The sequence below is a fragment of the Ranitomeya imitator genome, chromosome 4, assembly GCF_032444005.1.
Source record: "Ranitomeya imitator isolate aRanImi1 chromosome 4, aRanImi1.pri, whole genome shotgun sequence".
NCBI classification, from domain to species: Eukaryota; Metazoa; Chordata; class Amphibia; order Anura; family Dendrobatidae; genus Ranitomeya; species Ranitomeya imitator.
In genome coordinates, this window is record NC_091285.1 from 507,676,775 (window position 1) to 507,748,863 (window position 72,089).

At 43.7% G+C, this 72,089-nt stretch overlaps 1 protein-coding gene across 3 annotated transcripts; it reads left to right on the forward strand.

The window, feature by feature from the left end:
• Nucleotides 1–6,748: 6,748 nt before the first annotated feature.
• DTWD1 (DTW domain containing 1) lies at nucleotides 6,749–51,278 on the forward strand. Of its 3 annotated transcripts, none has more exons than XM_069766043.1 (6): nucleotides 6,749–6,985; nucleotides 13,528–13,588; nucleotides 13,671–13,879; nucleotides 18,867–19,010; nucleotides 19,110–19,365; nucleotides 50,906–51,278. In XM_069766043.1, exons 3-6 carry the CDS (start codon nucleotides 13,679–13,681, stop codon nucleotides 51,133–51,135), a joined length of 831 nt encoding a protein of 276 aa, XP_069622144.1. In that variant the 5' UTR covers nucleotides 6,749–6,985; nucleotides 13,528–13,588; nucleotides 13,671–13,678; the 3' UTR covers nucleotides 51,136–51,278. The 3 variants fall into 3 exon arrangements, with proteins under 3 accessions (XP_069622144.1, XP_069622143.1, XP_069622145.1); XM_069766042.1 differs by having other exon boundaries at nucleotides 13,546–13,588; XM_069766044.1 differs by lacking the exon at nucleotides 18,867–19,010 and having other exon boundaries at nucleotides 13,546–13,588.
• Nucleotides 51,279–72,089: the final 20,811 nt, after the last annotated feature.

The window sequence follows — 72,089 nt, forward strand, 5'->3', positions numbered from 1 at the left end:
TCACCACACATCTAGATTAGTTCCTTTGGGGGTCTAGTTTCTAAAATGGTGTCATTTCTGGGGGATCTCCAATGTTTAGGCACACAGGGGCTCTCCAAACGTGACATGGTGTCCGCTAATGATTGGAGCTAATTTTCCATTTAAAAAGCCAAATGGCGTGCCATCCCTTCCGAGCCCTGCCGTGCGCCCAAACAGTGGTTTACCCCCACATATGGGGTATCAGCGTACTCAGGACAAACTGGACAACAATATTTGGGGTCCAATTTCTCCTATTATCCTTGGCAAAATAGGAAATTCCAGGCTAAAAAATCATTTTTGAGGAAAGAAAAATTATTTTTTATTTTCATGGCTCTGCGTTATAAACTTCTGTGAAGCACCTGGGGGTTTAAAGTGCTCAATATGCATCTAGATAAGTTCCTTGGGGGGTCTAGTTTCCAAAATGGGGTCACTTGTGCGGGAGCTCCAATGTTTAGGCACACAGGGGCTCTCCAAACGCGACATGGTGTCCGCTAACAATTGGAGCTAATTTTCCATTCAAAAAGTCAAATGGCGCGCCTTCTCTTCCGAGCCCTGCCGAGTGCCCAAACAGTGGTTTACCCCCACATATGAGGTATCGGCGTACTCGGGAGAAATTGCCCAACAAATTTTATGATCCATTTTATCCTACTGCCCATGTGAAAATGAAAAAATTGAGGCGAAAAGAATTTTTTTGTGAAAAAAAAGTACTTTTTCATTTTTACAGATCAATTTGTGAAGCACCTGAGGGTTTAAAGTGCTCACTAGGCATCTAAATTAGTTCCTTGGGGGGTCTAGTTTCCAAAATGGGGTCACTTGTGGGGGAGCGCCAATGTTTAGGCACACAGGAGCTATCCAAACGCGACATGGTGTCCGCTAACGATGGAAATAATTTTTCATTCAAAAAGTCAAATGGCGCTCCTTCCCTTCCGAGCCTTACCATGTGCCCAAACAGTGGTTTACCTCCACATGTGAGGTATTGGTGTACTCAGGAGAAATTGCCCAACACATTTTAGGATCCATTTTATCCTGTTGCCCATGTGAAAATGAAAAAATTGAGGCTAAAAGAATTTTTTTGTGAAAAAAAAGTACTTTTTCATTTTTACGGATCAATTTGTGAAGCACCTGGGGGTTCAAAGTGCTCACTATGCATCTAGATAAGTTCCTTGGGGCGTCTAGTTTCCAAAATGGGGTCACTTGTGGGGGAGCTCCAATTTTTAGGCACACGGGGGCTCTCCAAACGTGACATGGTGTCCGCTAAAGAGTGGAGCCAATTTTTGATTCAAAAAGTCAAATGGCGCTCCTTCCCTTCCAAGCCCTGCCGTGCGCCAAAACAGTGGTTTACCCCCACATATGAGGTATCAGCGTACTCAGGACAAATTGGACAACAACTTTCGTGGTTCAGTTTCTCCTTTTACCATTGGGAAAATAAAAAAATTGTTGCTAAAAGATAATTTTTGTGACTAAAAAGTTAAATGTTCATTTTTTCCTTCCATGTTGCTTCTGCTGCTGTGAAGCACCTGAAGGGTTAATAAACTTCTTGAATGTGGTTTTGAGTACCTTGAGGGGTGCAGTTTTTAGAATGGTGTCACTTTTGGGTATTTTCAGCCATATAGACCCCTCAAACTGACTTCAAATGTGAGGTGGTCCCTAAAAAAAATGGTTTTGTAAATTTCGTTGTAAAAATGACAAATCGCTGGTCGAATTTTAACCCTTATAACTTCCTAACAAAAAAAAATTTTGTTTCCAAAATTGTGCTGATGTAAAGTAAACATGTGGGAAATGTTATTTATTAACTATTTTGTGTCACATATCTCTCTGGTTTAACAGAATAAAAATTCAAAATGTGAAAATTGCGAAATTTTCAAAATTTTCGCCAAATTTCCGTGTTTATCACAAATAAATGCAGAATTTATTGACCTAAATTTACCACTAACATGAAGCCCAATATGTCACGAAAAAACAATCTCAGAACCGCTAGGATCCGTTGAAGCGTTCCTGAGTTATTACCTCATAAAGGGACACTGGTCAGAATTGCAAAAAACGGCAAGGTCTTTAAGGTCAAAATAGGCTGGGTCTTGAAGGGGTTAATAACTATATAACTATTAGGGTTAGGGTTGGTATTAGGGTTATGCTTGGGATTAGGGTTAGGTTTGGGATTAGGGTTAAGGTTAGGGTTGTGATTAGGGGTGTATTGGGATTAGGGTTAGGTTTGAGGTTAGGGTTGAGAATAGGATTAGGGGTGTGTTGGATTTGGGGTTTTGATTAGGGTTATGGTTAGGGTTGACATTAGGGTTGTTTTGGGGTAAGGGTTGTGATTATCGTTAGTGATTAGGATTATGGATCGGGTTAGGGTTAGGGGTGTGTTGGGGTTAGGGTTGGAGCTAGAACTGGGGGGTTTCCACTGTTTAGTTACATCAGGGGGTCTCCAAACACGACAGCCAATTTTGCGCTCAAAAAGTCAAATGGTGCTCCCTCCCTTCTGAGCTCTGCCGTGCGCCCAAACAGTGGGTTACCCCCACATATGGGGCATCAGCGTACTCAGGATAAATTGGACAACTTTTGGGGTCCAATTTCTCCTGTTACCCTTGTGAAAATAAAAACTTGGGGGCTACAATATCTTTTTTGTGGAAAAAAAAATATTTTTTATTTTCACGACTCTGCATTCTAAACTTCTGTGAAGCACTTGGGCATTCAAAGTTCTCACCACACATCTAGATAAGTTCCTTGGGGGGTTTAGTTTCCAAAATGGGGTCACTTGTGGAGGGTTTCTACTGGTTAAGTACATCAGGGGCTCTGCAAACGCAACATAACGCCCGCAGACCATTCTATCAAAGTCTGCATTCCAAAACGGAGCTCCTTCCTTCCGAGCTCTGCCGTGCACCCAAACAGTGGTTTACCCCCACATATGGGGTACCAGCATACTCGGGACAAATTGGACAACAACTTTTGGGGTCCAATTTCTCTTGTTACCCTTGTGAAAATAAAAACTTGGGGGCTAAAAAACCTTTTTTCTAAAATGGTGTCACTTGTGTGGGGTTTCCACTGTTCAGGAGAAATTGCATAACAAAATTTATGGTTACATTTCTGTTTTTATACTTGTGAAAATAAAAAAAATGGTTCTGAATTAAAATGTTTGCAAAAAAAAGTTAAATGTTCATTTTTTCCTTCCACATTGTTTCAGTTCCTGTGAAGCACGTAAAGGGTTAATAAACTTCTTGAATGTGGTTTTGAGAACCTTGAGGGGTGCAGTTTTTAGAATGGTGTCACACTTGGGTATTTTCTATCATATAGACCCCTCAAAATGACTTCAAATGTGATGTGGTCCCTAAAAAAAAAAAGGTGTTGTAAAAATGAGAAATCGCTGGTCAACTTTTAACCCTTATAACTCCCTAACAAAAAAAAATTTTGTTTCCAACATTGTGCTGATGTAAAGTAGACATGTGGGAAATGTTATTTATCAACTATTTTTTGTGACACATCTCTCTGATTTAAGGGCATAAAAATACAAAGTTTGAAAATTGCAAAATTTTAAAAATTTTCGCCATATTTCCGTTTTTTTCATAAATAATCGCAAGTAATATCGAAGAAATGTTACCACTAACATGAAGTACAATATGTCACGAAAAAATCTCAGAATCAGCGGGATCCGTTGAAGCGTTCCAGAGTTATAACCTCATAAAGTGACAGTGGTCAGAATTGCAAAAATTGGCCTGGTCATTAAGTACCAAATTGGCTCTGTCACTAAGGGGTTAATATACTTACCAATCACTGTCCTCAGAAATACGAATACAGATAATAAATGGAAAATGTTTAAGAACATCCTAAATAGGCAGTGTAAGCGGTTTATACCTTGTGGGAATAAAAGGACTAGAAATAGGAAAAACCCAATGTGGCTAAACAAAGTAGTAAGACAGGCAATTAACAGTAAAAAGAAAGCATTTGCACTACTAAAGCAGGATGGCACCATTGAAGCTCTAAAAAACTATAGGGAGAAAAATACTTTATCTAAAAAACTAATTAAAGCTGCCAAAAAGGAAACAGAGAAGCACATTGCTAAGGAGAGTAAAACTAATCCCAAACTGTTCTTCAACTATATCAATAGTAAAAGAATAAAAACTGAAAATGTAGGCCCCTTAAAAAATAGTGAGGAAAGAATGGTTGTAGATGACGAGGAAAAAGCTAACATATTAAACACCTTCTTCTCCACGGTATTCACGGTGGAAAATGAAATGCTAGGTGAAATCCCAAGAAACAATGAAAACCCTATATTAAGGGTCACCAATCTAACCCAAGAAGAGGTGCGAAACCGGCTAAATAAGATTAAAATAGATAAATCTCCGGGTCCGGATGGCATACACCCACGAGTACTAAGAGAACTAAGTAATGTAATAGATAAACCATTATTTCTTATTTTTAGGGACTCTATAGCGACAGGGTCTGTTCCGCAGGACTGGCGCATAGCAAATGTGGTGCCAATATTCAAAAAGGGCTCTAAAAGTGGAAATTATAGGCCAGTAAATCTAACCTCTATTGTTGGTAAAATATTTGAAGGGTTTCTGAGGGATGTTATTCTGGATTATCTGAATGAGAATAACTGTTTAACTCCATATCAGCATGGGTTTATGAGAAATCGCTCCTGTCAAACCAATCTAATCAGTTTTTATGAAGAGGTAAGCTATAGGCTAGACCACGGTGAGTCATTGGACGTTATATATCTCAATTTTTCCAAAGCGTTTGATACCGTGCCGCACAAGAGGTTGGTACACAAAATGAGAATGCTTGGTCTGGGGGAAAATGTGTGTAAATGGGTTAGTAACTGGCTAAGTGATAGAAAGCAGAGGGTGGTTATAAATGGTATAGTCTCTAACTGGGTCGCTGTGACCGGTGGGGTACCGCAGGGGTCAGTATTGGGACCTGTTCTCTTCAACATATTCATTAATGATCTGGTAGGTTTACACAGTAAAATATCAATATTTGCAGATGATACAAAACTATGTAAAGCAGTTAATACAAGAGAAGATAGTATTCTGCTACAGATGGATCTGGATAAGTTGGAAACTTGGGCTGAAAGGTGGCAGATGAGGTTTAACAATGATAAATGTAAGGTTATACACATGGGAAGAAGGAATCAATATCACCATTACACACTGAATGGGAAACCACTGGGTAAATCTGACAGGGAGAAGGACTTGGGGATCCTAGTTAATGATAAACTTACCTGGAGCAGCCAGTGCCAGGCAGCAGCTGCCAAGGCAAACAGGATCATGGGGTGCATTAAAAGAGGTCTGGATACACATGATGAGAGCATTATACTGCCTCTGTACAAATCCCTAGTTAGACCACACATGGAGTACTGTGTCCAGTTTTGGGCACCGGTGCTCAGGAAGGATATAATGGAACTAGAGAGAGTACAAAGGAGGGCAACAAAATTAATAAAGGGGATGGGAGAACTACAATACCCAGATAGATTAGCGAAATTAGGATTATTTAGTCTAGAAAAAAGACGACTGAGGGGCGATCTAATAACCATGTATAAGTATATAAGGGGACAATACAAATATCTCGCTGAGGATCTGTTTATACCAAGGAAGGTGACGGGCACAAGGGGGCATTCTTTGCGTCTGGAGGAGAGAAGGTTTTTCCACCAACATAGAAGAGGATTCTTTACTGTTAGGGCAGTGAGAATCTGGAATTGCTTGCCTGAGGAGGTGGTGATGGCGAACTCAGTCGAGGGGTTCAAGAGAGGCCTGGATGTCTTCCTGGAGCAGAACAATATTGTATCATACAATTATTAGGTTCTGTAGAAGGACGTAGATCTGGGGATTTATTATGATGGAATATAGGCTGAACTGGATGGACAAATGTCTTTTTTCGGCCTTACTAACTATGTTACTATGTTACTGTCTTCCCTTATTTCCAGTGCCGCAGTGGTCTACTTCTAGGTCTTTTGACTTCTATTCCAACTCACATTGGGGTCTGTGTGTGAGCTGGAAGTTGCTTGCCTCTTACAATGTAAGTCTATGAGATATCAGAACGAGGAGGCATTATAGACTTACATTCACACTATCAGTATTTGGTCAGTATTTTACCTCAGTATTTATTAGCCAAAACCAGGAGTGGAACAATCAGAAGTAAAGTATAATAGAAACACGTCACCACTTCTGTATTTATAACCCACTCCTGGTTTTGGTTTACAAATTCTGAGGTAAAATCTCACCAAATACTGATAGTGTGAACGTCGCCGTTCACTGAGTCAGTCAGAAGATGGTGGCACTTAACCAAAGCGGCATCGGGAAGAGCTGAAGCGAACATAAGCGGAAGCGACTGCGGAGTATATAATACTACTATATAATAATATTACTGCCACCACTCCAGCGCTTACTAGTTGTCAGTCAATAGAAAGTTTTAGAGATTATTTGGCAAATAGATGATGACACATAATAGCTGCAATGTTACACAAAGCATTTCTACATACAGCTGGACACGTGAGAGGAAACATTACTGACTAGAGATGGCACAGGCAGCAGAATACGGGCACTGTGGTGGTGGCTGCCTCGGAGTCGGTCCCTTCGCACTCACATGCACGGAGCTCTCCCCAGCGCTCTCCTCAGAGCCGGCACTGAACGCTGTGTTTATCGTTGCCGTAGGCAACAGTTTCCTGCATTGAACGGTGTCACATTTAATTGTGTCCCCGGCACAGGAGACACTGAGCTGTAGCTTTGTGTTCCCAGGGACTGTGTTACGTCACTGTAAGAGAATCCCGGGGGTGATGCAGCGTGTGGTCTCCGGACCGTACACCGACGTCACCGTCACCTCAGCAGCGCCTCAGACTCCTCCCAGCAGCCCATGCGGCCTCTTCCTGTGTGCGACCTGCAGAAGCTGCCGGCAGTCACTGGTCCTGGGCCGAGGCTCTGAGAAGCTGGGTGATATGTCTGCCGTGCACAGGAGCCTGTGACTGGAAGCTCAGGTAACGTGCATGGACATTGTGCAGTGTAATGGCGGGGTCTGGTCAGTGTCAGTAGCCTCAGCTGCCAGAATGTGCAGATCATTAAAGGGACTCTGTCACCTGAATTTGGCGGGACTGGTTTTGGGTCATATGGGCGGAGTTTTCGGGTGTTTGATTCACCCTTTCCTTACCCGCTGGCTGCATGCTGGCTGCAATATTGGATTGAAATTCATTCTCTGTCCTCCATAGTACATGCCTGCGCAAGGTAATCTTGCCTTGTGCAGGCGTGTACTACGGAGGACAGAGAATGAACTTCAATCCAATATTGCAGCCAGCATGCAGCCAGCGGGTAAGGAAAGGGTGAATCAAACACCCGAAAACTCCGCCCATATGACCCAAAACCAGTCCCGCCAAATTCAGGTGACAGAGTCCCTTTAATAAAATGTATGGAATTCAGCTCAGAAGACACAAATATGGATGAGCGACAGCCACACGGCGACAAGGTGCTGCTAAACTGCAACAATGTCGTATTGTGACACCTCAGTCACCGTGAACCCAAACCTACCCGAAATCCAACCCGGCCACGGTCACTAGTGCTACGTGGTGTGCCTGATAGTGTGTGGCCGTGGTGTGCCAACGTACATCGCGCGAAAACCTGACCAACAACTAACAGACTAAAGCAAGTGTGAACCGGTGCAAGCTACGATGACCGCCCCGCATGCAAACCATAGAATTCAAATTGGCCAATTCATGTGTGACCATCAACCACGGCAAGGCGACTTCTCTATGGTGGGGTCCTAAACCTAACATTTACCAAACATGCCTCTTCTGGGCTAGAACTTTGCAATTTTAAAAGGACAGGTAGGATCCAGCACTGGTTAACCCCTTCACGAAATGTGTTCCCGCAAACCGCCATATATAAACCGCGTGATGATTGTGCTGGCTCACGCTGAGCGCCGCTATGATCAAAGGCTGGTGTCAGCTCTATATGAGAGCTGACACCCTGCAGCAAATTCAGTAATGCACCCTGTACAGTTTTCCTCAGTTTCCAGCTCTGATCCTCTTCTGGGTCACATGCAGTGCTGGCTCGATGTTTTGGTGGGCCCCGGGCAAAAGAGTCTCAGTGGACCCCTTTAACACATATCATGATTCATGATGCACAGATGAGAAATATAGGTATAGTACAATAAATTGTACACTAGGTCAGAAACCGGACAGTATAGTCCTCCAAACAGTATTATAGGCACCTCATAGTGCTCCATACAGAATAATGAGCTCCATATAAAGCTCCATAAAGTGTAAGTCACATATATTGCTCCATACAGTATAATGAGCCCCATGTTAAGACACCACATAGTGCTCCATACAGAATAATGAGCCCCAGATTTTGATACATACAGAATAATGAGCCCCATATATTGCTCCATACAGTATAATGAGCCCCATATATTGCTCCATACAGAATAATGAGCCCAATATAGTGCTCCATACAGTATAATGAGCCCCATATATTGCTCCATGCAGAATAATGAGCCCAATATAGTGCTCCATATAGTACAATGGACCCCATATAATGCTCCATACAGTATAATGAGCCACAAATATTGCTCCATACAGTATTATGGGCACCCCATAGTGCTGCATACAGTATAATTAGCCCCATATATTGCTCCCTACATTATTATGGGCACAACACAACATATTCTGTATGGCGCACTACTAAGCCCCATATATTGCTGCAAGCAGTATATGATGAGTCCCATATATTGCTCCATACAGAATGGACCTCATAATGCTCCATACAGAAAAGGCCCCATATAATGCCCCATACAGTATATGTTGGTCCTCATATATTGCTCCAAACAGAATCAGCCCAATATAATGCTCCATATATAATGGTCCCCATAAGATGCTCCATATATAATGCCCCCCATATAATGCTCCATATATAATGGACTCAGCATCGGCTTCTTCCGGCTCTCTGCACTCTGACTGTTCAGGCAGAAAGCACACAGGCCTGACGTCATCGTGCCCTCTGACTTGAACCGTCACAGTCAGAGGACGCGGAAGACATTGCAGTGGTGGAACGGGGAGAAGTAATTATTGCAAGTGGGCACTATCACAGGCGAGTGGGCTCCCCTGCCTTCTCATGGCCCGCTACTTGCGCTGGGTGCTGATGCCGGCCCTGGTCACATGATTTATATTTCAACTTACTTGATCACACAGGTATCTATGTGTCTTTCTTAGCTCACGTTCACACGTCATGTTCAGTATTTGGTGAATTTTGTACCTCAGTAGCTGTAAGCCACAACCAGGAGTGGGTGATAAATACAGAAGTGGTGCATATGTTTCTATTATACTTTTCCTCTGATTGTGCCACTCCTGGTTTTGGCTTACAAATACTGAGGCCAAATACTGACCGTGTGAATGTAAATCTATAATGCCTCCTCGTTCTGGTATCTCATAGACTTACATTGTAAAAGCAACTTCCAGCTCACACACAGACCCCAATGTGAGTTGGAATAGAAGTCAAAAGACCTAGAAATAGACCACTGTGGCACTGGAAATAAGGGAGGACAGTGATTGGTAAATATTTTAACACACTTCACTACAGTATACTCACATTTATACAGCTTTATGCAAAAAAAAAAAAAAAAAGTGATTGTGAATTTTTCTATAAAAACAGTTTTGGGATATGGTCATAAAATGTATTTTTTCCGGTGAATTCAACCTGAATCTGTCTGAAAAAGCACCGCAGGACATAAGCATACTGTACAACATTGTAAAATTTCTGCATTTCTGCACATATGTTCAGTCTTTTGCTACTTCTTTTAGCGACAGCAGGGTTTGGTAACCGTGAAGCAGTTAAAAGAAGTAGCATGTTCACTCATCGGGTGGCTTCCGCTCAGTAGTTATAGTGTAAATAGCCGCAAAACCACCAGCGAAGCTGCTTCGTGAAAAAGACTGCCGACTTCTTCTTAAAGTGGCTGTTCCTAGGAAAACTACAACGTCTTAGGCTACGTTCACATTTGTGGTGCGTCGGGCGCAACCGCGGCGACGCATGCGCCTTGCGCCCCTATATTTAACATGGGGAGCGCATGGACATGCGTTTTGTGACGCATGCATTTTTTGGGTGCAAGCGTCAGGGCGCAGAGGACGCTGCTTGTTGCATTTTTTTTGCGCTATAAAAATGAACGCATGCGTCACAAAACGCAGCGTTTTGCATGCGTTTTTGCATGCGTTGTGTGTTGCGTCGCCGATGCAGCACACAACAACGCAAATGTGAATGTAGCCTTAGCGTATGTGCACATGTTGCGGATTTGGCCCTGCGGAGCTGCAGCAGTTTTCCATGCGGTGTACAGTACCATGTAAACCTATGGCAAACCAAATTCGCTGTGCACATTCTGCGGAAAATTCCATGCAGAAGCACAGCGGTTTATTTTCCGCAGCATGTTAATTCTTTGTGCGGAATCCGCAGCGTTTTACACCTATCCCATTATAGGAATCCGCAGGTGTAAAAACCCAGGCGAAATCCGCACAAATTCTGTACAAAATCCACAATGGAATCCGCAACGTGTGCACATACCCTTAAAGCACCACTTCAGAGGTTTTTCTATTTTACCCCTGGAGTGGTGCAACAAATCTAAGTTCCCTGCCCCTAGTCTCATGCTTACTAGCTGTCATTTTCATCTGTTATCAGTGCTGCTTCGGTTGTCTTCTGCAGGTTGTCACTTTCCAGATCGTATCCGTGTTTGCTGGGTGATCTGGAAGTCATAACTCAGTGTAAGGCTGGAGTCACAGTAGCGTATAAAAAAATCGGTGTGATGTTGGTCCAGAAAAGTATGCAGAGTGTCATGCAAGAATAATGTGACTTTTCTCAACTAGCATCCGTATGACATGCGCATGTAATGCATTTTTAACATCAGTTTTTACATACTGTAATTCTCTAATCCATTGAAAGCTAGTTTTTTAACTAATAAAGCAATCTTCTGTCCAGTTATAGATAGAATAGGTAAATAGACTTTATAGCTATCCTGAAAACATAAAATTTCATATGCCCCTACCGTACATGCAATAAACTTTCCCCATTTAGTGCCTTTGATGTGGCACTAAAGGTTGTTCAGCCTGATTAAACCAATTAAATAAATATTTTTTTTTAAAATGACGTGCGGTCCCACCTATTTTTCCATTCAATAATAGGCTGGGAACTCCACGGTTAGTAGGCCATACCCAGCATAAGACCAGGTCACAGCTGTCTGCTTTTCTTAGCTGCTTATCAAAAATAGGGGGTGCCCACGTAATTTTTTAAAAATTTTATTTAATGATTTAATTAGGCTAAACACCCATTAATGCCACATGGGCCTTGTGATTATTTTTTTTTTTCTCTCACCCGTTGACTTGCATTGTCAAGTGCTATCTGATTATCGCATTCAGTCGTCGCATGCTGCCATTTTTTTTCCTCAGTCCAATTAGAGCTGAGGAAAACCTCGTAGATCAGCACAGACTCATTTGCTAACATTGGTCAGAATGCAATGCAATGTTTTCTCTCATTGCACTCGTCCGTATTATACGCCAATATGAGCGAGCCCTAAGTCTGAGAACCAGTACAAGGCTCTCATAGACTTACATTGAGAGTTGTTACCATTACCCCTGACTTCTGAGAAGACCCGAAGTTGTGGTTACAAGATGGCGGTGTGGGACGGGAAAGGCGTCGCAACAGCTGAAGACTGTGACTTAAGTTTAATACTAGTGTCAGGGAACTTAGAGTAGTGCCTCTACTCCAGTGCTGACATGAAAATGCTGAAGTACTGCTTTAAAGGGAACCTGTCACCCCGTTTTTTGAGATTGAGCTATAAATACTGTTAAATAGGGCCTGCGCTGTGTGTTCCTATAGTGTATGTAGTGTACCCCGATTCCCCACCTATGCTGAGATATAACTTACCAAAGTCGCCGTTTTCGCCTGTCAATCAGGCTGGTCAGGTCGGGAGGGCGTGGTGACATCGCTGGTTCTTCCTCAGCTTTACGTTGGTGGCGTAGTGGTGAACAAGCAGCGCGCGATCTGCGCTGTAATCCCTTGCATCGGTGGGGGCGGCCATCTTCCTGGGGCCGCGCGTGCGCAGATCGAGTGCTCTGCTGCACGGGGCTTCAGGAAAATGGCCGCGGGATGCCGCGCGTGCGCATTAGAGATCGCGGCGGCCATTTTCCCAAAGCCGAGTTTGCATCTCGGCTTTGGGAAAATGGCCGCCGCGATCTCTAATGCGCACGCGCGGCATCCCGCGGCCATTTTCCTGAAGCCCCGTGCAGCAGAGCACTCGATCTGCGCACGCGCGGCCCCAGGAAGATGGCCGCCCCCACCGATGCAAGGGATTACAGTGCAGATCGCGCGCTGCTTGTTCACCACTACGCCACTACGCCACCAACGTAAAGCTGAGGAAGAACCAGCGATGTCACCACGCCCTCCCGACCTGACCAGCCTGATTGACAGGCGAAAACGGCGACTTTGGTAAGTTATATCTCAGCATAGGTGGGGAATCGGGGTACACTACATACACTATAGGAACACACAGCGCAGGCCCTATTTAACAGTATTTATAGCTCAATCTCAAAAAACGGGGGTGACAGGTTCCCTTTAAAGAAATGGAATGCACATGCCCTTATAGGGACTCTTTCCCCTTTTTTACTACCCCGTCTGAGAGCAGCATGATGTAAGGTCAGAGACACCAATTCCACCAATGTGTTACTTATTGAGCTGTTTGCTGCAGTTGTGATTAAATCAGTTTCTGCTTTAGATTTACCAGTTCCCTGAATGTTGAGCCATGTATAACCCCACCCACACCACTGATTGGCAGATATCTCTACACTGTGCATAGGCAGAAAGCTGCCAGTCAATGGTGGATGTGGAGATATACAGAGCTCATGAATATGCTAGTTTACTAGGATAACTGTCAAAATTTGAGGCCATGGGACTGGACCACTGAGAACCTCCTCCTATATGACAGCATCCTCTCCTTCGATTAGCTATCCTAGTGCAACATCATTGTTGTGGCATCACGTACATGTGATGTCACTAGGCTAGCTAATCAAATGAAGAGCCTCGGATGCCGTCAGGTAAGAAGCCGTAGTTTACCGACATAGCCACTGGACTGGGTCCTGTGAATCCGTTCGCACCAATCTAATTTTGATTGATGTAGTTATTGATGTCCTATCCTTGGAAAGGTAATCAATATCATATGGGTGGAGATCAGATACTCCCACTAATTATCTATTACCAGCTCTGGCAGGGGCCGGACACAAAAGCACCATCACCCTGCTCCGTGACCAATGCCAAGCACTGTGGATCAGTTGTAGTCATGCACACACTCAGGATCCTGCTCAGTTGGGTTTTACTGTCCCTGTGTATGTTTTAATTCAATTAGTTCATATGGAATGCCTTGGACACTGTTTTACAGAGGAATCTTTACTTGGAAGCATTACTTTTAGGGGGGGAATATATTTGAAGTCATGCCTATCCACAGAGCACCACTTTGGGTAATAGGACTCTTTTCCTGATATTGCATTGACAGGTTTTGTACTTTTTGCAGACTTCCAGAGCTAGTGCGACACCACAATTACTCTACACAACAAGTAAGTGTAGTTCTAAAAATCAGTGCACTAGGAAAATGTTTGTCTGAAGGCACAACAATAAACACATCTGTTCTTATTCCAGATCATATAATGTCGAGTAACAAACAAGGTACGTCCGGAAACCACGACCTGTTGGAGAGATTGAAAGTCTCATCTCAAGTGGTACTTGAAACTGCCCAAAAGAAGGGGAGAGCAAAATGCCCAAAATGTAACAGTTCCAGGATGTTTTACTGCTATACCTGCTATGTGCCAGTGGAGAGCGTGCCAACAGGTTATATCCCAACTGTGAAGGTAAGAAGTATGCTCTTCTCATACCTCATCTCCCTTTTGCATTAATTCCTGTATTTGGTAAAAAATAAAAATCATTGTTACCCTAGAGATATGTTGGTTTCTCTGTCAGGTTTTGTTTACATCACTTTGATGTAAGTGGAAAAGAAACCAAACTACGTGCTAAGCATGTTCATAGTGGTTATAAGTGTATTTTTGGCCTGTCTCTGTCCAGTATATGTTAGTATACCGCAAAACATTCCTTATTCCTGAAGAAGAGGTTGCAAAAAATCTTGAAACGCATAAAACAAACCACTGTCAAACTTTAATAACTTTCTGGAATCTCATCATTTGGGCAGCGTGGACGTAATCCACGTATTCCTTTGCAGAGTTCTGCTTCATGCAGTCAGTGACCGAATAGTGGATCTGTGGCAGCCCTTACCTACACATGCTTTACCTAATACCAGGTGAGCAGTTTTTTGTCAAACCGCTTACTCTATTTGTGGGATAAGACCCTATTTTGATTGTGTCTCCCTTTTTCCTCACAATACCCCCAAAGGTTGCAGTAAGGTTCTACTCACATTTATGCTGCGAGCTGCACTGAGCCCTTACACCGGGATTTCCATGTATATCTCTGAAATACATGATTCAGAAGGGAACCCTGGCCGAAGATTCCCTGAAATGAGGCAGATTTTATTTATTTATTATTATTTATTTATATAGCACCATTAATTCCATGGTGCTTTAGGCTATGTGCATACGTTGCGTTTTTTTGTGTTTTTTTTTCGCGGTTTTTCCCGATAAAAACGCCATAAAACCGCAAAGAAACCGCATACAATAAGCATCCCATCATTTAGAATGAATTCCGCATGTTTTGTGCACATGATGCGGTTTTTACCGCGAAAAAAACGCATCGCGGTAAAAACCGCAGCATGTTCATTAATTTTGCAGGTTTTTTTTTTCGGATTTCCCACTACAAAATGCATTGGGAAGTGTCCGGGAAAAACAGCGTCAAAAACACATGCGGTTTTCTTGCGGATTTCTTGCAGAAAATGTCCGGTTTTTCTCAGGAATTTTCTGCGAGAAATCCTAAACGTGTGCACATAGCCTTACATGAGAAGGGGTTACATCAAAATACAAAATCACTTGCAGTAAACAAACTAACAATGACAGACTGGTACAGAGGGAAGAGGACCCTGCCCTTGCGGGCTTACATTCTACAGGATTATGGGGCAGATGGAGGCACTGTGAACGCAGTCTGTCCTATGATTCTGCAGTGTCCGTATTTTTAGGTGTGCATAAAAGTACCGTTGGCCACAGTTTTGTGCATCTTTGAAAAGAAAGACACTGCTGAACAGAGGCCAAATGTATTCCAGAGTAACTCTGCTGCCTCATTACAGTGAATGGATGTCTCGGGGGTTTCATCTGAGTTGCGTCAGATTTAGATGGAAACCCCAATGTAAGTGATCAGTGCAAAGCGCAGGATAAATGTGATATAAAATGTTACTAAAAAAAAACATCAACTCAATCCACAAAAAAGCAAGTCCCCACTTAGGTCTGTCAATGGAAATATAGGGGGCTTCCACATTACTGATAGTACAAAAGGCTCTTGAATAGCGCTATGGCTCCTCGCCCCCCCAAAGGAAATCCAGTGAATTCTTACATATCCAAATGCCACCCTCCCTTCTGAGACTTCCACATGTTTGACACTTCTGTAGTGATGAGAGACATCCTAATTTACAGGATCCATGTCTCCAGAAGCACGAGCTGGGCATAATGTATGGGCACTACAATGGCATGATTTGAAATTTTCACTCAGCAAAATCCAATACTGCTTTTTTCTGAAAAATACCCATGGAGTCAAAATAGTTACTACACCTGTAGATAAATTCCCAGGAGGGTGTAATTTCCCAAATGGGATTACTTGAGAGGAATTCTGCTCTTCTGGCACTTATGGGGCTCTGTATTTGGAGTTCCCAAACTATTCTACCATAATTTGTTCTCCATGAGCCAAAAAGAGCTCCTTTCATCCCGAGTCTTGCCGTGTGGCTAAGCAGTACTTTACAGCCACATATAGGATATTGCCACTTTCAGCACAAATTGTATGACAACTTTTGGTGCCATTTTTATTCCTCTCCTTATGTAAAAATGTAAAACCTGGAGGCAAAACAAAATTTTAGTGGTAAATGTAATTATTTTTTCTTCACTGCCCAATGGTATAAAATTATGTGACATGTGGTGTCAGTATGATTACTGCACCCTTAGATTAATTCATTGAGATGTGCAGTCACAAATGGGGTCACTTATGGGGGTTTCTTCCGTTCTGGCACCTCAGGGGCTCTGCCAATGTATAATGGCAGCCTCAAACAATTCTTGCAAAATCTAATAGTTTTTGACCGCATATGTGGTACTGACATACTCAGTAGGAATTGCATAACGCATCGTCCTGTCCATTTTCTCCTATTATCCCTTCGGAAATGAAAAAACTTGGAACCAAAGCAACATTTTAGTGGAAAAAATAGTAATTTTTTGCATTGACTCAGCCCACTGTTAACAATTCTGTGAATCTCCTGAGGGTTAAAAATGCTCACTACACTTCTAAATGAATTCCTCAAGAGGTGTAGTTTCCAAAATGTGGTCACTTTTGGGGGTTTCTGTTGTTTCGACATTTCAGGAGGCTCTTCAAATGTTACACAGCATCCGCTATCTATTCCAGCCAAAATTGCACTTCAGAATTCAATTGGTACTCCTTCCTTTCCGAACCCTGCCGTGCACCAAAACAGTAGTTTTCCTCCACATATGGGGTATAAGTGTACTCAGAGGAAATTGCACAACAAATTGTATGGTCCACTTTCTCCTGTAAGCCTTGTCAAAATGAAAATTTAGGGCTGAAGCAAAATTTTGCTGGAAAAACTTTTTTTTTTCCATTTTCACAGCTCAACATTATAAAATTTTGTGAAACGCCTGCAGGTTCAAGATGCTTACCAGACATGTACAAAAGTTTCTTGAGGGGCATAGTTTCCAAAATGGGGTAATCTGTGGGAAATTTTCACTGTTTAGACACATCAGGGCTCTCCAAAGGTGACATGGGATACACTATCCCAGACAATTTTGCTCTCCAAAAGTTGAAGTGTGCTCCTTCCCTTCCGAGCCCTACCATGCGCCTATACAGTGGTTTTTCACCGAATATGGGGTATCTGTACTCAGGAGAAACTGAACAACAAATTGTACTGTCGATTTTCTCCTGTTACACTTTTAAAAATGAAAAAAAATGGGGCTAAATCAAAAAAAGGGGCTAAATCAATATTTTTTCCTTCGACATTGCTTTAATTCTGGTAAAGCCCCTAAATGGTCAATAAACTTCTTGAATGTGCTTTTGAGCAGGTTGAAGGTGCAGTTTTTAAAATGCTGTCACTTTTGGGTATTTTCTGTCACATAGTACATGGCATGACTATGAAGTCATTTCAAAAGGGATGATGTCCCCCCAAATAATTTGGTTTTGTAAATTTTGTCGGAAAAGGGAAATTGCTGATACATTTTATCCCTTAAACTTCCTAACAAAAAAATTTAAGGGCATACAAATTTAAAGTTTGAAAGTTGCAACATTTTCCAATTTATTTTTTGACAAATTTTAAATATTTTCATTATTAAACGCAAATCATATCTACTTAAATTTACAACTAATATGAAGTATAATATGTCACGAATAGCAACCTCAATCACAGAGATAATTTGAAGCGTTCTAGAGTTGTTTTTACCAAAGTTATGATATTTTCACCATCAAACATGAGTCATATCGAAGATATTTTGCCACTTTCATGAAGTACAATATGTCATGAGAAAACGTTCTCCGAATTGCTTGAATCCTTGGAAAGGTTCCAGAGTTAACACATCTTAAAGTGACACTAGTCAGAATTGAAAAAAATTGGCCTGGTCATGAAGGTGAAAACAGGATGGGGATGAAGGGCAGGGGTTAATATACACCACAACAAGCATGTTGTGTATAAAGCTATGTTCCCATAGCGTTGTACCTTCACATCATTGGCTCTGTAAGGGCTTACATCTGAAGACCTGGAGAACGGGGATTGGCGCATGGGCGCCGACGGGGCCATTAACTGTGGTGATGCAGATGGAGTCACTGTGTGTTCCGCCAGACATCGTTTTCTACCACATCCGCCTGTTTGATGCAATCTCCAAGACGCAGTTGACCACGTCTTGGTGCCCTCCTCAAATAGGTGGATATGGCCGAGAATGATGTCAGTCAGAGCACACTGTGACTCCTATCTGCATCACTACAGTCAATGGCCTGTAAGTACATACACCTGAATCCTGTTTTCAGACGTAAACCCCAACAGACTCAGTGTCATGAGGGTAAAATGTGAAGTAAACATAGCCTCAGAATCAATGTGTCTAAAAGAGTTTTATGGGCGATTGTTTAGCTGGCGCATTTACATGGACGCCGTTTCATCAGTAACCTATTTTCGCTGCTGTGTCAATTGAATCAGTTTACAATGGCACATGATGTGTTAAAGCGACAGAATAACTGTTCAAACTAAGTACTGCCACTCAGTGCTCAAAGGCGTGTCCACACATTTTAACTACACCTTTCTTCCTACTTGGTTTTCCCTTTATCTCCAACCCTCTATAAAGCCAGACCTGTCAATCAAAGAAGAGACAAGGAGATGGAGATACAGGAAGAAAAAGCAGGTGGGATGGTGTATACAAATGGCCCGCTGTGATGCAGGGAGCGCTTGCACGTGTTTTCAATAGTCATTCTATGCTGACAGAGTCCCTTTAAACTGCTAGTATCAGTGAAAACACAGATCTTCACAGTTGCCGCAGGAGCCCAGGTTCCAGCACCTAATTGCATGGCTGCTGCCTCTGTACCGAATGTAATCAGCATAACAAATCTAGCTATCATGGAGCACAAACAGACATCACGTCAGTATACATTACATAGCATTAAGTGGTTAAAGAATCCACACATTTACTTATTTTATTTACATTTTAGCTTCCTGTGAAAATTGATATTATTAAACATCCAAATGAAACAGATGGCAAAAGTACTGCTGCCCATGCAAAATTGCTGGCACATGAAGATGTGACCATGTATGTATACCCATCTATTCCAGATTATGACAAACTGGTTCATGAAGTAAGTTATATTCGCACTATTATACCATAAGAACACATTTGTTAACACGGTAAAATTCAGGTTTTAATGCCGATGTGTATTTCTTGTTCATTCTTGAAGGTTATACTGGTATTTCCTGGTCCAAACGCAGTCTCACTCAAAGATGGGCTTAAGTTTCTGACACAATCTAATAATGAGAACAAGGATTTTTCTGAACCAAATATTAAACATCCAAGACTAGATACTAGCAAAAGTGACATTGAAGATAAAAGTATGATGGTCCCTGGAGTAAATATTAATTATTTGAAGAAAGTTGTATTCATTGATAGCACGTGGAATCAAACAAACAAAATCATATCAGACGAACGGCTGCAAGGTAATAAAAGTATCCACTTTTTCTGATTATAAAACTGATATCAAGCTCGTTTTCACAGAGGGCCACATCAGCATTGTTGTTGCTTACATCTGTAATTGTAAGAGTATATACTGTAAATATAACTACTCTTTAACAATATTGTTCAATAAACCTGAGACACTGTATCACTCATCATCTGCACTCATTGATCATGTCCTGGGAATAACAAGCAACAATACAAAATCAGATAAATTTTTATTGAATACTAGATGGCAGCCCGATTCTAAAGAATCGGGAGTCTAGAATCCATATATACTTTATTTATTCAAATGTAAGAATAATACAATTAATAAATAATAGTAAGAAAGAACAAAAAATGGCTGCACTCACCAGCTCTTGACAATTCTTGTTATTTAAGGTACAGTTACACAGGATCCATGAACATGCTTATGAGGGGAGGGATGAAAGACATCAGACGACAACTTTGCGTGTTGTGGCAAATGCCACAACAACGGTTCTTTGCTTAAGAACAATGTCAGGTAGTAGGAAAATAGTCAGTTAATAATAGGCAATAGTTCTTTGCAGGAATGCAGATATTAATAAATAGGCAGTTTATATTGCAGAGAAATTGCTGGGCAATAATGGACAATGTCCTTATGTGGCAAATAATAGAGCAATATACCCAATGTGGCAAAGAAGAGGTTAATAAAGGGCAGTCTCTCAGTATAACAGTCAGTGAATAATAGGCAGTATATGGAGAAAACACCAAACAAAAGTTCAAAATTGGTGTGAAAATGTCACTGAACCACTTCACAACTAAATATATATAGTTTTGGTAAATGGTATTATCATTTTTTTGACGAAATTCGGCAGGAGCTTGAAGAGCAATGTCACTGGGCCCGCCTCCACGCAGTAGAAACTTGCTGTGAGGTAAAAATTCAAAAATCACACCAAAATGGCGGGCGGAGTGTGTCACAGTACGGCACGTTTCTGATTGGTCGCTCGCAGCAGGCGGCAACCAATCAGACACTGGACACTGTTGACGTCACTTATCTCCGGACATTAGCTCCGGACATTAGCTCCGGACATTAGCTCCGGACAGGAAGTTGGCACAAATTGCAGGAAGTAGTATTCTAGGCAATTATATATTAGATGACAGAATAAAACATGTATTACTCATGACATTAGATTTTACACAGGTAACAATTGTTAATGAAAAATATCCCTCCCCCTACCCTGTCCCCTCATCCCTGCCCTACCCTTAGAGACCATAACGTAAGCATACAACATTCCTCACGTTGTACACATAATCAAATAGCGTACTATCACAACACCTGAAAACCTCTTATAGCGTCACATATCATTTCCAACGCACTAGTTCCAGTCAATCCACGGTTGCCATAACTTATGGAAAAGATCCAACTTGTTTCTCTTGGTGTAAATACTTTTTTCCAGTAGAAGTATATGATCAGTTTGTGTAATAAAGTCTCTTCTAGTCGGAGGTTCCGCTCTAATCCAAAATTTAGCTGTCAGCTTTCTTGCAATAAATAATCGCGCAATTACCATTTTGGTCGACTTGTCCGTTGTTATTTCTTCCAGGTATCCCAATATGCATACCAATGGGTTTCTAGGGACAATGCACCCATTCACCAATTCAATGCGATTCAATACCACTATCCAGAAGGAAGACAATCTAGGACAATGCCACAGCATATGCAATATACCCGCCTCTGATTGTGAACGCCTTGGGCATTCAGAATTAGGCCTCAGTCCAGCTCTGAATAACCTTTCAGGGGTTTTATAAGCCGTATAGATTACAAATAACTGCGACAACCTCCCGGGTTCACTCATAGATATGTTAGGCACATATTGTAAGATCGATTCCCATCTATCATCATCAATCTCTCCCAGTTCATCTTCCCATTTCCCTCTAGCCTTAATAGGAAAGGCAAATAGAAGATCCCCATATACCTCCGATATCGCCCCTCTCGTACCGCAATTCTTAAGGATAAATTCCAACATAAGATCTACTTGCATCACTATGAGCCTCCTTCTACTTTGTGTCTGATATGCGTGACGAATCCGGTTATATTGGTACAGCTCTGAACACGAACTGGAATTCTTCCTGTAACACCTCAAACGATTTAAGACTGCCCTGGCTGACTAGCTGACCAATCAATCTAATACCTGCCTCCTTCCAAACCCGAAAACCCTTCATTTGCCTAAATTCCTGCAAATATATGTTGTCCCATATAGGAAAAAACCTAGTAAAACCATTCACCCCTTTGATATGTATCACGTTTTCCCAAACCTTCACTCAAACCTTCAAACTTTCACTCAATGACCCCATCTTTAGTAAGTACCTCAAGCTATTGGGCGTTTGTCCCCTCCCTGTCTCATCCCTCCAGCCTTTAAGATGTTGACACTGTGCCGCTAAGAAATAAAACCAAGGATTAGGGAGCGCCAAACCAGACTCCGTTTTGGGCCTCTGTAATATCTCTTGTTTGAACCTTGAGCTCTTCCCCCTTTCCCCCCCCCCCCCCGTCCCTCCTATATTAGTTCACCAAACATTGATTTAATCCTACGAAACCTACACTGCGGGATCCAGATAGGAGAATTGTGCAGCACATAAAGCAGTTGCGGCATCACAATCATCTTTAAAAGATTCACCCTACCAACTACCGACAGGTGTAATTTATTCTATGCCAAAATTTTTGTACGTATTTTTGCAATAGTGGGCTTAAAGGGACTCTGTCACCTGAATTTGGAGGGACCAATTTTCAGCCATAGAGGCGGGGTTTTCGGTTGTTTGATTCACCCTTTCCTTACCCGCTGGCTGCATGCTGGCTGCAATATTGAATTGAAGTTCATTCTCTGTCCTCCATAGTACACGCCTGCGCAAGGCAAGATTGCCTTGTTCAGGCGTGTACTACGGAGGACAGAGAATGAACTTAAATCCAATATTGCAGCCAGCGGGTAAGGAAAGGGTGAATCAAACACCCGAAAACCCCGCCTCTATGGCTGAAAATTGGTCCCTCCCAATTCAGGTGACAGAGTCCCTTTAAATTTAATTCCTCAAACCTTGTTAGAGGAAGGGCAATATGAATCCCCGAGTATTTACATTTCTGAACCATCTTTAACCCCTTAGCGACCGCCGATACGCCTTTTAACGGCGGCCGCTAAGGGTACTTAAACCACAGCGCCGTTAATTAACGGCGCTGTGGAAAAAGTGAATAGCGCCCCCCAGAGTCGGATTTTCTCCGGGGTCTCAGCTGCCGGGGGTAGCCGATACCCCAGAGAACATGATTCGGGGTTTTTTTACCAACCCCACATTTGCGATCGCAAAAAAAAAACCGCGATCTCTTTTTAATTTCTCTGTCCTCCGATGTGATTGCACATCGGAGGACAGAGAAAAGGGGTCCCAGGTAGCCCCCCGATACTCACCTATCTCCCCCGGTGCTCCTCGTGGCTCCCGGTGGGCGCCGCCATCTTCAAAATGGCGGGCGCATGTGCAGTGCGCTCGCCGGCCGGCACCGGGGGAATCTTTGGGGTCTCGGCTGCCGGGGGTAGCCGAGACCCCAAAGAACATGATCGGGGTCGGTTTTACCGACCCCTGTTTTGCGATCGCCGGTAATTAACTATTTACCGGCGACCGCAAAAAAAAAAAAAAAAAAGTAAAGTGTAATTCTCTGTCCTCTGATGTGATCGCACATCAGAGGACAGAGAAATAGGGGGATTCGGGGACCCTAGCATACTCACCTGTGTCCCTGGGTCCTCCTGCTGCTCCTCCTGGCTGCCGGCAAAAGAAAATGGCGGGCGCATGCGCAGTGCGCCCGCCATCTGTCTCCATCTGCTGGCCGGCAGGAGAACAGCAGTTGGGGCTAAAATTAGGGTTAGGTTTAGGGGTAGGGTTAGGGGTAGGGTTAGGGCTAGGGCTAAATTTAGGATTAGGGTTGGGGCTAAATTTAGGGTTAGGCTTCTTTCACACTTACGTCGGTACGGGGCCGTCGCAGTGCGTCGGCCCGACATACCGGCGCACGTTGTGAAAATTGTGCACAACGTGGGCAGCGGATGTAGTTTTTCAACGCATCCGCTGCCCAATATATGTCCTGGGGAGGAGGGGGCGGAGTTACGGCCACACATGCACGGTCAGAAATGGCGGATGCGACGTACAAAAAAACGTTTCATTGGACTTTTTTTGTGCCGACGGTCCACCAAAACACAACTGATCCAGTGCACGACGGATGCGACGTGTGGCCATCTGTCACGATCCGTCGGCAATACAAGTCTATGGGCAAAAAACGCATCCTGCGGGCACATTTGCAGGATCCGTTTCTTGTCCAAAACTACGGATTGCGACGGATGCCAAACGACGCAAGTGTGAAAGTAGCCTTAGGGCTAGGGTTAGGGTTAGGGTTGGGGCTAAAGTTAGGGTTAGAGTTGGGATTAGGGTTATGGTTTGGATTAGGGTTGGAATTAAGGTTACGGTTGGGATTAGGGTTAGGTTTGGGATTAGGGTTAAGGTTAGGGTTGTGATTAGGGGTGTATTGGGATTAGGGTTAGGTTTGAGGTTAGGGTTGAGATTAGGATTAGGGTGTGTTGGATTTAGGGTTTTGATTAGGGTTATGGTTAGGGTTGACATCATGGTTGTTTTGGGGTAAGGGTTGTGATTATGGTTAGGGTTAGTGATTAGGATTATGGATCAGGTTGGGATTAGGGTTAGGGGTGTGTTGGAGTTGGGTTGGAGCTAGAATTGGGGGGTTTCCACTGTTTAGGTACATCAGGGGGTCTCCAAACACGACAGCCAATTTTGCGCTCAAAAAGTCAAATGGTGCTCCCTCCCTTCTGAGCTCTGCCGTGTGCCCAAACAGTGGGTTACCCCCACATATGGGGCATCAGCGTACTCGGGATAAATTGGACAGCAACTATTGCAGTCCAATTTCTCCTGTTACCTTTGTGAAAATAAAAACTTGGGGGCTACAATGTCTTTTTTGTGAAAAAAAATATTTTTTATTTTCACGACTCTGCATTCTAAACTTCTGTGAAGCACTTGGGCATTCAAAGTTCTCACCACACATCTAGATAAGTTCCTTGGGGGTCTAGTATCCAAAATGGGGTCACTTGTGGAGGGTTTCTACTGGTTAGGTTCATCAGGGGCTCTGCAAGCGCAACATAATGCTCGCAGACCATTCTATCAAAGTCTGCATTCCAAAACGGCGCTCCTTCCTTCCGAGCTCTGCCGTGCGCCTAAACAGTGGTTTACCCCCACATATGGGGTACCAGCATACTCAGGACAAATTGGACAACAACTTTTGGGGTCCAATTTTTCTTGTTACCCTTGTGAAAATAAAAACTTGGGGGCTAAAAAATCTTTTTTGTGGAAAAAAAAAATATTTTTTTTTTTCACGGCTCTACGTTATAAACTTCTGTGAAGCACTTGGGGGTTCAAAGTGCTCACCACACATCTAGATAAGTTCCTTAAGGGGTCTAGTTTCCAAAATGGTGTCACTTGTGGGGGGTTTCCACTGTTTAGGCACATCAGGGGCTCTCCAAACGCGACATGGCGTCCAATCTCAATTCCAGCCAATTCTACATTGAAAAAGTAAAACGGCACTCCTCTTCCAAGCTCTGCGGTGCGCCCAAACAGTGGTTTACCCCCACATATTGGGTATCGACGTACTCAGGAGAAATTGCATAACAACTTTTGTCGTCTAATTTCTCCTGTTACCCTTGTGAAAATAAAATTTGTGGGCAAAAAGATCATTTTTGTAGAAAAAAATGCGATTTTTTTTTTTTTTTTTTTTTTTTTTTTTTTTTTTTCAGGGCTCTACGTTATAAACTTCTGTGAAGCACATGGGGGTTCAAAGTGCTCACCACACATCTAGATAAGTTCCTTAAGGGGTCTAGTTTCCAAAATGGTGTCACTTGTGGGGAGTTTCCACTGTTTAGGCACATCAGGGGCTCTCTAAACGTGACATGGCGTCCGATCTCAATTCCAGCCAATTCTGCATTGAAAAAGTCAAACGGCACTCCTTCACTTCTAAGTTCTGCGGTGCGTCCAAAAAGTGGTTTACCCCCACATATGGGGTATTGGTGTATTCAGGAGAAATTGCATAACAAAATTTATGGTTACATTTCTGTTTTTACACATGTGAAAATAAAAAAATGGTTCTGAATTAAGATGTTTGCAAAAAAAAGTTAAATGTTCATTTTTTCCTTCCACATTGTTTCAGTTCCTGTGAAGCACGTAAAGGGTTAATAAACTTCTTGAATGTGGTTTTGAGAACCTTGAGGGGTGTAGTTTTTAGAATGGTGTCACACTTCGTTATTTTCTATCATATAGACCCCTCAAAATGACTTCAAATGTGATGTGGTCCCTAAAAAAAAATGGTGTTGTAAAAATGAGAAATTGCTGGTCAACTTTTAACCCTTATAACTCCCTAACAAAAAAAAATTTTGTTTCCAAAATTGTGCTGATGTAAAGTAGACATGTGGGAAATGTTATTTATTAACTATTTTTCGTGACATATCTCTCTGATTTAAGGGCATAAAAATACAAAGTTTGAAAATTGCAAAATTTTAAAAATTTTCGCCATATTTCCGTTTTTTTCATAAATAATCGCAAGTAATATCGAAGAAATGTTACCACTAACATGAAGTACAATATGTCACGAAAAAACAGTCTCAGAATCAGCGGGATCCGTTGAAGCGTTCCAGAGTTATAACCTCATAAAGTGACAGTGGTCAGAATTGCAAAAATTGGCTCGGTCATGAAGTACCCAATTGGCTCTGTCACTAAGGGGTTAATTTTGTAGGAATTCCCACCTCCCCTCGACCTTCGTTATCCCCGTCTATCGGCAAAACACATGATTTGTCCCAATTAATCATAAGTCCCGAAAACTGCCCAGATTCCTCAATTAGAGCCACCGCGTTACTAAGGGTCACCTCCGAATCTTCTAAGAAAAGTAAAATGTCATCAGCATATAAGGCCATTTTTTCCTTCTTTGTCCCATAAACAAAGCCCTTTACCTCATGTGCTCCTCTTATTTTAGCAGCCAAAGGCTCTACAGCTAAAGCGAAAAGCAACGGGGACAACGGACACCCCTGTCTCTTACCTCTAAATAGTGAAAAGGTCTCTGACAATTTATTGTTTACTCTGATTTTCGCCGTTGGAGCGGAGTATATCAACCTCACCCAAGAGATATATTTGGGCCCAAACCCCAGGCATTCCAGCACCAACCACAAGTAATTCCACTCTACACAGTCAAAGGCTTTGTGGGCATCCAAAGACACCACTACTCTCTTACCAGCATTATCAGCTGGAATTTGCATATTTAAATATAGCCTCCTTAAATTGATTGCCGTAGATTTATTGGGCATAAAGCCAGATTGATCCGGATGAATCACCTTGTCAATCACATGAGTCAGTCTGTTCGCCAAGGCTTTCGCCAAAATCTTTATATCTGCAGTTAAGAGTGAAATTGGTCTATAAGACTCTGGTAGCTGTGGATCTTTGTCAGCTTTAGGGATGACCACAACAATGGCCTCTCTCATAGATGGAGGCAGCACTCCCCTCCCCAACGAATCATTAAATACCCTTTCCAATCTGGTTATTAATTCTGCATTAAGAATTTTATAAACCTCAGGCGGGATGCCCTCTGCCCCTAGAGGCCTGCACCGCCACGTCTGCCAAAGCCGCCTTCAATTCTTCCTCTCCAAGCAGCTTATCCATCCACTCACTGTCCTCCTTGCTTAATGTGGGTAAATTAACCTCTTCCATATATTTATCTATCTCCTCTTTTCCCTTTTGCACCCTAGAGGAATATAGCTCACTGTAAAATATCCGGAAGACTTCTAAAGTTTGTTCCCCCTGAGTAACCACATTACCCTCCTCCGATTTTATGTCATATGCATGAGAAGAATCCCGTTGCGCTAAAGCCACCATTGAAAGCAAATGTCCCACTTTCTCCCCCTCCGCATAAAATGCCTCCTTTTGAAATGCTAGCAACCTCTGTGCCTTAAGGTACTGTCACACTAGACGATATCGCTAGCGATCCGTGACGTTGCAGCGTCCTCGCTAGCGATATCGTCTAGTGTGACAGGCAGCAGCGATCAGGCCCCTGCTGGGAGATCGCTGGTCGGGGAAGAAAGTCCAGAACTTTATTTCGTCGCTGGACTCCCCGTAGACATCGCTGAATCGGCGTGTGTGACACCGATTCAGCGATGTCTTTGCTGGTAACCAGGGTAAACATCGGGTAACTAAGCGCAGGGCCGCGCTTAGTAACCCGATGTTTACCCTGGTTACCATCCTAAAAGTAAAAAAACAAACACTACATACTTACCTACCGCTCTCTGTCCTCCAGCGCTGTGCTCTGCTCTCCTCCTGCTCTGGCTGTGAGCGTCGGTCAGCCGGAAAGCAGAACGGTGACGTCACCGCTCTGCTTTCTGGCTGCCCGGCGCTCACAGCCAGACCAGAAAAGCAGAGCGCCGAGGACAGACAGCGGAAGGTAAGTATGTAGCGTTTGTTTTTTTACTTTTTAGGATGGTAACCAGGGTAAACATCGGGTTACTAAGCGCGGCCCTGCGCTTAGTTACCCGATGTTTACCCTGGTTACCGGGGACCTCGGGATCGTTGGTCGCTGGAGAGCTGTCTGTGTGACAGCTCTCCAGTGACCAAACAGCGACGCTGCAGCGATCCGGATCGTTGTCGGTATCGCTGCAGCGTCGCTATGTGTGACGGTACCTTTACGCTTATGCAGTTGATTAACTTCCGCCTGAGCCACCTTCATTCTGTTTTGCGTATCCCTTGTGTATTCAGTGATTAGCGCTTCCTCAGCTGCCTTCAATTTCTCCATCACAATTTTATCTTGGTTTTTAGACATAGTCTTATGCCTTGATATATCCCGAAGATACGCCTTCATAGTATCCCAAACTACATGACCCCCGGAACTCCATTTACTCTAAAAAATTCCGCTAGTTCCTCCCCAACCTTTTCCATGTCCAAGAGCTGTAGCCAGAAAGGGTGAATTTTCCATCCCATCCCCACCAAATTCCCCTGGTCTACCAAATGTAATGACACCAGCACTGGACTATGATCTGATAGAACCCTAGGCAAGTACTCTACCTGTTGTACTAAATTATCCATCTCTTCATTCCCCAAAGCTACATCAATACGAGACAGAGAGCCATACGTCGCCGAGTAGCATGAGTAAATATATTTATCTACATTACGTACCCTCCATAAATTTATCCATCCTATTTCCCTTAGTTACCAAAAGGCGTCACATTCCCTTCCCCTCTCAGCAAAGCATGTCTACCCTTATCCCAATGATCATTAGCTATGTTGTTCACATCACCCATTATGAGCAAAGGAATCCCAACCCATCTGCCTGATATTTCCAGAATCTCCTGTAACTTTTTCTTAGAATATGGTGGAGGAATATATAATGACACTATACACGTTAAACAACTTACATACTGCCAACACATATTGACCATCTTTGTCTATTATCACCTCTATCTCTTCAAACGGGACACTTGTATGTATCAGTACTGACACACCTCTGGCGTAAGTTGAGAACGTCGAGTGATACGCCTTTCTCACCCATCTCTTCTGCAACATAGCTACTTTTTCCTCCACCAGGTGTGTTTCCTGAAGGCATATCACTGAGGGTCTCTGTTTCATCACATATTGCAATATTGCTGCTCGCTTCGTAGCATTTGCAAGACCCCTGACGTTCCAACTTAAAATTTTAATTTTCCCTCCCATTATGTTTAATAAAGACGAAAATTTGAACCATTCCCACTATGGCCTCTAACCCACCCCCATCCCCTTCCCTTCCCCCTCACCAACCCTTCTTTTCCCATCACTAGATCCCAAGTGAAGCAACTCCCTTGCTTCTTGTTCACCCCCCTTCAAGAACTTTATCAACTCTTTAAGTTAAGATCAAACTTACTCTCTCTATACGAGAACTGGGAACACTGTTTTACAGCCTAGAAATGCATCCACATCCCTGCTATACCTCTCCCACCCACCTATATCAAATTAAAATGTCCTTGCGCCGCCGAACACAACCAACTCAGAACAATAACATAACAAGTCATATCAAAAGTGACCCATGGCGATCAGTTTTAAAATAACTTAATAATATTCAGGGGTTATTAACTGTCCCAAGAACACTTAGAACCAGCTTCAGCGGGTCCGCTCCACTCCAATATGCTTGGCATTGAGATCCAGCCATTGAGTTGCCTCCTCCGGATTTTGAAAAAAAAGCACCCGATCCATAGCCACCATCTTGAGTTTAGCCGGATAGATCATTGAATAGCTCAAGCACAAGTCTCGCAGTCTCCTCTTGACCTCTCCAAACTTCATCCTAAGCTTTTGGACCACTGCAGAATAGTCAGGGTAAATGGAAATCCGATTCCCATCAATAGTTAGTCCATCACAATTCCTGGCCTTCCACAGCAGGATATCTCGGTCTCGATAGTTCAGAATTTTGGCCAGGATAGCTCTCGGGGCAGACCCCTGAGGCAGAGGTCTAGTAGGAACCCGGTGTGCTCTTTCAACCGCAAATAATTTGGTGAGGCTGTCACCTCCCACAGTATTTTTCAACCATGACTCAATGTACTCAGTGGGAATACTCCTTTCCACTTTTTCTGGCACACCATTGATTCTCAAATTATTCCTACGGGAACGGTTTTCAAGATCATCAGTCTTAAACTCCAACTCTGCGATACACTGGATGTATTTTTTTTCCCTTTTCAACAGTTCGTTAGCCTGATCTTCAACACTCCCCAAACGCTCCTCCACTCTCTTCTCAACTTTGCGCATAGCCGAGTTGAGGGACACCATCTCTCCCTTTAAGTCATCCACTCGCAAGTTCAGAGCAGCAAGAGCAGATTTACAGTACATCACCACTGAGAATATGTCTTTTAACGTCGGTTCCTCCATTTCAGCCATCTCCACATTCAGACATATCAGCTTGTGAGGCCATCTCAGCAGGTAATGTGGCTCCCTTCTCAAGAACTGTATCAGCTCTCACCGGGGACCCCCGCTCCAACACACACTGCTCTGTGCTCCGTCACTTCCATTCAACAGTTCCCTAGAGTCACTTATTCCTCCAGATCCCTCACCTTCAGCCTCCGATCGCAGTTTCTCAGCCTCCTCCGACCTTGCAAACCGCTCCAACTTGGCACTCACGTCCAGCTTCTTGCAATATGTGGCACTTGCCTTTGCCGCCTCCTCTGCAGACTCGGCGCCATCTTGGATCTGAGAGCTTGCCGCCGGCTCCTTTTGCTTCCTGCGCGTCATTCCCGGACCTGGACATCTCTCCACCGGGCTCCGCTTGTTCCCCTTGGCTCACCGGGTCCCGGGCACTCCTGGGCACTTTATAGACGTTAGGCGGCGCCTCAAAAATACTTTATTGCTTTAAGTGCAGCGGGAGAGATCCAGCGCACGTCCTCTTGCATCGCTCACTAGGCCACGCCCCCGTGTGGATAAAATTTAATTCAACTAGATTCCTTGGTTGAAATTCATTATATTATAATTTTAATTCAGGTTTTTTAAAACGCTTATCTATTTTGTTTTCTGGCTAGATATCCTACACCGCTTTCACCTGGTGAGCGTGTATAGTCCTGGTTTTAGATCATGTTCTACAGCAATCCATAATATAACTTGGAGGTTGCGTGATCTGTGCTTAGTCAGTCATCTGTCACAGCTGTGAGTAATATAGCAGGGAGCTTGCCATCAGTGATGCATAATCTGTGCTTACTGCTTAGTCATGTCAGAGTTGTGCATGGGTAGGACGCTCAGAGCTGTGCATACATAGGACGCTCAGAGCTGTGCATGGGTAGGACACTCAGTGCTGTGCATGGGTGAGACACAGCTGTGCATGCATAGGACACTTAGAGCTGTGCATTCATAGGATGCTCATGGCTGTGCATGGGTAGGACACTCTGAGCTGTGCATGCATGGGATGCTCAGGGCTGTGCATGCATAGGAAACTCAGAGCTGTGCATGCATAGGACGCTCAGATCTGTGCATGCATAGGACGCTCAGATCTGTGCATGCATGGGACGCTCAGATCTGTGCATGCATGGGATGCTCAGATCTGTGCATGCATGGGACGCTCAGATCTGTGCATGCATAGGACCCTCAGCTTTGCATGCATAGGACACTCAGAGCTGTGCATGCATAGGACATTCAGAGCTGTGCATGCATAGGACACTCAGATCTGTGCATGCATAGGACACTCAGATCTGTGCATGCATAGGACACTCAGATCTGTGCATGCATGGGACACTCAGATCTGTGCATGCATGGGACACTCAGGGCTGTGCATGGGTAGGACACTCAGAGCTGTTCCATTGCCCATGAGTTGCTTACAATAACAAACACAGGGAGCAGCAAGGGAGGCTAAGTGCTGGACTGGAGGAGAGTAAGTAATTCACAGTTTGTTTGTTTTTTTTAAAACAAATTTCAGTTGATTGAGAGGGGTTTTCTGAAAATGGAAAACTCCTTTCAAACGCATAATCCCAAAAAAAAATTCCAAGAGTATTACTCTACAATTAATAGTCCTATCTTTAAGAAATGAAGTGTCCTTTTGAATAGGAAAAAGACAACTTTTTAATGTATGAATGGGCAAATTGGGAGTCATCCTGACATGTTACTGCTTTCTCTTCAGATGCAGAGAGGCATGTCCCAAACAGGGACTCCCCTGTATGACATTCATAGCCATTTAAAAGTTTTTCTTATTTTAAGATCTATCATTTAAAATGTACTTTAATTGTGGGAAAACCTCTTTAAGTTCTGACATATTGTGCATTTTGGTTCATCAGTGTTCAAGATGTTCCCGTTCTCTGTAGTAATGGCTGAAATTCAACTCATTTTTATTACATATCTGAGCGACGTGGCCTATAATATAATTTTGGGTACATTTTATTTGGCACTTTGTGCTAAACAGCGCTATTTTGAAAGTTGGCCTTTGGTTCAGGTTACGTTTCCATTTGTTTAAAGGCTAAAGTGAAGCAAATGTCAAAACCTTTTTAAGTTGTGTACCTTTTGAAATTGTGTATTACATGAAAGCTTTGTGAAACATTGTTGCGTTCTTAATCTAGATTGCATGTTTCAAAAGGGAACCAACTTTAACACGTGCTGGATCTGACAAAAGCGAGAGGCGACAGACACCGCATAAGATAGAGGAATGTGAAAGCATGTGTTTGTTTTCTTTACATGCAGTTATGCTGCTTTATTTGCCATGAACTATATGACTTTGATTTCCATACTGTGATGAGATTGAGGATGATGGTTACATCTGTATTGGACGTATACAAATATGAAACCATGAAAAGGAGAACAGATCTGAAATATTCATCACAAGGGACAATTATTTATTTTTGCAACCTGCCCCACACATGTAAAAACATTGGATTAATTTAACATCTGTTATTTACCACTGTCTTTTTTTGCTTACCCAGCAGTGTTTCATTTCACGTGGTCTGCGACAATACATGCGTAGTACTACAGAAGAATGTGCCATATGGAGACAGAAATCAATAGTTGGCTATTGTTGCCCATTGGGCTAGTTTACCTTAATCTCATATGGCCAATAAAAGATAATGGATTGTGGTATTAAAGGGCTGTCAACATGCTTAAGAGCTTTTCCAGGAATACACATTGACGTCCTATTCTTAAAGAAGACCTTTCACAGGATTTTTTAAATTTCAAATGGAGTATCTCCAATTATTACACTGATTCTGGAACAGATTTTGATTTTTTTCTGTGCCTCCAAGGTGATTGGAGGAGACACTCAGTGTAAATTAAAAAATCCAGGAAAAAGTATTTTTTAATTTCTTAAGAATGGGGTGACTTTTTCACTTTCATTTTTTTCCCTCCTCTTCTTCCAAGAGTTGTGCCTTTTTTTATCTTTTTGATTTTCAGTTGACATAGCCAAAAGTGACACCATTCTAAAAACTGCACCCCTCAATGTGTTCAAAACCACATTCAAGAAACCTTTCAGGTGCTTCAAGAGAACTGAAGCAATGTAGAAGGAAAAAACATTTAACTTTTTTTCCACAAAAAAATTCACTTTAGACCCAAACTTTATTATTTTAACAATAGTAACAGGATCCATTGTTTGGGCACAGCAGGACTTGGAAGGGAAGGAGAACCGTTTGACTTTTTAAACTCAAAATTGGCTGGAATTGTGAGTAGATGCCATGTCGCGTTTGGAGAACCCCCGATGTGCCTAAACAATGGAAATCCCCCACAAGTGACCCCATTTTGGAAACCACACCCCTGAAGGATTTTATCCAGGGTTATAGTGAGCATTTTTTAATTCACACGTATGACACAGAATTTGATACCATTAGGTTGTCGTATTGAATATGTCTTCATTAGTGTACAGCGCAAAACTCCAGCTTGCATCGGGTGCTCAAGAATGCACCGAATATCTCGGGAACTAAAGTAACATGCTCGAATCCACCGAAAAAAAAACATGCAGGGGTTTGCGACACTCCTGGCATACCCGAGCGTCCGATGCAAACTTGAGTAGCAAGCACTTGCGCTCATTAATAGCCTTCATATCGTCAAAAGGAACCAATAGGGAAAAATTCCCTATTGTTGCCGGGTACCGGCTAGCAGATCTCGGCTGGTGCACTGCTCCTGTGCCCACCATTTTTTTCCAGGAAGATGACGCAGGGGGACAGAGCAGGAGGTATCAGGGGACCCCATTTCTCTCTTCTCTGATATGGTAAATCATATCAGACGAGAGAGTAACACATTTTAAATCATACTTATTTTCTTTTGTGATCGCTGTTATTCGGTGAATACTGGTGATCACGTGATAGGGGACCATAAAAACCGGCCCTGATCATATTCTCCAAGGTCTCAGTTACCCCCGGTTAAATTCCTGTTGGGTGCCGGTAATGTAACACAAATGATCCAGAATCCACCCACTTCATGGAGCGGGTTCAGCATTATATGCACTACTCCTATTGGGTTTGGGTAAAACCTCTTTGAAGGGATCTAAGTTATAGACACTAGTGACATCGTCCTGTGCTATTAGTCCCTAAACCCCCGTAGGAATATACACTGCTCAAAAAAATAAAGGGAACACTAAAATCCTACATCCTAGATATCACTGAATGAAATCTTCCAGTTGTAAATCTTTATTCATTACATAGTGGAATGTGCTGAGAACAATAAAACCTAAAAATTATCAACGTAAATCACAACTAATATCCCACGGAGGTCTGGAGTTGGAGTGATGCTCAAAATCAAAGTGGGAAATGAAGTTACAGGCTGATCCAACTTCAGTGGAAATGCCTCAAGACAAGGAAATGATGCTCAGTAATGTGTGTGTGTGGCCTCCACGTGCCCGTATGGCCTCCCTACAACACCTGGGCATGCTCTTGTTGAGGTGGCACATGGTCTCCTGAGGGATCTCCCAGACCTGGACCAAAGCATCCGCCAACTCCTGAATAGTCTGTGGTGAAAGGTGACATTGGTGGATGGTGCGAGACATGATGTTTCATATGTGTTCAATCGGATTCAGGTCTGGGGAACGAGCGGGCCAGTCCATAGCATCAATGCCCTCATCTTGCAGGAACTGCTGACACACGCCAGCCACATGAGGTCTGGCATTGTCCTGCATTAGGAGGAACCCAGGGCCAACCGCACCAGCATATGGTCTTACAAGGGGTGTGAGGATCTCATCTCGGTACCTAATGGCAATCCGGCTACCTCTGGCGAGCACATGGAGAAATAAATGCCCCCCAACACCATTACTGACCCAGTGCCAAATTGGTCATGCTGAAGGATGTTGCAGGCAGCAGATCGCTCTCCACGGTGTCTCCAGACTCTGTCACGTCTGTCACATGAAAGCAGGTTCACACTGAGCACATCTGTGAAGAGCATAGGGCCCCAGTGGCGAATTTGTCAATCCTGATGTTCTGTGGCAAATGCCAAGCGTCCTGAACGTTGTTGGGCTGTGATCACCACCTCAATCTGTGGATGTCAGGCACTCAGACCATCCTCATTGAGTCGGTTTCTAACCGTTTGTGCAGCTACATGCAAATTTGTGGCCTGCTGGAGGTCATTTTGCAGGGCTTTGGCAGTACTCCTCCTGTTCCTCCTTGTACAAAGGCTGAGGTAGCGGTCCTGCTGCTGGGTTGTTGCCCTCCTAGGACCCCCTCCACATCTCCTGGTGTACTGGCCTGTCTCCTGGTAGCACCTCCAGCCTCTGGACACTACGCTGACAAGACACAGCAAACCTTCTTGCCACAGCTCTCACTGATGTGCCATCCTGGATGAGCTGCACTACCTGAGCCACTTGTGTGGGTTGTAGAGTCTGTCTCATGCTACCACGAGTGTGAAAGCACAACCAACATTCAAAAGTGACCAAAACATCTGCCAGAAAGCATTAGTAGTGAGATGTGGTGAGTGTGTCTTGATAATTGCCAATAATTTCCATCTGTTGTCTATTCCATTTGCACAACAGCATGTGAAATTGATTGTCAAACAGTGTTGCTTCCTAAGTGGACAGTTTGATTTCAGAGAAGTTTGATTTACTTGGAGTTATATTCTGTTGTTTAAGTGTCCCCTTTATTTTTTTGAGCAGTGTGTATATGCTCTTATGCAGATATTGTAGCTGTAGTGGACACTAGCGCCAGTTGATCATCTAAGCCTAATTTAAATGTGTTCATATGCATCTCCTCATATATAACTGAGATGTAAAGGCTAATCTCTCCATTGCTGCATGGTTCTGCTAAATGTGAGTGAGCTAACTAGCAATCTCAATCAAACAATACTCAATTAATATATTTAACTAGATGGTGACCCGATTCTAACGCATCGGGTATTCTAGAATATGCATGTCCACATAGTATATTGCACAGCCACGTAGTATATTGCCCAGTGACGTAGTGTATTGCCCAGCCACGTAGTATATTGCCCAAGCACGTAGTATATTGCCCAGTGACGTAGTATATTGCCCAGCCACGTAGTATATTGCCCAGCCACGTAGTATATTGCCCAGCCACGTAGTATATTGCCCAGCCACGTAGTATATTGCCCAGCCACATAGTGTATTGCCCAGCGACGTAGTATACAGCACAGAGGCACGTAGTATACTGCCCAGCTACGTAGTATATTGCCCAGCCACGTATGTAACAGGTTAAAAAAGAAACATATACTCACCCTCCGAGGGCCCCTTGTAGTCCTATCGCCTGTGTGCGGTGCACGCGGCAGCTTCCGGTCCCAGGGTTGGTATGAGCACAGGACCTGTGATGACGTCACGGTCACATGACCGTGACGTCATGGAAGGTCCTTCTTGCATAGCATCTTTGGAACCGGAACCTGCCGCTTGCACTGCTGAGGACAGCACGCACGTCGGAGGGTGAGAATAACCTTTTTTTTTTTATTATAATTATTAACATTAGATCGTTTTACTATTGATGCTGCTTAAGCAGCATCAATAGTAAAAAGTTGGTCACACAGGGTTAATAGCTGCGTAACTGGAGTGCGTTACACCGTGCTCCAGTAACGCTGGCATTAACCCTGTATGAGGGCTGACTGGATGACTGGAGGGGAGTATGGTGCGGGCACTGACTGCGGGGAGGAAAGAGCGGCCATATTGCCGCCGGACTGTGGCCGTCGCTGATTGGTCGTGGCAAAACACCCACGACCAATCAGCGACTTGGATTCCATGACACAGAGGCCGCGACCAATGAATATCCGGGACAGACAGAAAGACGGAAGTGACCCTTAGACAATTATATAGTAGATTCTCTGTAGCACAGTTCATGTACAGTACAATATACTGTATATGCTCATGATTAATATTGGAAAATGTGCACTAGTGCTTATTCAGCTATTTTCATATTTGCCAGTATATTTGTGGTGGGATTACCAGCAGGCAAAATCCCTATGATTATGTATTGTTATTCAGCATAGGCAACATTTTGTACTAGCTTATTCAGAGCTGTTCAGATACAGTAGCTACTATTTATGTAAGAACCTTACAAGTTTGCAGTTTAGCAGCATTAATAATGAGTTTTTTTCACTATTATTCAGTTAGGGCGTTTATTTATAACCACCACTCAGAATGTAAAATTGCAGTTTTATTAGTATTAATAAGTGAAGCTTTATTGATTACCGTATATACTTGAGTATAAGCCGACCCCCCTAATTTTGCCACAAAAAACTGGGAAAACTTATTGACTCGAGTATAAGCCTAGGGTAGGAAATGCAGCAGCTACCGGTGAATTTCAAAAATAAAAATAGATGCTCCATACCGTTCATTATTGCCCCATAAGATGCTCCATATAAAGCTGTGCCACATATAATTCTCCATATCATTCATTGTTGCCCCATAGATGCTCCATATAAAGCTGTGCCACATATAATGCTCTTGACCGTTCATTATGGCCCCATAGATGCTCCATATAAAGCTGTGCCCCACATATAATGCTCTGCACCGTTCATTATGGCCCCATAGATGCTCCATAGAAAGCTGTGCCCCATATAGAATGCTCTGCACCGTTCATTATGGCCCCATAGATGCTCCATAGAAAGCTGTTCCCCATATATATTGCTCTGCACTGTTGATTATGGCCCCACAGATGCTCCATTTATAATGCTGCTGCAATAAAAAAAAAATCACATACTCACCTCTCAGGACGCCGGCGCTTTCAATATTTACCTGCTCCTCGTGCGGCTCCGTCTGCAGCACTGACGCTCAGCAGAGGGCGCGCACTGATTACGTCAACACGCCCTCTGAACTGAGCGTCACAGCCAGAGGAGAGGACGCTGCAGACGGAGCCGCACCGGAGCGAGGAGCAGGTAAATATCGCGCAGCGCTGTGCTCCCCGTATACTTACCTGCTCCTGGTGCGGTCCCTGCAGTCCCTGGCTTCCCCGGTGCTTCATCTTCTTCCTGTATTGAGCGGTCACAGTTACCGCTCATTTACAGCAATGAATATGCGGCTCCACCCCTATGGGAGGTGGAGCCGCATACTCATTTCTGTAATGAGCGGTGCCATGTGACCACTCAGTACAGGAAGAATCTGCAGCGTCGGGGAAGCCAGGGACTGCAGGGACCGCACCAGGATCAGGTAAGTATAATTACACAGCCCCTGCTCCCCCTCCCCTGCCGACCTCCCGGTATATGACTCGAGTATAAGCCGAGAGGGGGACTTTCAGCCCCAAAAAATGGGCTGAAAATCTCGGCTTATACTCGAGTATATACGGTATATATTATATATATTTTTGCTATTGTCCATCTGTCAGTCCATTATTTTGTGTGTTAAATTTTATCACTGTGGCATTTCGTTCAACTTCACAATTGTGTTCCACTTGTTGATTCTTCACCAAAAATTTACATTTAGTATCTTTATGTTTGAAACATGATATGTGGGAAAAGGTTGAAAAGTTCCAGGGGGCAGAATACTTTCGCAAGGCATTGTATATTGGCCACTGAAATGCCATATCTTTTTAAAAATTTCAATTTGCACAATCCTTTCCATAGTTTGTATTTTCCAAAATTGGATACCTTCTCCAGGGTTTTGTTGTATTTTCTTTTTTTTTTTTTTTTAAACATGAAACCTCTGAAATTGTTGGCCGATTTTGAGCAATTCACCAAACTTGGCCTTGAATGTGCATGATGTTCTTTCACTTCTGATCCCGGTCAAATGTCCTTTGAAAAGATTAGGTAGTGTATGTATCACAGGGATACAGAACATAATATTTAGTAAATTTTCGTTTATCATCCGCGTGAAATGGCACGGCCAAGTGCTGTCCTTTTTACTTTATTTTATTGGACAGCACTCGGACCAGTGGAGTGTCACAGATTTAATCATGGATCCATGAAAATCATAGATCAAAGAATGAGATCCATGAAACTCTGATTTGATTTTGAGGATCAGAATAGGGCACACTTAGTGGATCTGTCTGCTCTACTACAAAAACAATGGACAGCGGACATTTACATGGATGTTTGAATGCACTTTTAGGATGGATTCAGATATCTGCATGAATGTTACCAGCTGTGAAAAATAGTATCATTTGAGACAGATTTTTTTTTGCTCTTAGGTTTTTTCTCATCTCTTCTTCCCTGAAGCAGATAGTGTTTGAACATTTTTGATCTATTGACTCTTAACTATGCATTTGTTAAAAATGGATGAAACCAGGTTGGAAAACTGAAGTACAAAGTATGTTTTCCTAGGTTCATCTGTGTCTCCCAGATTCCGATAGACTTTAATGGTTGAGTCTTAGCCACAAAATGGGTGAGATTAAAACATACTCTTAAATATTACGGAGCAGAAACGCAGGTTGTTAAAAGTGATGTGTGTTTTGCTGAATGTTACTCTACAAGTCAGTGTTTGGTCTGTAAAAAAGTAAAAAACCCGCTTTTATCCACGTAAAACAGCTTAAAAACAATTCAAGCCCGTTCCTTAATTGCTGTTTTTTGTTCATTCTGTTTCCCTCCAAAAAATTATAAAATGTTAGTTACCCCCAAATGGCATCATTAGAAACCTCAGCTCATTCTGCTGAAAGCAAATGCGCAGGTCTGTCGTCTGTTAATGAAAAAATTATTTTGCAGATTATTAGTAGCTTAGAGATGCTTGTAAAAGACATGGACTTAAAAATCAAGTAAAGTTCACTCTCACAAAGCCAAATTTCCCTCCATTCTGAGCCATGCATCATGCCCAAACTGCAGTTAAAATTGACATCTATGGCATTGATGTAAAGGTGAGAACCCACATAAAGGAGTTCTCAAGGATGTAATAATGATGGTCAGTGCCTGGGGCAAGAGCGACCACTCCATGCACAGAGCGGTTACTGCAACTGTGCTGGCGCCACCCCTATCACTGGAAGCCAAATGGTGCCGGAGGGAATAAAGTTAATTTCTTCTCAGCAGCGGAGCTCGTAGTGCAGATTATCCCCATATCTGAAGGTTAATAGCACTATTTTACATGACCAGTTCCCTTTAGGGGTTTAACCCCTTTACCCCCAAGGGTGGTTTGCATGTTAATGACCAGGCCAATTTTTACAATTCTGACCACTGTCCCTTTATGAGGTTATAACTCTAGAATGCTTCAACGGATCCCACTGATTCTGACATTGTTTACTCGTGACATATTATACTTCATGATAGTGGTAAAATTTCTTTGATATTACCTGCGTTTATTTGTGAAAAAAACGGAAATTTGGCGAAAATTTAGAAAAGTTCGCAATTTTCCAACTTTTGAATTTTTATGCAATTAAATCACAGAGATATGTCACACAAAATACTTAATAAGTAACATTTTCCACATGTTTAGTTTACATCAGCACAGTTTTGGAACCCAAATTTTTTTTTTTTAGGAAGTTATAAGGGTTAAAAGTTGACCAGCAATTTCTCATTTTTACAACACCATTTTTTTTAGGGACCACATCTCATTTGAAGTCATTTTGAGGTATCTATATGATAGAAAATAACCAAGTGTGACACCATTCTAAAAACTGCACCCCTCAAGGTGCTCAAAACCACATTCAAGAAGTTTATTAACCCTTCAGGTGTTTCACGGGAATTTTTGGAATGTTTACGTAAAAATGAACATTTAACTTTTTTTCACAAAAAGTTTACTTCAGCTCCAATTTGTTTTATTTTACCAAGGGTAACAGGAGAAAATGGACCCCAAAAGTTGTTGTACAATTTGTCCTGAGTACGCCGATACCCCATATGTGGGGGTAAAACACTGTTTGGGCACATGGCAGAGCTCTGAAGCGAAGGAGCGCCATTTGACTTTTCAATGCAAAATTGACTGGAATTGAGATGGGACGCCATGTTGCGTTTGGAGAGCCCCTGATGTGCCTAAACATTGAAACCCCCCACAAGTGAAAACATTTTGGAAAGTAGACCCCCTAAGGAACTTATCTAGATGTGTGGTGAGCACTTTCACCCATTAAGTGATTCACAGAAGTTTATAATGCAGAGCCGTAAAAATAAAAAATCATATTTTTTCACAAAAATGATCTTTTCGCCCCCAATTTTTTATTTTCCCAAGGGTAAGAGAAGAAATTGGACCCCAAAAGTAGTTGTACAATTTGTCCTGAGTATGCTGATGCCCCATATGTGGGGGTAAACCACTGTTTGGGCGCATGGCAGAGCTCGGAAGGGAAGGAGCGTAATTTGGAATGCAGACTTAGATGGATTAGTCTGCAGGCGTCACATTGCGTTTGCAGAGCCCCTAATGTACCTGCAGAGCCCCTAATGTACCTAAACGGTAGAAACCCCCCAAAAGTGACCCCATATTGGAAACTAGACCCCCCAAGGAACTTATCTAGATGTGTTGTGAGAACTTTGAACCCCCAAGTGTTTCACTACAATTTATAACGCAGAGCCGTGAAAATAAAAAATCTTTTTTTTTCCACAAAAATTATTTTTTTAGCCCCCAGTTTTGTATTTTCTCCAGGGTAACAGGAGAAATTGGACCCCAAAAGTTGTTCTCCAATTTGTCCTGAGTACGCTGATACCCCATATGTTGGGGTAAACCCCTGTTTGGGCACACGGGAGAGCTCGGAAGGGAAGGAGCACTGTTTTACTTTTTCAACGCAGAATTGGCTGGAATTGAGATCGGACGCTATGTCGCGTTTGGAGAGCCCCTGATGTGCCTAAACAGTGGAAACCCCCCAATTATAACTGAAATCCTAATCCAAATACATCCCTAACCCTAATCCCAACGGTAACCCTAACCACACCCCTAACCTTGACACACCCCTAACCCTAATCCCAACCCTATTTCCAACCATAAATGTAATCCAAACCCTAATTTTAGCCCCAACCCTAACCCTAACTTTAGCCCCAACCCTAACTGTAGCCTTAACCCTAGCCCTAACCCTAATGGGAAAATGGAAATAAATAAATTTTTTTAATTTTTCCCTAACTAAGGGGGTGATGGAAGGGGGTTTGATTTACTTTTATAGTGGGGTTTTTAGAGGATTTTTATGATTGGCAGCTTTTTACGCTTTTTACTGCAAAAAATATTTTTTGTGTTACCACATTTTGAGAGCTATAATTTTTCCATATTTTGGTCCACAGAGTCATGTAAGGTCTTGTTTTTTGCGGGACGAGTTGACGTTTTTATTGGTTACATTTTCGGGCACGTGACATTTTTTTATCGCTTTTTATTCCGATTTTTGTGAGGTAGAATTACCAAAAACCGGCTATTCATGAATTTCTTTTGGGGGAGGCGTTTATACCGTTCCGTGTTTGGTAAAATTGATAAAGCAGTTTTATTCTTCGGGTCAGTACGATTACAGCGAAACCTCATTTATATCATTTTTTATGTTTTGGTGCTTTTATATGATAAAAACTATTTTATAGAAAAAAATAATTATTTTTGCATCACTTTATTCTGAGGACTATACTTTTAATTTTTTCGCTGATGATGCTGTTTGGCAGCTCGTTTTTTGCGGGACAAGATGACGTTTTCAGCGATACCATGGTTATTTATATCCGTCTTTTTGATCGCGTGTTATTCCACTTTTTGTTTGGTGGTATGATAATAAAGCGTTGTTTTTTGCCTCGTTTTTTTTTTTTTTTTTTTTTGTATATACAGTGTTCACTGAAGGGGTCAACTAGTGGGACAGTTTTATAGGTCGGGTGGTTACAAACGCGGCGATGCTAAATATGTGAACTTTTATTGTTTTGTTTTTTTATTTAGATAAAGATATGTATTTATAGGAACATATATATTTTGGGGGGTAATTTTTTTTTTTTTTTTTTTACACATGTGAATATTTTTTTTTCACACTATAACATTGCCCCAGGGGGGGCATCATGTTATAGTGTAAGATCGCTGATCTGACACTTTGCTGTGCACTGTGTCAGATCAGCGATCTGACGTGCACTCTGACGTGCACTCCAGGAGGCTTCCCGGCGCCTGCTCTGAGCAGGCGCTGTGAAGCCACCTCCCTGCAGGACCCAGATGCCGCGGCCATTTTGGATCCGGGCCTGCTGCAGGGAGGAGGAGGTAAGAGACCCTCGGAGCAACGCGATTACATCGCGTTGCTCCGAGGGTCTCAGGGAAGCACGCAGGGAGCACCCTCCCTGCGCGATGCTTCCCTATACCGCCGGAACACTGCGATCATGTTTGATCGCATTGTGCCGGGGTTAATGTGCCGGGGGCGGTCCGTGACCGCTCCTGGCACATAGTGCCGGATGTCAGCTGCGATAGTCAGCTGACACCCGGCCGCGCTCCCCCTGTGAGCGCGGCCGATCGCTATGACGTACTATCCCGTCGAGGGTCAGATAGTCCCAGTTCACCTTGACGGAAAATGTCTTGACCGTTAATTTGTTAAAGGGAACCTGTCACCCCCAAAATCGTATGTGAGCTAAGTCCACCAGCATCAGGGGCTGATCTACAGTATTCTGAAATGCTGTAGATAAGCCCTCGATGTATCCTGAAAGATGAGAAAAGAGGTTAGATTATACTCACTAAGGGGTGGTCCCGCTGCGATCCCGTCCGATTGGCGTCACGGTCCTGCGCTTCCCATCTTCTTACGATGACGTCTTCTTCTTGTATTCACGCTGCGGCTCCGGCGCAGGCATACTTTGTCTGCCCTGTTGAGGGCAGAGCAAAGTACTGCAGTGTGCAGGCGCCGGGAAAGGTCAGAGAGGCCTGGCACCTGCACACTGCAGTACTTTGCTGTGCCCTCAACAGGGCAGACAAAGTATGCCTGCGCCAGAGCCGCAGCGTGAATACAAGAAGAGGATGTCATCATAAGAAGATGGGAGGCATCGGACCGCGACACCCATCGGACAAAACTGCCCACCCAGGTGCGTATAATCTAACCTCTTTTTCTCATCTTTCAGGATACATCGGGGGCGTATCTACAGCATTCCAGAATGCTGTAGATAAGCCCCAGATGCCGGTGGGCTTAGCTCATCTTCGATTTTGGGGGTGACAGGTTCCCTTTCATAAGTGCTGATCCTGGATGCGCTCTGGTTTTCCAGTTCTGAAAAGCAATAACGGGTTAATCTGCTTGAGATCAGTAGAAAGCTTTTTTTTTCTAAGATTAAATGAGCAAGTTTAATGCATGCAAAACAAGGCCTTGGTAAGCATAAAAAATAATTCTAAGCCAGCCAAAATTAGTATTATTTTTGCTGATCAAATAAACAGAGGAAGAATGTAGAAACAAGAATGTGTGGTTTTCCTGCCCAATTTTTGCTTTTTCTGCAAAAATGCAATTATGCAATTTTTGTTCCTGTGCTTTTTTTTTGTGCAGTAAAAAAAAATCTATAGCATTTTACATGCACAAAATTCATTCAATGAAAGTCATTTATTTGAGAAGATCATACCTGATTTCGATGGCAGATTTTATTCTTTTAAATGCTTGGTACAGTTAGCGCCAGAAATATTTGGACAGTGACTGAGCCGTCGTGATTTCGGCTCTGCATGCCAGTATTTTTTATTTACGATGAAATAACTGAGATGCAATTGAAGTGGAGACTTACGGGTTTAATTAAAGGGGCTAAACAAAAATATCCTGTGAAATGTTTAGGAATTGCAGCTATTTTTCTACAACTACTCCTTGTTTCAGGTGCTGAAACAAATGTGAAGAAAACCAAGGAGATGGTGGTGAGTTATAGAACGAAAAAGGATGATTACTTACCGATCACTATTGCTGGCCAGGAGGTGGGGATGGTTGATAGCTACAAATATTTGGGGATTCACCTTGACGGCAAACTTGATTGGAGGTATCATACGGAGAAGGTTTACAAGAAGGGAATGAGCAGACTGTACTTTCTACGGAAGCTCAGATCGTTCAAAGTGTGCAGTAAAATGCTCACAAAATGTTTTACCAGTCCGTTGTGGCAAGTGCCATCTTTTTTGCTATCATTTCCTGGGGCAATAGTGTGCGAGTAGCTGACGCTTATAAGGTCATCAAACTTGGCAAGCGCGTCTGTTGACCTCCATCTTGATTCTTTTCAGGAGATAGTGGAAGATAGGATTCAGATGAAGTATAGGGCTATAATGAACAATAATACACACTAACTATACGAGCTGATTTTGAAGCAGAAGAGCACATGCAGCAGTTGTTTAATCCTGCTTAGGTGCAAGGAGTAGAAATTCAGGAAATCGTTTGTGCATACTGCTATGGGAATATGTAACAATTTTACCCCCAGGGTTGGGATTAGGGTTAGGGGTGTGTCAGGGTTAGGGGTGTGGTTAAGGTTACCGTTGAGATTAGGGTTAGGGGTGTGTTTGGATTAGGGTTTCAGTTATAATTGGGGGGTTTCCACTGTTTAGGCACATCAGGGGCTCTCCAAACGCGGCATGGCGTCCAATCTCAATTCCAGCCAATTCTGCGTTGAAAATGTAAAAGAGTGCTCCTTCCCTTCCTAGCTCTCCCGTGCGCCCAAACAGGGGTTTACCCCAGCATATGGGATATCAGCGTACTCAGGACACATTGGACAACAACTTTTGGGGTCCAATTTCTCCTGTTACCCTTGGGAAAATACAAAACTGGGGGCTAAAAAATAATTTTTGTGGAAAAAAAGATTTTTTATTTTCACAGCTATGTGTTATAAACTGTAGTGAAACACTTGGAGGTTCAAAGTTCTCACAACACATCTAGATAAGTTCCTTGGGGGGTCTAGTTTCCAATATGGGGTCACTTGTGGGGGGTTTCTACTGTTTAGGTACATCAGGGGCTCTGCAAATGCAACGTGACGCCTGTTGACCAGTCCATCTAAGTTTGCATTCCAAATGGCTGTTCCTTCCCTTCCGAGCTCTGCCATGCGCTCAAACGGTGGTGTCCCCCCCACCCCCACATATGGGGTATCTGCGTACTCAGGACAAATTGGACAACAACTTTTGGGGTCCAATTTCAACTGTTACCCTTGGTAAAATACAAAACTGGGAGCTAAAAAATAATTTTTGTGGGGAAAATTTTTTTTTTATTTTCACGGCTCTGCGTTATAAGCTGTAGTCAAACACTTGGGGGTTCAAAGCTCTCACAACACATCTAGTTGAGTTCCTTAGGAGGTCTACTTTCCAAAATGGTGTCACTTGTGGGGGGTTTCAATGTTTAGGCACATCAGTGGCTCTCTAAACGCAACATGGCATCCCATCTCAATTCCAGTCAATTTTGCATTGAAAAGTCAAATGGCGCTCCTTCCCTTCTGAGCTCTGCCATGCACCCAAACAGTGGTTTACCCCCAAATATGGGGTATCAGCGTACTCAGGACAAATTGTACAACAACTTTTGGGGTCCAATTTCTTCTCTTACCCTTGGGAAAATAAAAAATTGGGGGCGAAAAGATCATTTTTGTGAAAAAATATGATTTTTTTTACTTTTACGGCTCTGCATTATAAACTTCTGTGAAGCACTTGGTGGGTCAAAGTGCTCACCACACATCTAGATAAGTTCCGTAGGGGGTCTACTTTCCAAAATGGTGTCACTTGTGGGGGGTTTCAATGTTTAGGCACATCAGTGGCTCTCCAAACGCAACATGGCGTCCCATCTCAATTCCAGTCAATTTTGCATTGAAAAGTCAAATGGCGCTCCTTCGCTTCCGAACTCTGCCATGCACCCAAACAGTGGTTTACCCCCACATATGGGGTATCGGCGTACTCAGGACAAATTGTACAACAACTTTTGGGGTCCATTTTCTCCTGTTACCCTTGGTAAAATAAAACAAATTGGAGCTGAAGTAAATTTTTTGTGAAAAAAAGTTAAATGTTCATTTTTTTAAACATTCCAAAAATTCCTGTGAAACACCTGAAGGGTTAATAAACTTCTTGAATGTGGTTTTGAGCACCTTGAGGGGTGCAGTTTTTAGAATGGTATCACACTTTATTTTCTATCATATAGACCCATCAAAATGACTTCAAATGAGATGTGGTCCCTAAAAAAAAAAAAAAAAGGTGTTGTCAAAATGAAAAATTGCTGGTCAACCCTTATAGCTCCCTAACAAAAAAAAAAATTTTTGGTTCCAAAATTGTGCTGATGTAAAGTAGACATGTGGGAAATGTTACTTATTAAGTATTTTGTGTGACATATCTCTGATTGCGAAATTTTCAAAATTTTTGCCAAATTTCCATTTTTTGACAAATAAACGCAGGTAATATCAAAGACATTTTACCACTATCATGAACTACAATATGTCACGAGAAAACAATGTCATAATAATAATAATCTTTATATAGCGCCAACATATTCCGCAGCGCTTTACAGTTTAACAGTTTCAAACACAACAGTCATAGGTAACAACGTTAATAATACAATAAGGCAAAATAAGACGACCCTGCTCGCGAGAGCTTACAATCTACAATGAGGTGGGGGAGACACAAAGTACAGGTGTGTATTTACAATTATGTATTTACAATGATGGTCCAGCCATCTTCAGGGGGTGGGGGGTAGAATCACCGGGATCCGTTGAAGCGTTCCAGAGTTATAACCTCATAAAGGGACAGTGGTCAGAATTGTAAAAATTGGCCTGGTCATTAACGTGCCAACCATCCTTGGGGGTAATGGAGTTAAAAAGAGGCAGCTACATATTAAAGAGTTTTAATTCCTAAACCCGTACTCCAATTAGGATGTGAATACCCTCAAATTAAAGCTGAGAGTCTGCACATTAAGTCCATATCTACTATATAATTGTCTATGGATCACTTACGTCTTTGTCTGTCTGTCTTTCTCTCTCCCAAGTTGCTGATTGGTCGCGGCAAAACAGCCACGACCAATCAGCGAGGGGCATAGTCCGGCGGGAAAATGGCCGCTCCTTACTCCCCGCAGTCAGTGCCCGCTCCGTACTCCCTTCCAGTCAGCGCTCACACAGGGTTAATGGCAGCGCTAACGGACTGTGTTATGCTGCGGTGTAACGCACTCCATTAACGCTGCTGTTAACCCTGTGTGACCAACTTTTTACTATTGATGCTGCCTGTGCAGCATCAATAGTAAAAAGATCTAATGTTAAAAATAATAAAGATCTAATGGTAAAAATAATAAATAATCGTGTTATACTCACTGTCTGTCGGCCCCTCGGATCGAGAACAGGTCTTTCGCGACGCTTCGGTGACCGCTCCATGCATTGCGATCTCGCGAGATGATGACGTAGCGGTCTCGCGAGACTGCTACGTCATCATCTCGCGAGACCGCAATGCACTCTTCAGACCGGAGCGCACGAGGAGCGTTGGTAACCGCTTCAATCCGGGGGCCAACGGAAGGTGAGTATATAACTATTTTTTATTTTAATTCTTTTTTTTAACAGGGATATGATTCCCACATTGCTATATATTACGTGGGCTGTGCAATATACTATGTGGATTGTGCAATATACTACATGGGCTGGGCAATATACTACGTGGGCTGTGTAATATACTACATGGCTGAGCAATATACTACGTGGGCTGTGTAATATACTACGTAGGCTGTGCAATATACTACGTGGGCTGGGCAATATACTACGTGGGCTGGGCAATATACTACGTGGGCTGGGCAATATACTACGTGGGCTGTGCAATATACTACGTGGGCTGTGCAATATACTACGTGGGCTGTGCAATACACTACGTGGGCTATGCAATATACTTTGTGGGCTGTGCTATATACTGCGTGGGCTGTGCAATATACTACGTGGGCTGTGCAATATACTACGTGGGCTGTGCAATATACTACGTGGGCTGTGCAATATACTACGTGGGCTGTGCAATATACTACGTGGGCTGGGCAATATACTACGTGGGCTGTGCAATATACTACGTGGGCTGTGCAATATACTACGTGGGCTGTGCAATACACTACGTGGGCTATGCAATATACTTTGTGGGCTGTGCTATATACTGCGTGGGCTGTGCAATATACTATGTGGGCTGTGCAATATACTGCGTGGGCTGTGCAATATACTGCTTGGGCTGTGCAATATACTGCCTGGGCTGTGCAATGTACTACGTGGGCTGTGCAATGTACTGCGTGGGCTGTGCAGTGTACTGCGTGGGCTGTGCAGTGTACTGCGTGGGCTGTGCAGTGTACTGCGTGGGCTGTGCAATGTACTGCGTGGGCTGGGCTATACACTCCGTGGGCTGTGTTATACAGTTATATGAAAAAGTTTGGGCACCCCTATTAATCTTAAGCTTAATGTTTTATAAAAATTGTTTTTTTTTGCAACAGCTATTTCAGTTTCATATATCTAATAACTGTTGGACACAGTAATGTTTCTGCCTTGAAATCAGGTTCATTGTACTAACAGAAAATGTGCAATCTGCATTCATACAAAATTTGACAGGTGCATAAGTATGGGCACCCTTATCATTTTCTTGGTTTAAATCCTCCTACCTACTTTTTACTGACTTACTAAAGCACTTTTTTTGGTTTTTTTAACCTCATTGAGCTTTGAACTTCAGAGCCAGGTGTATGCAATCATGGGGTGCGCATTGGTTGGATTTAGTGACGCCATTAAGGTACAGGTACTCATTTATAATCTGCCTTCATCCCCTTGCTCATATATATTGCTTGTTTTGCACAATTTTTACTTTTTGGTTTCTTACCACATTGCACATTGCACTTTTCCACATGGTGGTTGGCCATATGGCCTGGTTATATTATATTATGGGTCATTTTACTTAAACCCCATAGATATTTTTGGTGTTATATGCTTACTGTTGTTATCTTTACCGTTTTTTAGCACTTGTGGTACACACCATTTTTTATCCCTTGGTCGATTTTTTTATAAGAGTCCTGATATTAACCCTTCCCTTTTTGGCATACCTTATACCTATCCAGATTTTTATATATATTTTTGTGATTTTATATATTTTTGTGTATGCTTTTTTTATATATCCTTCCAATATGTGCATATATATATATATATATATATATATATATATGTTATTACCATTACTAATAAAGAATTATTGTGATTATACATATATCCTTGCCATGTTATTTTCTTGGAGTTAGGTCCCTAGCTCTGGTGGCTGGTTTTTACTGCTTTTGAGTGGTTTCCACTCACTTTACTTGTTTTCACTGGGGTTTCTATAAGTAAAATTTCAACACATATATTTCATCTGGTACAGATATATATTGCCCCTTTAGTGTTAACATTTTTTGTCTAAAATCTTCATGAATAAACTACATACATATTCTAGAATACCCGATGCGTTAGAATCAGGCTACTATCTAGTTGATTATATAATTGTATCTTGAATATGTTTCTGTAAACGGCTAAAATTCCAAAACTTGTCACTGTTCAAATATGTCTGGACCTACAGTAACTCTATATTTACCAATTGTCTGGATTCCCCTATAGTGATTTGAATACAGGAGGTCTCAATCTGATTAGCTTCTCTCATTTGAACATTCAAAGAATCAGTGATACTTGTAAGTCGTGTGACGACCACTCAAGCTGGCAATAGAGGGGAATACTTACAGCATGTACATTGCGCATTAACTGGATTTGGCAAACTAGTCACACACAATGACTGCAAAATTTTAGGACAAGTCCAGGAAAACCTAATAAGTCAAATAGTAATTCATATCTTTTTCTTTTTCATTCTTGTCTCACCTGCTCTAGGGTTGGTGAGTGTTGAATTGACAGAACGAAAGACTTGCTTTTGGCGACATCAGAAAGGATCACCTGAGACTTACCTTTCAACAATAGAAGCAATTTACTACTTTATGGTGGACTTTCATATGCAGATCCTAGAGAAGGACTACAATGGCGACTACGACAATCTCCTTTTTTTCTTCTCTTTTATGTACAAACTTGTCAGAGATGCCAAGCAGGCTGCTGGAAAGTTGTAGCGCAATTTATGGACAAGTAATTTAGGAATTGGTTATATGGTCATCAACATAAATGTGTACGTTTTGTATCCATATTTAATCCCTTATTTTCCATTAAAAACAAGGATTGCCAAGATGAATAATAAAACCATTTTATTCTTTAACATATTTGTTTGTGTTTTTTTTCTTACATATTTTAACTAAAGCACCACTCCAACATTTTTTTTATTGCACCAGTGAAGGGGTGCTGCTAACATAAGGTCCCAGCACCTAATATTTTTCTCACTACACACTCTGTTCAGCTCATCCCGACTATGCCATCTTTTGACTACAACTTCTGACTGACCAGAAGTCTGAGGTAACAGTCACAAGCTCTCAGTGTAGGTCTATTAGATCCCGAACGTGGCTGTCATAGACCTGCATTGAAAAGTGACCTTCTCCTTACTCCAGCAAACACGAGCGATCTGGCAGGTCACAAACTGGTGGAGACCGACCAGAGCGACATGGATAACAGCAGAAGACTGCGGATGGTAAGTATAAGACTAAGTGCTGAGGCCTTACGTTAGTAGCACCACTCCAACACTGCAATAAAAAACACGCTGGAGTGGTGCTTTAAACAATCAGTAGAACATGCATGACATATTCATGCAACATTGCATCTGAATGTATCTAACTTTTTGTCTTTGGATGGTTACACTCACTTAAAATGTTTTGAAATTTAAGTAATTATGCTACTCAGTGACTTTCAAATTTTGTTCAGGTTTATAGCTCCCTTGCATTTGTTAAATTTCTTCTTGACTAGTCGGAATGGTTTATGAGGCTAGGTGAGACTGTTACTTTTGATGCATGTGTCCCAAAATTGGAAAGTACAGCATTAGGGTACCATTATGTGCAAAATAATTGCAATGTTTTAACCCCTTACCAATATGTGCCATACATATACGGCACTGCGGGAGCTGCAGTCCCGCAAACCTCAGTACATGTACATTGGGAATGGAAAGTATTCAGTCCCCTTAAAATGTTTCATCTCTTCAGACCAGAGAATCTTATTTCTTATAGTCTGGGAGTCGTTCTTTGTTTCATTGCAGCCATTTGGTAAATTTGAGAAAAAAAGTTAATTTTTTCTCATTAATGTACACTCTGCATCTGAAAAAAAACAAATGTAGAAATTTTTGCAAATGTATTAAAAAAGGAAAAACTGAAATATCACATGGTCATAAGTATTCAGACCCTTTGCTCAGTATTGAGTAGAAGCACCCTTTTGAGTGAGTACAGCCATGAGTCTACTTGGGAATGATGCAACAAGTTTTTCACACCTGGATTTGGGGATCCTCTGCCATTCTTCCTTGCAAATCCTCTCCAGTTCTGTCAGGTTGGATGGTGAACGTTGGTGGACAGCCATTTCCAGGTATCTCCAGAGATGCTCAATTGGGTTTAGGTCAGGGCTCTGGCTGGGCCAGTCAAGAATGGTCACACAGTTGTTCTGGAGCCACTCGTTTGTTATTTTAACCGTGTGCTTAGTCATTGTCTTGTTGGAAGGTGAACCTTCGGCCATGTCTGAGGTCCAGAGCACTCTGGAAGAGGTTTTCATCCATGATATCTCTGTACTTAATAATAATAATAATAATCTTTAATTTTATATAGCGCTAACATATTCCACAGCGCTTTACAGGTTGCACACATTATCGTCGCTGTCCCCGTTGGGGCTCACAATCTAAATTCCCTATCAGTATGTCTTTGGAATGTGGGAGGAAACCGGAGTACCCGGAGGAAACCCACGCAAACACGGAGAGAACATACAAACTCTTTGCAGATGTTGTCCTTGGTGGGGTTTGAACCCAGGACTCCAGCGCTGCAAGGCTGCTGTGCTATCCACTGCGCCACCGTGCTGCCCATGTTTCCTTCAATGGCAACCAGTCGTCCTGTCATTGCAGCTGAAGCACACCCTCATAGCATGATGCTGCCACCACCAAGTTTCACTGTTGGTATTGTATTGGACAGGTGCTGAGCAGTGACTGGTTTTCTCCACACATACCGTAATTATCACCAAAAAGGTCTGTCTTCATCTCTTCAGACTAGAGAATCTTATTTCTCATAGTCTGGGAGTCGTTCATGTGTTTTTTTTAGCAAACTCTATGCGGGCCTTCTTATGTTTTGCACTGAGGAGAGGCTTCCGTTGGGCCACTCTGCCATAAAGGCCCGACTGGTGGAGGGCTGCAGTGATAGTTGACTTTGTGGAACTTTTATCTCCCTATTGCATCTCTGGAGCTCAGCCACAGTGATTTTGGGGTTCTTCTTTACCTCTCTCACCAAGGCTCTTCTTCCACGACTGCTCAGTTTGGCTGGATGGCCAGTAGATATAAACAGTGTTCAAGTCGAACTGTTTGCCAATTTCAAATTCGAGCTGTTTTGGGCGGTGTTCGAGTCGTTCGATGAACTCGAACAATTTGCTTAAAATTCGGCTGTTCGAGTTTATGTTCGATAACTGTTCGTTCACCAAAAGCCTAACTTGATTTTCACATTAAAACTGTTTATCAATGTTAATAGACTGTTTCAGTGTATAGTGGAAGGGGGGGTGGGGGATAGATCTGTGCTGAAATAATGCCGATCTCCATTTTTTTTTTCCCGCATTTAGGCCGGCTTCACACTTGCGAGTTTCACGGACGTAAGAGCGCAGAAACTACGTCCGTAAAACTCGCAAAAAATACAGCACAATTATTCTCTATGCCCCTGCTCCTATCTGCCGTATTTTACTGATCAGTATTATACGGCTTTCTACGGCCGTACAAAATCGCAGCATGCTGCGTTTGTCACCGTACTGCGCAAGAAATACGCCAATGAAAGTCTATGGAAGCGTGAAAAATACGGATTACACACGGACAAGCAGTGTGACTTGCGAGAAATACGCAGCGCTGTTAGAGAGAAAAGCCGGCAATTCAGTGCGGTGTACAGTAAAATCACACTGACAGCTTCCAGTCCAATAGGTAGAATAAATGTGTACACATAGAATAGGTATACATATATATATATATATATTGTAGCATGGCTAAAGGGTGTGTAGTCGATGGGAGGTATGTGCCGCATAAGTGCCTTGTTGCTGTAATGTAGCCCGGAATATTGCGTTGTTTTATATAACCATATGTTTGTGTTTCAGGACCTGTGGTGATGTCAGACCACATGGCTAATCATGTGATAGATTACTAGGTGTGGTTAGTCCTATATAAGACTGGCTAATCCTTTACACAGGAGATGTGTGGAGGTGAAACCCTCCTGAGTGTGTTCGGCTTCAGGACTGAGCCGGATGAACTGGACACTTGTTTTCCTTTGCCTGAACCAAAGGCTATTTTGCTTTCTGTTGTTTTGCCACATGGTTTATGAAGCAATAAACCCAGTGAACTTTAAAGGAACACGTCTCCTGAGTGTCAGCCGTCGCAGCTGAGTGAGTGAAATCGCTACAATTGGTGGAGAATGCGGGCAGCGTTCCCAGCGGAGACGAGACGTGAGTTTATTTTTGAATGTCCTGGGTCAAGGCTGTTGCAAGCCAGCAAGCATTGCCGGAGAAAATGGAGGACCTGCTGAAACACTTGGTCCAGCAGGAGCAAAGGCAGCAAGAGACCAACAGGCTGTTGATGCAGCAGATACAACAGAGCCAGCAGCAGATACAACAGAGCCAGCAGGAGCAACGGCAGCAGATGCAGCTTCTGGCAACCGCCATCCAGGGCAAGGCGAGCGCCCCAACCCCAGGTTTGGCTGATGACACCCACGTCCGGAAGACGGTAAGACGTGCATTGCAGAAAATGACTCCCGGGGATGATGTTGAGGCCTTCCTGACGGTGTTTGAGAGGGTCGCTGAGAGGGAAAAACTTCCGCCAGAGCAGTGGGCAGAGGTACTTGCGCCATACCTGACGGGAGAACCCCAGAAGGCGTACTATGATTTGACCTTGCAGGATGCCAAAGAGTATCACAAATTGAAAGCCGAGATTCTCGCACGTCTGGGGGTGACACTGACTGTCAGGGCACGGCGAGTTCACTCATGGGGCTATCACCGGGACAAACCACCTTGTTCCCAAATGTTTGATCTGTTGCACCTGGTCCAGAAATGGCTGCAGCCAGAGACCTCTGCGCCTGCACAGATGGTAGAACGGGTGATGATGGATCGGTTTGTCCATTCCCTCCCGAGGCCTATACAGTCTTGGGTTGCCCAGGGTGATCCCCAGGATGCCGACGAGCTGATCGGACTGGTTGAGAGATACCAAGGGTTGGAAGGCTCCTTCGGGAGGCAGCCCATGCCGTACTGGGGGTCCCAGAGGGCAGCTGAGTCCCAAAAAGGGGTGGTGCGTCCAAGGTCACAAAGGGCGGGGGAGGTGGTGCCCAAGGTCCCCACGGGTGATGTTATTTGTTGGAGGTGCCACAAGCCAGGACATATAGCTGCCTGTTGTTCCCAAGCCACTGAGCAGATGGACTGCAGCATGGGACGCCGTTGTTCATACTATGCGTATCCAGTCTGTAGTGTGAACTCTCCATCCAACGAGGGACCTCAAGCGTGTCCCGTAAAGGTGAACGGTCGAGCAGTAACGGCACTGTTAGACTCGGGGAGCCTAGTGACCCTGGTGAGGGCCACTTTTCCTCTTCATCTGCTCCCAGGAAATTAGGTCGGAGTGCGGTGCATACATGGTGATGCAAAGGACTACCCTATGGCCAGGGTGGACATTGAAACGGCATGTGGCACTGAATCCCACATAGTCGGCGTAGTTCAGGACTTGTTGCACCCTATAATTATTGGCCGGGATTTCTGTTTGTTTTGGGATTTGTGGGGAAAGGGTTCTGAGCTCCCTGGCAGGGAACCAGTGAACCCTGGAACGGTATCGCCACACCCAGAGGCAGACAGCTTTCCTTTTTGTGTTCTGATTGGGGATGAGGAGGAAGTATCCCCTACATCTGACATTCTGGAGTTAGAGGTTACCGGTGAAAATTTTGGGACTGCCCAACATAGGGACCCCACTCTGAGGGAAGCCTTTAATAATGTCACAGTTATTGACGGGGTGGTACAGGAGCCGGGGGCAGACAAAAGATTTCCCCATTTTCTGTTGAGGGGGGAATTGTTGTACCGGGTCACGAAAATAAGGGAGGAGTTGGTAGAGCAGTTGATAGTGCCGGGTCCGTATAGACGGAAAGTGTTGGACATGGCCCATTCACACATCTTGGGTGGACACCTAGGGGTGGAAAAAACGCAGGAACGGGTTGTGCAGAGGTTCTATTGGCCTGGGTGTCACCGGGAAATAGTGAACTATTGCAGGTCCTGCCCTACATGTCAGCTAACTGCTCCTACTCCTCATTTCCGGAACCCCCTTGTGCCACTGCCCATTATTGAGGTACCGTTCGAGAGAATTGCCATGGACTTGGTCGGTCCCTTAGTTAAATCAGCTCGGGGCCATCAGTATATATTAGTCATCCTGGACTATGCCACACGCTATCCTAAGGCAATTCCCTTGAGGAATTCTTCCTCAAAGAGCATAGCCCGCGAGTTGGTCCATGTCTTTTCCCGGACAGGTCTGCCAAAGGAGATCCTGACTGACCAGGGTACACCTTTCATGAGCAAGGTGATGAGGGAGTTATGCAAAGCCCTGAAGATCTCCCAGTTGAGGACCTCGGTGTACCATCCCCAGTCAGATGGTCTTGTTGAGAGGTTTAACAAGACTCTAAAGAGCATGCTGAGGAAAGCTATAGAGAAAGACGGTAGAGACTGGGATTGTCTCTTACCCTATCTGATGTTTTCCATTCGTGAAGTTCCACAGGCCTCCACAGGATTCTCACCGTTTGAGCTTCTATATGGCCGACATCCACGAGGACTCCTGGATATAGCCAAGGAAACCTGGGAAGCCGAAGTCACGCCCCACAGGAGCGTCATTGAGCATGTGGCCCTGATGCAGCAGAGGATTGCAAAGGTGATGCCTATCGTGAAAGAACACCTTCTCCAAGCACAAGAAGCTCAAGCCAGGGTCTACAACCGGTCTGCAAGAGTGAGGCAGTTCAATTCGGGAGACCGAGTTCTGGTGTTAGTTCCAACGGTGGAAAGCAAGTTCTTGGCCAAATGGCAAGGGCCATATGAGGTTGTCGAGAAACTTGGTGAGGTAAATTATAAAATTCACCAACCAGGAAGACGGAAACCATTCCAAGTTTACCATGTCAACCTCATCAAGCCATGGCAAGATAGAGAGCCGACAGTTTCTCCGTCCTTGTTAAGCAACCCAGAAGGTGAGGTTGGAGCGGTTACTATAGCAGAGATGCTATCGAAAACCCAGAAACAGCAGTGCCGGGAGTTACTCCAGAAAAACAGGGACCTGTTTTCAGAATTGCCAGGATACACGAAGGTCATAGAGCACGAGGTCCTAACAGAGCCCCATGTGCGGGTGAATGTGAAACCTTATCGTATTCCTGAGACTCGTCGAGAAGTTATCTCCAAGGAAGTGGAGCGTATGTTGAGGCTTGAAGTCATTGAGGAATCCAAGAGCGGTTGGTCAAGCCCAATTGTCCTGGTCCCAAAACCTGATGGAGAGTGGAGGTTTTGCAACGACTATCGGAAGTTGAATGAGGTCTCCAAGTTCGACGCTTATCCCATGCCCCGTATTGATGAGCTCATCGAAAGGCTTGGGCACGCCAGATATATATCCACCTTGGATCTGACAAAGGGGTATTGGCAGATCCCCATGGCGCAGGAAGCCAAGGAGAAGACAGCCTTTTCGACACCTGATGGATGCTTCCAGTATGCCCGGATGCCGTTTGGCCTACAGGGAGCTCCGGCGACCTTCCAGAGGGCTATGGATAGAGTTCTTGCACCCCATAAGGCCTACGCTGCTGCGTACCTAGATGATATCGTCATCTTTAGCCCGGACTGGGAGAGTCATCTGGAGAAAGTCCAAGTGGTGTTGGATGCTATAAGAGAGGCCGGATTTACTATAAACCCAAAGAAGTGTGCCTTGGGTAAAGAAGAAGCTAAGTACCTTGGATACATAGTGGGTCACGGAGAAATAAAACCCCAAATCAGTAAAGTGGAGGCAATTCAAACGTGGCCAAAACCAGTTTCCAAGAAGCAAGTTAAAGCCTTCCTGGGAATCGTGGGATATTACAGGAGGTTCATCCCAAACTTCGCCACGATGGCTGCGCCTCTGACTGACCTGCTAAAAGGGACAAAACCAGTAATGGTTAAGTGGTCCGAAGAAACAGAGTCAGCCTTCCAAGAAATGAAAAACGCTTTGTGTAAGCAACCCGTTCTGATGGCCCCAAACTTCAAGAAAGAGTTTATTCTTCAGACAGATGCCTCAGATGTTGGGGTGGGAGCAGTCCTTTCCCAAGGACTACATGGGGAGGAGCATCCTGTTCTCTATCTGAGTAGGAAGCTGTCCTCATCTGAAAAGAACTACTCAGTCGTTGAGAAGGAGTGCTTGGCCATAAAATGGGCAGTGGACACATTACGGTACTATCTGCTGGGACGCAAATTTAGACTGATATCCGACCATGCCCCACTTAGGTGGATGAGGGAAACGAAGGGTAGAAATGCTAGGGTCACCCGTTGGTTCTTATCCCTGCAGGACTTCAGTTTCCATGTGGAACATCGGGCCGGAAAGCTGCACGGTAATGCGGATGCCCTATCAAGAATCCCTTGTTTAGTGGGAGAAAGTGCCAAGCCCCACGGCTTTAGGCAGAGGGGGGAGGTATGTAGCATGGCTAAAGGGTGTGTAGTCGATGGGAGGTATGTGCCGCATAAGTGCCTTGTTGCTGTAATGTAGCCCGGAATATTGCGTTGTTTTATATAACCATATGTTTGTGTTTCAGGACCTGTGGTGATGTCAGACCACATGGCTAATCATGTGATAGATTACTGGGTGTGGTTAGTCCTATATAAGACTGGCTAATCCTTTACACAGGAGATGTGTGGAGGTGAAACCCTCCTGAGTGTGTTCGGCTTCAGGACTGAGCCGGATGAACTGGACACTTGTTTTCCTTTGCCTGAACCAAAGGCTATTTTGCTTTCTGTTGTTTTGCCACATGGTTTATGAAGCAATAAACCCAGTGAACTTTAAAGGAACACGTCTCCTGAGTGTCAGCCGTCGCAGCTGAGTGAGTGAAATCGCTACAATATATATATATATGTATATATATATATATATATATATATATATATATACAGTGGGGCAAAAAAGTATTTAGTCAGTCAGCAATAGTGCAAGTTCCACCACTTAAAAAGATGAGAGGCGTCTGTAATTTACATCATAGGTAGACCTCAACTATGGGAGACAAACTGAGAAAAAAAAATCCAGAAAATCACATTGTCTGTTTTTTTAACATTTTATTTGCATATTATGGTGGAAAATAAGTATTTGGTCAGAAACAAAATTTCATCTCAATACTTTGTAATATATCCTTTGCTGGCAATGACAGAGGTCAAACGTTTTCTGTAAGTCTTCACAAGGTTGCCACACACTGTTGTTGGTATGTTGGCCCATTCCTCCATGCAGATCTCCTCTAGAGCAGTGATGTTTTTGGCTTTTCGCTTGGCAACACGGACTTTCAACTCCCTCCAAAGGTTTTCTATAGGGTTGAGATCTGGAGACTGGCTAGGCCACTCCAGGACCTTGAAATGCTTCTTACGAAGCCACTCCTTCGTTGCCCTGGCGGTGTGCTTTGGATCATTGTCATGTTGAAAGACCCAGCCACGTTTCATCTTCAATGCCCTTGCTGATGGAAGGAGGTTTGCACTCAAAATCTCACAATACATGGCCCCATTCATTCTTTCATGTACCCGGATCAGTCGTCCTGGCCCCTTTGCAGAGAAACAGCCCCAAAGCATGATGTTTCCACCACCATGCTTTACAGTAGGTATGGTGTTTGATGGATGCAACTCAGTATTCTTTTTCCTCCAAACACGACAAGTTGTGTTTCTACCAAACAGTTCCAGTTTGGTTTCATCAGACCATAGGACATTCTCCCCAAACTCCTCTGGATCATCCAAATGCTCTCTAGCAAACTTCAGACGGGCCCGGACATGTACTGGCTTAAGCAGTGGGACACGTCTGGCACTGCAGGATCTGAGTCCATGGTGGCGTAGTGTGTTACTTATGGTAGTCCTTGTTACATTGGTCCCAGCTCTCTGCAGTTCATTCACTAGGTCCCCCCGCGTGGTTCTGGGATTTTTGCTCACCGTTCTTGTGATCATTCTGACCCCACGGGGTGGGATTTTGCGTGGAGCCCCAGATCGAGAGAGATTATCAGTGGTCTTGTATGTCTTCCATTTTCTAATTATTGCTCCCACTGTTGATTTCTTTACTCCAAGCTGGTTGGCTATTGCAGATTCAGTCTTCCCAGCCTGGTGCAGGGCTACAATTTTGTTTCTGGTGTCCTTTGACAGCTCTTTGGTCTTCACCATAGTGGAGTTTGGAGTCAGACTGTTTGAGGGTGTGCACAGGTGTCTTTTTATACTGATAACAAGTTTAAACAGGTGCCATTACTACAGGTAATGAGTGGAGGAAAGAGGAGACTCTTAAAGAAGAAGTTACAGGTCTGTGAGAGCCAGAAATCTTGATTGTTTGTTTCTGACCAAATACTTATTTTCCACCATAATATGCAAAAAAAATGATAAAAAAAACAGACAATGTGATTTTCTGGATTTTTTTTCTCAGTTTGTCTCCCATAGTTGAGGTCTACCTATGATGTAAATTACAGACGCCTCTCATCTTTTTAAGTGGTGGAACTTGCACTATTGCTGACTGACTAAATACTTTTTTGCCCCACTGTATATATGTCAGTGAGACACATATGTATATATATTAATATTTATTCCAGCGCCATACAGCTTGAAAGCCGGTAATTCAATTACCGGCTTTTTCTTTCTCCTTCCTAAACCCGACATGATTTGAGACATGGTTTACATACAGTAAACCATGTCTTCTCTCCATTTTTTTTTGCAGATTCCACACTACTAATGTCAGTAGTGTGTATCTGCAAAATTTGGCCGTTCTATCTACTAAATTAAAGGGTTAAATGGCGGAAAAAATTGGCGTGGGCTCCCGCACAATTTTCTCCGCCAGAGTAGTAAAGCCAGTGACTGAGGGCAGATATTAATAGCCTGGAGAGGGTCCACGGTTATTGGCCCCCCCTGGCTAAAAACACCTGCCCCCAGCCACCCCAGAAAAGGCACATCTGGAAGATGCGCCTATTCTGGCACTTGGCCACTCTCTTCCCATTCCCGTGTAGTGGTGGGATATGGGGTAATGAAGGGTTAATGCCACCTTGCTATTGTAAGGTGACATTAAGCCAAATTAATAATGGAGAGGCGTCAATTATGACACCTATCCATTATTAATCCAATTGTAGTAAAGGGTTAAATAAAACACAAACACATTATTTAAAATTATTTTAATGAAATAAAAACAATGGTTGTTGGAGTATTTTATTCTACGCCCAATCCAGTCACTGATGACCCTCGTTCTGTAAGTAAAAAAACATAATAAACCAACAATATCCTTACCCTCCGCAGATCTGTAACGTCCAACGATGTAAATCCATCTGAAGGGGTTAAAATATTTTGCAGCCACGAGCTTTGCTAATGCAATGATGCTCATGGCTGCAAAAACCCAGAAAATGAAGGTAAAGTAGGTCAATGACCTATATTTACCTGCATTTGCGGTGAGGCGCCCTCTGCTGGCTGTTTCTAGATCGTGGGAACTTTCCTAGAAAGCTCCCAGGCTCGAGTTCATATGAGGACAACCAGCAGAGGGCGCCTCTTATGAACTCGAGCCTGGGAGCTTTCTAGGAAAGTTCCCACGATCTAGAAACATCCAGCAGAGGGCGCCTCACCGCAAATGCAGGTAAATATAGGTCATTGACCTACTTTACCTTCATTTTCCGGGGTTTATGCAGCCATGAGCATCATTGCATTAGCAAAGCTCGTGGCTGCAAAATATTTTAACCCCTTCAGATGGATTTACATCGTTGGACGTTACAGATCTGCGGAGGGTAAGGATATTGTTGGTTTATTATGTTTTTTACTTACAGAACGAGGGTCTTCAGTGACTGGATTGGGCGTAGAATAAAATACTCCAACAACCATTGTTTTTATTTCATTAAAATAATTTTAAATAATGTGTGTTTTATTTAACCCTTTACTACAATTGGATTAATAATGGATAGGTGTCATAATTGACGCCTCTCCATTATTAATTTGGCTTAATGTCACCTTACAATAGCAAGGTGGCATTAACCCTTCATTACCCCATATCCCACCGCTACACGGGAATGGGAAGAGAGTGGCCAAGTGCCAGAATAGGCGCATCTTCCAGATGTGCCTTTTCTGGGGTGGCTGGGGGCAGGTGTTTTTAGCCAGGGGGGGGGGGCCAATAACCGTGGGTATTAATATCTGCCCCCAGTCACTGGCTTTACTACTCTGGCGGAGAAAATTGTGCGGGAGCCCACGCCAATTTTTTCCGCCATTTAACCCTTTAATTTAGTAGATAGAACGGCCAAATTTTGCAGATACACACTACTAACAGTAGTGTGGAATATGCAAAAAAAAAAGGAGAGAAGACATGGTTTACTGTATGTAAACCATGTCTCAAATCATGTCGGGTTTTAGGAAGGAGAAAGAAAAAGCCGGTAATTGAATTACCGGCTTTCAAGCTGTATAGCGCTGGAAAAAATATTAATGTATATACATACAGTGGGGCAAAAAAGTATTTAGTCAGTCAGCAATAGTGCGAGTTCCACCACTAAAAAAGATGAGAAGCGTCTGTAATTTACATCATAGGTAGACCTCAACTATGGGAGACAAACTGAGAAAAAAAAATCCAGAAAATCAGATTGTCTGTTTTTTTTATAATTTTTTTTGCATATTATGGTGGAAAATAAGTATTTGGTCAGAAACAAACAATCAAGATTTCTGGCTCTCACAGACCTGTAACTTCTTCTTTAAGAGTCTCCTCTTTCCTCCACTCATTACCTGTAGTAATGGCACCTGTTTAAACTTGTTATCAGTATAAAAAGACACCTGTGCACACCCTCAAACAGTCTGACTCCAAACTCCACTATGGTGAAGACCAAAGAGCTGTCAAAGGACACCAGAAACAAAATTGTAGCCCTGCACCAGGCTGGGAAGACTGAATCTGCAATAGCCAACCAGCTTGGAGTGAAGAAATCAACAGTGGGAGCAATAATTAGAAAATGGAAGACATACAAGACCACTGATATTCTCCCTCGATCTGGGGCTCCACGCAAAATCCCACCCCGTGGGGTCAGAATGATCACAAGAACAGTGAGCAAAAATCCCAGAACCACGCGGGGGGACCTAGTGAATGAACTGCAGAGAGCTGGGACCAATGTAACAAGGCCTACCATAAGTAACACACTACGCCACCATGGACTCAGATCCTGCAGTGCCAGACGTGTCCCACTGCTTAAGCCAGTACATGTCCGGGCCCATCTGAAGTTTGCTAGAGAGCATTTGGATGATCCAGAGGAGTTTTGGGAGAATGTCCTATGGTCTGATGAAACCAAACTGGAACTGTTTGGTAGAAACACAACTTGTCGTGTTTGGAGGAAAAAGAATACTGAGTTGCATCCATCAAACACCATACCTACTGTAAAGCATGGTGGTGGAAACATCATGCTTTGGGGCTGTTTCTCTGCAAAGGGGACAGGATGACTGATCCGGGTACATGAAAGAATGAATGGGGCCATGTATCGTGAGATTTTGAGTGCAAACCTCCTTCCATCAGCAAGGGCATTGAAGATGAAACGTGGCTGGGTCTTTCAACATGACAATGATCCAAAGCACACCGCCAGGGCAACGAAGGAGTGGCTTCGTAAGAAGCATTTCAAGGTCCTGGAGTGGCCTAGCCAGTCTCCAGATCTCAACCCTATAGAAAACCTTTGGAGGGAGTTGAAAGTCCGTGTTGCCAAGTGAAAAGCCAAAAACATCACTGCTCTAGAGGAGATCTGCATGGAGGAATGGGCCAACATACCAACAACAGTGTGTGGCAACCTTGTGAAGACTTACAGAAAACGTTTGACCTCTGTCATTGCCAACAAAGGATGTATTACAAAGTATTGAGATGAAATTTTGTTTCTGACCAAATACTTATTTTCCACCATAATATGCAAATAAAATGTTAAAAAAACAGACAATGTGATTTTCTGGATTTTTTTTTCTCAGTTTGTCTCCCATAGTTGAGGTCTACCTATGATGTAAATTACAGACGCCTCTCATCTTTTTAAGTGGTGGAACTTGCACTATTGCTGACTGACTAAATACTTTTTTGCCCCACTGTATATGTGTCTACTGACATATATATATATATATATATATTTTTTTTTTTTCTTTTTGGGACACATGGATCACTTCTATAGCGGTATGTCGGTTTTGCAAGCCTGCGAGAAAACCACGCAGTACGGATGCCATACGGATTACATACGGAGGATGCCATGCGCAAAAAACGCTGACACACCCTGCCTACGGAGGAGCTACGGACCACTATTTTCGGGACTTTTCAGCGTATTACGGCCGTAATATACGGACCGTATTGTTTTACGCTGTGTGTGATGCCGGCCTTACAGTGGGGCAGTGCAGTCTCTCAGCAGTGCACACACACACAGCAATGTGCATGTGATGCACACAAGCAAGGGCATGTGTAATTGGCTGTGTATGTCACATGTCCTTGCCATATAAGAACCAGCCATTTTCCCCGTCGCCACCATTTCCTCACTGCTGCAGCCTAGTGTTACAAGGCATCGCTGCTGCTGTGGGCGCTATACAGTCTAAGAGTGTGAATTGCGAGCAGATTTGCAGTTAGATAGAGATAGGTTTAGGGAGTCAATACTAGTTGTAATAGCCCTTTTCAGGGTAGATTACAGCAGTTCATAGCACTTTTTGCCAGGCAAGTCTGTGCCAGTGCTGTGCAAGTGTTTGTCACAGCATTTGGTGTAATCTAGCTCAGCCAATCCTTTTGGGCTAGTAGCATTGTCTGGTAGTCATCTGAGTAGCCCGCCTGTGAAGCTAACTACACCGCCTGTGTATCTAATATTTTTTTACTGCATCTAACCCAGTAAATCGTTTTGGGCTTAGTAGCAGTGTCTGCACGTCAGCGGAGTAGCCCGCCTGTGAAGCTAGCTAAACCGCCTGTGTAACTAAATTTTTACTGCATCTAACCCAATAAATCATTTTGGGCTTAGTAGCAGTGTCTGCACATCAGCGGAGTAGCCCACCTGTGAAGCTAGCTACACCTCCTGTGTATCTAAATTTTTACTGCATCTAACCCAGTAAATCGTTTTGGGCTTAGTAGCAGTGTCTGCACGTCAGCGGAGTAGCCCGCCTGTGAAGCTAGCTAAACCGCCTGTGTATCTAAATCTTTACTGCATCTAACCCAATAAATCATTTTGGGCTTAGTAGCAGTGTCTGCACATCAGCGGAGTAGCCCACCTGTGAAGCTAGCTACACCTCCTGTGTATCTAAATTTTACTGCATCTAACCCAGTAAATCGTTTTGGGCTTAGTAGCAGTGTCTGCACGTCAGCGGAGTAGCCCGCCTGTGAAGCAAGCTACACGGCCTGTGTATCTAATAATTTTTTACTGCATCTAACCCAGTAAATCGTTTTGGGCCTAGTAGCAGTGTCTGCACGTCAGCGGAGTAGCCAGCCTGTGAATACACCGCCTGTGTATCTAAATTTTAGTACCACAGTTTGGCCACTCAGCTCGGTTTCCATCCATCATTTTTTGTGCCAACAACTAGAGTTGCCAATTAGTTAAGCACCAACATGAGTGGCAAAAGGCCTGCCACTGGTGGAAAGGGGAATAGGCGTGTTGGAAAGGGAAAAAAGGTTGTGTCCGTGGGGTAGGTGGTAAAGCAACAGTAACATCTGCAGAAGAAAGACCATCATCCTGCCAAAGTAAGATGTCTACTTCTTTTCGTGGACAATCTGATATGATCCCTTTCTTATGACCATCGCTACGAGCATCGCTACAAATTCCAGATGAGGCACAAAAACAGCAGGTGCTTGAACAGATATCAAGTGCTTGTTCAAGTGGGCTCTCCTCCACCTCCACTTCAACATCACAAATACTCCAGTCCTCAGAGGTGTCACCCCAATCGCACTTGCTAACTCACAGCTCCCAAGTCTCCAGCCGCCCATCTGAATATGGGGTAACACAGATGATTGAGTCTGCAGAGCTGTTTACTCATACTATAGCCTGGGAATCAGGTCTGCTCCAGAGCTTCTGTGAATCCAGATGAGGAAATGATCTGCACTGATGCCCAGAATCTTTGTGAGTCGGATCCAGGCCCAGATGAAGAAGGTTCTGAGCATAATGTAGACCCTCGTTCCCTAACTGTAACTCCTGTTGGTGGAGACAATGAGGAAGATGATGAAACTGAGATACCTGATTGGAACGAAAACTTTACTTTTCGGTCAGGGCAGGAAGAGGTTGGCTCTGAGGACAACGGGTGTGAGAACACACAGGATGATGATGACGAGGTTGTAGACCCCACGTACTGTCAACCCCCAGTCCGCCAGTCCATGAGGTCAGCAGAGGAGGTGGAGGAGGATGCTAGTGACGAGTCTGACGACGAGGTAACGGTGCGCCTTCCTGGACAGAGACGGAGGCACGTCAACAACTGCATCCTCAACCCCAAATGTGCCTCAGACCAGAAGTCGTGGTGGCTCTTCAGGTCGCACGGGCTCTAAGCCTTACATAGCCTGGGCATTTTTTGACATCGCAAAGGATGACCCAATTCATTTTGTCTGTAAGATTTGTCAACAAAATCTCAGTAGAGGCCAAAAAATCACTAGCTTGAGTACTTCATGCATGAACCGTCACATGGATATGAGGCATAAGTTGCAGTGGGAAGCTCACTGTGCTACAATGCGGCCTAGTGGGCCGGGTCAACCACCCTCTGCCCCATCAAGTGCATCCGCGTCCTCTTCATCCTCTGTGACTGTGGGGACAGCAGTCGCACATGGTTTTGGATGCAGACCTTCCACCTCTTTACCCGCAACAGCCAGTGTGATTGGCAGGTCGTCAGGACATTTGCAAGCGGAAACACCTGCTGTTGCTGAGCGCTCTCCGACATCTACACCACATTTTGATCAAGGCAACATAACATCTCCGCCTGCACCTTCCTCACAGACCAGCAGTTTGCCGGGGACACCCTACTCAACTCCGTATAAGCATGGCAGCCAGCCCTCAGTCCCTCAGATGTGGACAAGTAAAAGACCATTTCCTCCTAGCCATGACAAAGCTAAGAGGTTGAATTTCTCCATCTGCAAGCTGTTGGCTTACAGAAATGCTGCCTTTCCGCCTGGTGGCCACAGAGGATTTTCGAGACCTTATGTCCATCGCAGTGCCCCAGTACCAGATGCCCAGTCGCCACTACTTCTCAAAGAAAGCTGTGCCTGCGCTACACCAGCAAGTCGCACACAACATCACTGTGTGACAGGGTGCATTTCACCACAGACACTTGGACGAGTAGACATGGACAGGGGCGTTACATGTCGGTGACTGGGCACTGGGTAACTACGGCGACATCAGGAGAAGGAGCTGCTGTCCAAGTCTTGCTGTCCCCACGAGTTGCTCGTCGATCCTCTGTATTTAGAAGTTCCTCCACTGCTTCTGCCTCCTCAACCTCCTCTCGGTCCTCCACCTGCACCCAAAGCCTGTCTGGTAATGCCACCCGTGTTGTAACTGCGCAGATGAAATCCTGCACACCTCACTATGCTGTCACCAGGGCTCAACGGCATCAGGCAGTGTTTACATTGAAATGTCTGGGAAATGTGAGTCTCACAGCTGAGAAGTTGTGGTCAGCTCTGGAGACCGAGTTCCATCAATGATTGTCTCCACTCAACCTGCAGCCAGGGAAGGCTGTGTGCGACAATGCTGCAAACCTGGGTGTGGCCCTTCGCCGTGGCAATGTCACACACGTGCCTTGTATGGCTCACGTTTTGAACCTGGTTGTCCAGCAATTTTTATCCCACTATCCCGGACTAGATGGGCTTCTGCAGAGGGCACGGTTGCTGTGGGCTCACTTCCGCCGTTCGCATCCCGCAGTTCGAAGACTTGCATCTCTATAGAAGTCGTTGGGCCTGCCAGTTCACCGGCTGAAATGCGATGTGCCCACACAGTGGAATTCAACTCTGCACATGTTGCAGCGACTGTGGCAGCACCGACGAGCCCTGGTGCAATACGTTATGCCGTATAGCCTGGGCCAACGAGATCAAGAGGTGGGGCAAATGACGCTGCAGGAGTGGTCTCAGATCAGGGACCTATGCACCCTTCTGCACAGTTTTGAAATAGCAACGAAGATGTTTAGTGCTGATGATGCCATTATCAGCATGACCATTCCGGTGATTTACATGCTTGAGCACACCTTACACAGTGTTCGGAGTCAGGTGGTGGAACAAGAGGAGGAACAGGAGTCGTCGTATTCGGAAGGGATCATATCTCCAAGGTCAAGAAGGTTGGCAGCACCAAGGCGGCTGGCATTGGAGGCTGGGGGAGAGGGATTACCGAGGGCGAACGGTAGCAGCCAAACTGTTGAGGAAGGTGCAGGAGGCAAGGAAGAAGTGGAGGATGAACTGGCGCTGGGCATGGAAGACTCATCAGATGAGGGAGACCTTGATCAAATTTCTGTTGTGCGAGGTTGGGGGGAAAGGGCAGACGAAGGAAGCATGATTCTCACCTCACCACCACCAAGACAACAAGGACTTGGTCCTCCTGGATGCGCATGACATGAGTGCCTTCTTGCTGCACTACCTGCAACATGACCCTCAGATTGTCAGAATCTGAAGTAATGCCGACTACTGGGTTGCCACACTCTTAGATCCCCGGTACAAAAGCAAATTTGGCTAAATAATTCCTGCCATAGAAAGGGATTCACGCATGCAGGGGTATCAGCAGAGACTGTTACAGAATCTAACATCTGCTTTTCCATAAAACACCAGTGGTGCACATAGTGAATCTGAGTTCTAACTTGCCAACCGTGGGACTATCGACTCAAACCGTAACAGTAACATCGTATCTGGTGGTAACAGCAATTTTTTCCAATCGTTTCAATATTTTTTTAGACCATCCTTTGAAAGGCCACAGGAGACAAGAAGTCTGACGCACAGCCAACGCCTAGAGAGGATGGTACAAGAGTATCTCCAAGTTAACATCGATGCCATGACTGTGGAACTGGACCCTTGCTCATTTTGGGCTTCCAATCTTGAAAAATGGCCTGAGCTCGCCACTCACGCCTTGGAGATCTTGTCGTGCCCCGCAGCCATCACCTCACCAACCGTTTTAAAAACCTCTGGCGAAATTGATGCCACTTAAGTGGTGTCTGTGGCCGAATTTTTGGAAAAAATGGAGACTCTTTTATTTTGTCCCCTTGCTGAGTTTTACATGACGTTACCATCGTCAATTCCACGTGGGTGAGGTCGTCTGCAGAGTTGTTTACTCATACTATGGCCTGGGATTCAGAGGTCTGCTCCAAAGCTTCAGTATCTGCTAGTCAGCAGAGTAGCCCAGCCACCCACCGCCTGTTTACCTAAGTACTATTTTTAACGGCATCTGGCCCAGGAAATCCTTTTCGGCCTAGTAGAATTTGGTGCTACTCAGCACCGTACCCCACCCATGAAGCATGCTACACCGCCTGTTGATCTAATTACTAATTTTTAACTGCATCTAGCCCAGGAAATCATTTTGTACCTAATAGCATTTTGTGCTACTCAGCAGAGTACCCCACCCATGAAGCAAGCTACACCGCCTGTTTACCTAACTACTATTTTTTAATGGCATTTGGCCCAGGAAATCCTTTCGGGCCTAGTAGAATTTAGTGCTACTCAGCAGAGTACCCCACCCATGAAGCAAGCTACACCGCCTTCTTTCTTTCTCTATCTAACCCCTCGGCTCTGGGGTGTCCACTCTCCCTCCAGCTCTCTCCTCACAGGTGGACTACCGCGTGTTTTCACACTGTGGCGAATCTTTTGGGCCCAGGCATAAGAAGTCGTCGAGGTAATGGATAATATGTGCCGCCTTACAAACGTCCATGACAACACATTCGAGGAAGCAACTAAACGCCTCAAATAGCGAGCAGGATATGGAGCACCCCATGGGCAAACAGCGATCTATGTAGTATGCTCCTTCACAGAAGCAGCCCAATGGGAGGACACTATTCGGAGGCACAGGTAGTAACCGGAACGCTCCCTCAATGTCTGTTTTGGCCATTAGGGTGCCCCTTACCAACTTCTTGACCCGCCTGATTGCCTCATCAAGGGAGGTACAGTACATAGTACTGTACTTGGTTCCGCGGCGATGTTGTCGTTTACTGACCTGCCCCTTGGATATGACAAATAGTGGATTAGTCTGAATGTATTGGGTTCATTTTTTGGCACAACTCCCAACGGGGGTACCACTACGTCTTCTAAGGAAAGTGTTCTGAATGGACCCGCCGCCATTCTACCTAAACATATTTCTTTTTTTATTGTTTTTGTCAAGACGTCTGGGTGTTGGTAGAGTGAGTTTAGATTTTTACTCCAGCCTTTCTTGATTTTAGAAGGAACAAAAAACGGAGAACACAAAAACCGAACTAATGCCCAAACAGTGAATTCAAATAATTTTATTTGTAAAGGAATACACCAAATGGTAGGGGGAAAAAGAAACCAAAAGAGGGCACAAGACCAAGGAGACGGAGCAAAAAAACACACAGTCCTGTTATAGTATAATGATGATGAAATGCAAATAAGTAAATAAATATATGTAACTCAACACAGAACCGGAAAGTATATAAATACACACACTAAAAATAATGAATATACCAAAGATAAAAAGATGCAAAATATATATGACAGTGCACCTTTAAAAAAACTAAGGTGCACATAATAGCTGCAAGTGCAATGTGTGTATATATATATATATATATATATATATATATACACCAGCATAAAGTGCAATAAGTGCTGGAAAGTGCAGCCGAAGAATCAATATAAGGTGCAAATGTGCAGCCTGATATATGCTGGAGATAGGAATATGTATATAGGTGCCTGCTAACTGGATCTAGGCATAATGACCAGTGTCACCAATAACAAATCATGAATTTAAAGTACTGTATCTTTAAATGAATAGCCTAGAGCAGGTATTACCTTTGATGCTACCGTCTCCTGGATGTGCCACTCCCCGACGCGCGTTTCGGCGTCAGCCTTCGTCAGGGGGTGGCATCATCCGGTAGAGAAGGGGTATATAAGGGCAAAGCACACCAATGAGCAGGGGGCACAGGTGTTAGGCGACGCGCACCGCTATCAGATGTCACCATGGCAACCCCGCCGCCAGCCCACGTGATCCCCGGCGACGCGTTCAGATGACGCAGCGCCGGGGGACATGAAGCCGGAAAGCGGAGATGCCAGGGACCCTACAGCGCTGCGCGTACCACCCGGCCCGCTGCCATTGGCTGAGGAAGAACATGTGACCCGCAGGTCCTAAAAAGTAAAGGAAAGCCGAAAGAAACCTAAGGTCCTGGTGGTAAATTGTAACAGGGGCCCGCCACCATTGGCTGAGGACGAACATGTGACCCACAGGTCCTAAAAAGTAAAGGAAAACCAAGAGAAATCTAAGGTCCTGGTGGTAAATTGTAATAGGGGCATAATATATATGGACAATATGTAAATAAACGTGAGAGAGCATAATAAAAAAAGAGAAGGTAAAAAAAAGAAAAGACATGAAAAAGTGGGAATGTGTGTGTGCGTGCGTAGAAGTGTGTGGAAAAGCAACTGGATAAAAAGGGGGAATGACAATAACGATAATGAATAACTATAAGGATGCCTATCAGGGAGCGATATATAGTGAGGGAGCTCAATAATTAACTAAATAAATGTGGGATAAATGTGCAGAAAGTGCGACATAAGCAGAATAAGTATATATACAGTGCATACAAGTAGTATTCAACCCCCTGCAGATTT

Bases quoted from the DNA above. Each gene is read 5' to 3' on its own strand.
- DTWD1 (XM_069766043.1), top strand. From the start codon at position 13,679: ATGTCGAGTAACAAACAAGGTACGTCCGGAAACCACGACCTGTTGGAG. The intron at 13,880-18,866 runs GTAAGAAGTATG...TTTACATTTTAG, and splicing joins GTTATATCCCAACTGTGAAG to CTTCCTGTGAAAATTGATAT. The intron at 19,366-50,905 runs GTAATAAAAGTA...CACCTGCTCTAG, and splicing joins ATCAGACGAACGGCTGCAAG to GGTTGGTGAGTGTTGAATTG.